Raw genomic sequence first — 72089 nt, 5'->3', positions numbered from 1 at the left:
CTGAGCTAGCATTAATTCCGCAACATCTCTTCTCCTTTCTTTTCGATTGTATCCACCATCAACCTCTCACTTCTTTGTACGTCTTTGATTTTGTGTTGCCAGTTTTCCTTCTTGTTTGCTCTTCCTTCGCAAGATTCTATCTCAGTTTCGTAACATTTCTTTCCTTCAACTCAATCTCCCTTTATAATTCCTACACCATTGGGGTGAGAGAATTTGATGCATTGGTGGAAAGTTGAAGCTACACCTAGAATCCCATGTAGCCAAGGTCGACCAATTAATGCATTGTAGGGTGATTCTACATCAACGACACAGAATGAGATTTCATAAGATATTCCCTTCAATGGAATTTGCATAGTAACCTCCCCTTTAGGCTTGTTAGCAGTACCATTAAAACCATATATCTTATATGTTGATGGTATAAGATCATCATCTCTTCCACCCATGGTTTTATAAGTATGATAAAATAAGATGTTCACAGAGCTTCCAGTATCGACTAGAATTCTATTGATTGCCCATGAATCTTCAGCTTCATCATCCTCATCTTCTTTCGGTTTTGGATTAATTTCTAATTTTATTACCAATGGATTGTCATGCACCTCTTCTCCTTCGGGAATTTCTTCTAAGGTAAAAGAAATGATATGTTTCTTCCATTCTTCTAGTCGCGAGATTTTCGCAATATTCATAATTTCTCTTCCATTATTATCTCTTGCGAACACTCTACTCAAAACATTATCATGAAAATCTTCAATTGTCTTATATGAATGTACGATAGAGTGACAGAATAGATTTTTTGCTTTTGCACCAACTTCTATGAAGAATGTTTCTTTCTTTTTCATCGTATTCACTTTGTGATGTTCTGGCGGTGGTGGTAATGGTTGAGATTGCGGATGCCCTACCAGAAAGTCGTTTAGTTTTCCTTGATCTATCATTCTCAAAATAATTTTCTTTACATTTCTGCAATCGTTTGTGGTATGTACATGAAAATGATGATAAGAACAAAATTCATGACTTCTGTGGTTTGGGGGTGGTTCTGTTCCCATGTTCCATGGTGTTGGTATATTCTCCATCAAAATTATAGCTTCCCATATCTTCTCCACACTTGCATTTAGAGGTGGCATCTTGATTTCTTCCCATATTACCTTGTGACCTCCTTGTCCTCTATTAAAGTTTGGTCTTTGACCTCCATAAGTTTCTTCGGTTGATCGAGTCTTTGAATCTTGTTATTTCCTCCATGATTGTAGAAATTTCTTTCTTTTTCATACTCTTCTTGATCTCGGTTCCCCATAGCTACCAACTTTTGCTGATTGTTACTTGTCACCTTTTCTTGTTGTACTTGCGAAGTATTCGCCACTGTGTTTATTAGCTTGGGTAATAAGCTTGCATTCGCTGTCTGTGAGCTGGTGTTCGCAACTGGATATGATTCCATTTCATTTTGTCTTTCCTCTAAAGCAATGTATTCATCTTGAAGTTCTCGCAATTCAGTCATTGTAATCGTATTCTTGATTCTGAAAATTTGGACATACAACAGGTTTGTTGGAAACATAGCATTGATAAATGATAATATGAGATATCTCTCATCTACACGGCCATCCATTTCGCTACACATAGTTCTCCATCTTTTAGTCAAGTGTTTCAAACTTTCGCCAATCCTTTGTTTTAATCCAAACACATCTTCTATACCAGGTCGTGAGGAATTATTACTTATATATGCCCCCAAGAATGTGGTCTGCAAATGATTGAAGGAGGTTATTGTATTCATTGGTAAACCTTCAAACCATTTTAACGCTTCTCCTGTTAAGCTGGATGCGAAATATTTGCACAATACCGCATCATGATTTTCCTATTGTAACATGCACCTCACATAGGCTTTAATGTGTTGAATTGCACAAGTTGTTCCATCGAAAATGCTGGTTAATGCGGGCAGATTGCATTTTGGGGGTATTCCTCCTAATTGTACTTCCCTTGTAAATGGAGTCTTCGCAGCTTCTTCTATTGCTTCATCCAATTGTCTTCTACCTACTTCTCCTCTGTTATTTAGCATTCCTCTCATTTCTTCTAATTCTTTCAAGATTTGTTTATTTACACCTGAATCTTGACCCATTGGTCTCTTTAATTTTGCTTCTCTTCTTCTGTGTTCACGTCTATCTTCTCTTGCGAAATTTTGTATCTCTTCTTCATTATCTGCATCTCGTCTTCTTCTGCGATTCTCTTCCTCATCTCTATCTTGAATTCGCAAATGATGATGTCGTTCATTTTCCCCTCCATAATTTTGTTCATTTCTTATCAATTCAATTCGCTGTCTTTCAACCATTCTCTTTATTCTATCATACTCTTCATTGAGATTATCGTTATTCCGGTTTTGTATACGCCTTGTTTCTCGATTGTCATGATTGTTCTGGCGAATTGCCTTCTGAATCTCTTGTTCTTCCATTTCTGCTCTCAATCTTTCACGTTCGCAGATTAAACGTGCTTGTTCAGCATTATGTCTTTCAATTTCTTCTTCAATTGTCTGTTGATTACTTTGAGTTTTCCTCACATGTAAAATTCTTCTTCCTTCCTCTTGATTTCCTTCGCCATCTTGGTTATTTTGTCTCTGATTTTGCCGGTTCTCTTGCTTTCCTCCAATTTGCGCATCATCAAAAGTTTCATTTTGTGGAATGTAACGATTATCAGTTCTTTCTCTATTTTCGCGATATTCTTCATTAGGATTTGATGTTTCTTCTTGAATATTATTTCCAGCATTGATTGTGGGTGAATTTCGGCTCATTTCTCTTCCAGTCGATCTTGAATATGATTTTGTGATACTTCTCGATCTTCTATTCTGCAGTCTTATATTCTCCATCCTTAATTCGTGATTTTGCCTTGTTAAATTCGCACGTTCTTCTGCCTCAGCTCTTCTTTCTTCATGTATTCTTCGCCTCAATGTTTCTAACGCTCCAATTTCCTCATCTCCATGAATTATTCTTTCATCTACTTCTTGATTTCTCTCTTCCTGTCTATAATTTCTATTTTGTTGCTCTTCTTCTATTTCTTCTGCTGAATTTGATCGCCAAATGTGTGCGCTCACTCTGTCATAATCTGTATTCCTCTCTTGAACTAGTGTTTGTTGAATTGGCGATTGAATTAGATTTTCTCTATTATTTCTCATTCTAGTAGATTCTCCCATTTCACTTCTTTCTCTTCCAGCAATTCTTTTGCTTCTTCTAATAGTAGTCGGTTGTTCAGATGTATTTCTTCTTCTAGCCATTTCTTCAATGCTAACAGTATTGCAAGAAATTATAAAAAATTCTTAATCAATCACTTTAAATTTTCACAAATCTCAATATCAATCTTTAGCTTTTTGTAGAATAATCTTCAACTCCTCCCTGTTTCTAGCGCCATTATGTAGTTGTAGGAAATCCTACACTACACCCCTCATATGATTTCATTGTTGATCAACTCACTTTTAGGTTTACACTCTTAATTTTATTGGTTAATTTTTGAAAGTTCTTACAAGAAAGATAAAGAAGTCAAGAATGATCTCTGCTCTGAACTTTCTCTCTCCTATTTACTTGTTTCTTACTCAAAAAAGATCTCCCGCTCCTTTACAACTCGAATGACTATTTATAAGGAAATACATAGTGGATGACAGCTAATCTGTCCTTTATTTTCGGATATGGTTTGAGACATTCTCGCAACCTTATAAATGTTAATTTTGCAAGCTCTCTAATTTTCGCAGGACTATCACATCTTTCTCATGATCCTTACTGACGTCGTTTCTGAAATTGTTCTGCGACGCTATTGTGTTGTACCATTGATAATTTCGCTAAGACATAATTATTGCGATATTCTGATCCTACATCGACGTTTGAATAATCTTTATTTATTATTTTCCTAATTATATCAAAATATAATATAATTTTATGAATTTACCCCGTAAGAAAAACAATTGTCTTCTTCCTCGTCTCACTGTCTCACTCTACAACACCCGTCATTGTAAAGCCAAATCAAGAAAAAAATATTTCGACTCATACATACACATCATTTGTATTCATCGATACTTGTTCATCCTAATCTTTTTTCTTTTTCAAATCCACCAAGATATGTCTATTATCTTGCTGCTACAATGATGGAACAAAACAAAGTTGCAATTTTCAGGAACAAAACAAAGTTGCAGTTTTCATTCATTTTCTAAATCATTGCAACCGGATATTATGAAGCTTGGAACTGTTTTGAATTGCTTCATTAACGTTAAAGAAAATTATTATTCCCAGCGAATTTGGAGACTGTGGTTCCAAATAGATCACGAAGGGGGTGACTTTCTTTCGGGTTTTTCGCCAAACAAGTGATACGTAAAAACTGGTAATGGAGATTGCAAGACTGAGTCGTTTATGCTTGACCTTTTTAAAAGCTCCTTCCCTGCAATTTTCAATTCCAATTAAACACATCATTCCCAATCCCTTACAAAATTGGAAACATTTCTCAATCAGCCACCATAAAGAAATCATTTTAGCAAATTCTGATCTTTATCAAAATTCTACTGATAATTTACAAAAAAAAATTATTTCAATCAAACCCTTTGTTTTAAATTCGACTTCTTTTTTTCTTCTTTTCTTCTTTTTGATTTGGATTTTTTTCGGTCTGCTTCTAAATCAGTGTTTCGCCAAATCAATCAAACCAGTGACAGCAATAGGCTAACATAAGATGAAGATCCGTTAGTAGCAGCAATAGCTTCAATCATTCAGGTCTTATTTTACCAACGAGTTTAGGACGATGATTTGATCCAACTGCCCATGTTTCTGAAACTTCATTGCCCATTCTTCAAAATTCACCGTTCACCCTGTCCCTCGGAAGAGATGGATCAATATACTCTACACAAATAACTCCAACTCTGTTAAATATATTCTTAGGGATAAATTGGTAACTTGGAATATATTTTAAATAAAAATTTGAAAATAAAAGGGTCAATTGAAGACTTAAACAGTCAACGGCTGGTCAAGGCACCAACCCTTAATATTTCAAATGTTGGGTACCAAAGTTAGGTGTTGGACATTTGCTGGGTACCAAATGTTAAATAGCCCTACATCTTATCGTGTTGAAAAATACCCAGGAAGTTGTTTTTATAAGTCTATCAAAGAATTTCAAGAGAACCCAAAAAATATTGGGTTTCTGATTTCTCGTTTTCCAACTTATAAACAACAGTTTCTGCAGATAGTTTTTATTATTGTGAAAGAAAACTCTTTTGATAAAAAGAGACGTCCTAGCTTCTTCATGAAAGAAGACAATACTACTATCTTGATAGGAAGTGTCAGGAATTGAGCACTGAATCAATTCATGCTTTAAGCTGATATACTCAAATGACTGAGATTTAAACTCCTTTTGTAAATCGTTTAGTTTGTTACAACTGATTGGATTACACAGAGGAGGAGCATTACTCTTACTGATTAACAAATCAATATCAACCTCAACATGACTATTATTCATCATAACTTGATTTATCCTATCAAGAGATACTTGTTCATTCTGGAGATATAGATCAACATCAGAAGATATGCTTTCAAGTTTCTTTCCAATTCCTGAAAAACTTCAAGGGATTTTAAACCTGGTGGAGGTTTAGACAGAATTTCTTCTATGGATTTAATTAAATCATACATGGAAGCGACTTCTGGAATCCCTAGATTTGGTGGTGCATTTATTGAGATAGCACTTATGTCCATATCAGATTGCTACAAACACAGACTTATAAGGTCTTTAATGTGTTTGCCCGCTCTGATACCACTTGAAAATGCGGGGTCTAACAACCACACCCAACAATTCGTTTGGCAATCTGAGAGGACATACTCCAATACACTTTCAAGAGAATCAACTAGACAATTAGACTCAATGTAGAGTAAAGTATATCAAAGAGTTTAATATCTCTAACTCTTAATTTAATCCGCAATCAACAAATAGAAATCTGCGAGAACGATTGAATGTAAGAGGAGTTACTTGAACGGTACCAAAGACCAATGTTCAAGCGTCAATCAATGTAAATCAACAACCAAATGTTGGATATTCTAATTGATTGATCTAAATGAACAACCTGTGATATTTCAATTATATTACAAAATATAATGCGGAAAAGAAATAACATAAACACCAGAATTTTGTTAACGAGGAAATCGCAAATGCAGAAAAACCCCGGGAGCAGGTCCAGATTGAACACCACACTGTATTAAGACGCTACAGACTCTAGCATACTGCCAATTAACTTCGGATTGGACTGTAGTTGATACATAATTAATATCACACTGATTCAAGGTACAGTTGCGTTCCTTACATCTCTGATCCCAACAGGATACTACGCACTTGATTCCCTTAATTGATCTCACCCACAACCAAGAGTTGCTACGACCCAAAGTCGAAGACTTAATAAACAAATCTATCTCACACAGAAAAGTCTATAGATTGAATAAATCTGTCTCCCACAGAAATACCTAAGAGTTTGTGTTTCGTATTTTGATACATCAATGCGAACATGAGCCAATTGATAAACCAGTCTTATATTCCCGAAGAACAACCTAGTATTATCAATTACCTCACAATAATCTTAATCGACTAGCGAAACAAGATATTGTGGAATCACAAACGATGAGACGAAGATGTTTGTGATTACTTTTATCTTGCGTATCGGAGAAATTAATATCGAGTCAATTATTTCAGTTGTACTCAACAAGATAGAATCGGGAAAGATCAGAACACGCAACTACAAAGAAAATAGTTGGGTTTGGAATCACAATCCCAATGAAGTCTTTGAAGTCGTTAACCTACAGGGTCTCGAAGAAACCTAAGGTTAAAGGAGAATCGACTCTAGTTATGCAACTAGTAACACACAGGTGGTGTGGAGATTAGGTTTCCCAGTTGCTAGAGTTCTCCTTTATATAGTTTTCAAATCAGTGTTTTCAATCCAAGTTACCTTGGTAATTCAACATTCAATATTCACCGTTAGATGAAAAACCTGATTCAACCAAGCTAATATCTTTCAACCGTTAGATCGAATTTAGCTTGTTACACACAAATGAAATGTACCCTCTGAAAAGCAGGGGTCTAACAACACCACCCAATATTTCGCTTAGCAATCTGTATGGACTAACTCCGAAACACTTTCTAGAGAATCAACTAGACAGTCAGACTCAATCTAGGTAAGAGTATCTCAAGGAGTTAATATCTCTCTCTTGTTTTGATTTACTCAATCTAAAAGAAATCAGCGAGTCTTTAATCAAACACAAGGAATAACTTGGACGATACCAAAGACCAATGTCCAAGGATCAATCAATGACAATCAACAACCAAAGGTTGGATTATGCTAATTGATGATCTAACGCACAACCTGTATTATTTCAATTATAAAAACAATATAATGCGGAAACTGAAATAATACAGACACCAGAAATTTTGTTAACGAGGAAACCGCAAATGCAGAAAAACCCCGGGACCTAGTCCAGATTGGATACACACTGTATTAAGATGCTACAGACACTAGCCTACTCCAAGCTAACTTCGGACTGGACTATAGTTGAACCCCAATTAGTCTCCCACTGATCCAAGGTACAGTTGTATTCCCTACGCCTCTGATCCCAGCAGGATACTGCGCACTTGATTCCCTTAGCCGATCTCACCCACAACTAAGAGTTGCTACGACCCAAAATCGCAGGCTTTAACAATAAACACATCTGTCTCACACAGACAAGTCTATCAAAGGATCAATCTGTCTCCCAAAGACAAACCCTAAAGTTTTTGTGTCGCCTTTTGATAATTATCAAGGTGAACAGGAACCAATTGATAATCCGGTTTTATATTCCCGAAGAACAGCCTAGATTAATCAATCACCTCACAACAATCTTAATTGTATGGTAGCGAAACAAGATGTTGTGGAATCACAAACACTGAGGCGAAGGTGTTTGTGATTACTTTTTATATCTTTCCTATCGGATAAATCAAACAATCTCTAGTCAATCAATATGATTGTACAATTACGATAGAAGATGCAAGATCAGATCACGCAACTACGATAAAAGTAGTATCGGTCTGGCTTCACAATCCCAATGAAGTCTCCAAGTCGTTAACCTGGTTTTAGAAGAGGAAAACCAAAGGTTAAAGGAGAACTGACTCTAGCATGCAAACTAATAGCACACGTAAGGTGTGGGGATTAGTTTTGCAGAGTTGTTAAATGTCCCCTTATATAGTATTTCAAATCAGGGTTTTTCCTTAGTTACAAAGCAATCAATATCCACCGTTAGATGAAAACCTGATTTAGATTCAAGCTAATATTTCTCAACCGTTAAATCGAAAACTTAGCTTGTCATACACAAATGACTGTACGCTTCTAGGTTTGTAAACCGCACCCAAACGTGTATATTGTTGGTTCAATAATAGTCTAACCAAAAAGGTTAACCATAAGAGCATTTCATACCAACCATGTTCTTCTTCACCATAACTAGTTCAAATGACTCAAATGAACTAGTTAAGAGAGTTGTTCAATTGCAAGGAAATCTTATGTAACTACACAAGACACAATTGAAGCAAAGATGATTTGATTCACAAGAATCGGTTAATCAACTTTAATAGCCACGGTTTGCAAAAGCATTCCTTAGTCTTTTAAGATTAAGTTCAGAGATCATCTTTAGATATATAACCTTCTCAAGTTCGCAGACTAGGTTCGCGGACTTAAAACACCGGACAGAGTTTACAAACTCCAGCAGAAATTCTCGGGTTTGAGAACTTCGCCGGTTCGCGGACTGGGTTCGCGGACTTGGCTCACGCAAGTAGTTTGTCAACTCCAGCAGAAATTCTCGGGTTTGAGAACTTCGGCAGTTCGCGGACTTGCCACTTGCCATACTTCCGGTTCTCTTGATCAACAAAGTTCGAGAACTTCGGTTCAAGGAATACATTGGTTAAGTAATCTAAACTCTCATTCCAATCATTGAAACATTCTTAGAGGACGTTATACAGTTGTTACACCATTTCTCGTCAAAGCAATTTTCAAAGTGATTGAAACATTCATGACTTTCGTCACTAGGTAAAGATAAACTTGGTCGAAGCGAAAATCTTACCAACACATATTTCGAGATATAGATAGGCGAGGAATACTCGGCTCGAAATACCAAATGTGTATGATCTAGTCTATATATATAGCATACGACTTTTGTCTCAAAGAGTATGAGATAGAATAGATTGACTTTTGAGTGATAGATGAGTTCAAGTCTTCACATACCTTTTTGTCGAGAAGTTCCGCAGGTTCCTTGAGTAGTCCTTCTGCTTGTATGATGAATCGCCATGAAGTCCTTGAGCTCAACTACACTTACTATCCTAGTCCGAGACTTAGCTATAAGAGACTAGAAATCAAGGCTTATAGTTTTGATCACTAACATTGACAAACATGCTTGAGATAGTAACGCATGCGAGTTCGACCGAGCAGTGCTCTAACAATCTCCCCCTTTGTTAATTTTAGTGACAAAACTATTAATACATATGGAATACAAAAAAGATAATGAAACTTTAGTAGCTCCTATTCCACATGTCTAATCTTTAACATTCCTCGAAATCTTCGTCACTTCCAAGTACTCCAATGATCCCAAAGGTTGTAAGTTTAGCACCATCGTTGTTGAAGATCCGTAGCTATAACAATGAGAAAGCATCGGTCTCGATCATTACAGTGTCACATTATTATTACACAGTGTCAAAGCTCAATTGTATCACAACTTCAACAATAATACTATGGTGATATGTATCACCCCCCCTTAGTCAATACTCCATCTCACATGAAAACCACTCCCCCTTACACAATGATCCGAAGACCATATGTATTTGTAGTGTGAACTACATATTAATTCTCCCCCTTTTTGTCAATAAAACTGGCAAAGGTACAAGAACGGGTTCATGATGAAATTTTCGTAAGAGACATTTCATGACTGAGAGAAAGAAACACACATCATCTTATTTAGATGCAATCATATAGCTGAAGCTAACAACATTCATCAAGGAGTTTAAAGATACAATATAACCCCTCTAAAATTCCACAGCCGCACACCCCTCAAGATATGACCATTAAGTACAAGTTCAAAAGAACTCTCCCCCATTTGATGTCATTCCCGAAAGAACAACAAGAGCGACGTTAATTTCAAAAGAAAAGAAGGATTTTATTGGACACCAAAAACCATAAGAATGACTTGTTTTTTATATCCAAAAACTCAATCAAATTAATCACAAGTAAAACCCGTGACTAATTTAATCGGTATACGCAATCAAATCAAACACAAAAAGTGATCAATTCAATTGCTTGTGCTCAACATAAGAAAACTCATGGAGATACAAAAATACTCAACTAGATTAATTACAAGAGAACCCGTAATTAATATACTTGGAATACACAATCAAACTAATTACGAAAGTAATCAATTTAATTGTCAATTGCTTTTATCCACATAAGAAAACTTACGGAGCAATAACTAAATAACCAAACAAGATAATTAATTTAGTTCAAAATGCTCAACATAAAGTACCTTACAGAAAAACCAACAAATCTAATCAAAAATAATCAACTTGGTTGTATCGTGCTCAACATAAGACACATTAAAGAGCCTCACAGTAGTATATACGAATATGGATCAGGGATGATCAATACTGCGGAATACACAAGGATTCATTCTATCTTCAATCATTATTTGCATAACAACAATAATAGACATAATCCTTGAAAACAAAATATTTTAACCTATCTTCCATCAACATAATTGACAATATAGGCTTAACTTTTGTATTTGTCAAAAGTCCATTCACCCTTTTACCAGTACGTGAATACCGAACACGAACGACTTTACTTTTGACAAAGTATGGGACCTTCAAGTTCACGGACGCAAACATACATATCCCATAACATATTGCAATATATAAAATCATAAAGATTAATACTGCAAAAATCATCTCCCAAAAAGTTTTAGAATTTAAACAAATAAATCTAAAAACATGAAGATAAAAACATTGGACATAGCTATGTATAATCACAATATTTGCTATTCCAAACTCTAGTAATCCTTCTCAAAAACAAGAATAAATTCTCATAAGAAGTTTCCTAGGCATCAAGACAAACTCGTAATGCACATATAAGATGATTTGTCTTTAGAGAGTATAATCAATCTTTTTCGCCCGGATTTATACCAAGAATAGCTACCAAAGGCGTATAAAAATATTTTCAAAGAAGAACATACAAAGTCATTAACGACCGTGCACCATGGTTCACATAAAATGATTGTGAACATTCAAGAATCCCATAGTAATGCGTACTACTTCCCATTCTTGAACTTCCTTCTTTATGATTCACCAACAACATTCTTGTAAAAGCTACAAATGAGCTTAGAAGATTACTATACCACGAATACAAGTGCCCAAGTCCAAGAGAAGTGGAACAAATGCAACAAAACAGAGCAAAACACTCAAAAACAAGAGACATGACAAATACCATTCTTAACTCATCCAAATTCAATAATTATCACCTCCATTTTGAAGATAATTCAAAGAGGAAGAGAATGGAAAAGGGACGAGGTCATTCTGAGTTCGGACGAAGAAGATACGGCCAAAACAAGTTTACCGAATATCGACGTCAAGTATGCATACGGGTTTCCAAACGAATTTTCAAGTCCGCGAACTTAAACCCCTGGATTTTTTATTTTAAAAGATGTTATGCATACCTGGTAGGTGTACCATGAAGTCCAAACATCCCGAACTACTATTTTCAAACCTAAACGTTTAAGAACCTTAAACACAGATCAAGTTAGGTAGAAAAGAACGATAAGAAAGGTACATGAATCATTATAAGTTCTCTAAACAAATAAAAGAACAAATATTGCTCAAGTTTATAGACATACATTTTTAGATGAATCCAATTGAATTCTACAGCCTTACCGAACATAATCTGTACGCCCCAATTTTCGTGCTTCCCTCACCGTATATATAGCAGGGCATTCCTTGGTTAGGATGCACTTACAACACAATCAAGTTGTGTTGGGGTGAACAATGTCTTGTTCACCACAATTGACCTTTGGATTATCATGAAAGGGATCACTTTTAGAGCCTTTCACATCGAATTCCATTTTTCCAAAAAACTTGTTAAGTTTTAACATCATGGATACTGCCTTTTCCATAGTCATGGAATTTTCTGGAAGATCATTCCTTTTCACACTGAAAGCATCATTAGCTTTCTTTGGTACCCACTTAGTCTTTCTCCAATTGGGAGCATTGGATCTTGTCTTCGTTTTTACGAAGTTATCCTTTTAATAACCATTACGATTGTGAAAAGGCTTCGTATAACATTTATAGGAAAATCTAGGTTTATCACAGCAACGATTCCTTTGCCTAAAGGTTGGAAAGTTACAACCTGTAATGTTAAGGGGATTAGCCTTAGCATATGATCTTGGTTTCACAACTTCTTGTGATTCCCAAACAAGAACATCATGAAGTTTCTTATTCCTTATACGAAAACGACATCTCCTTTCCAGGTGACCTTTATTTCCGCAATAGTGACAAACATAAGGAATGTTCTTACCTCGATCCGTACGTGCTGACTTTGGAGGTTGATATTCTTTGCTCTTTCGAACCTTAATTGCCGGTGAAGTTATTTCACTTTTGCCATCAGTGGAAACCTTTTGTTGAGAAGAATCACTAGCCTTGACAAATTTTACCTCTTTGCTAATACTTGGAGCATCTATTCCCTTATAGCCCAATCCTCGTGTATCACGATGATTTTTACTTGCTCCTAGAATAGTGGTTAATTTGCTTGAACTAGTATTGAACTTTTTCAAGTCATCTTCCAACATCTTGATTTTATCAAGAACAACAGCTAAATCAGCCTCAAGGCGTTTTTCTCGAGAGAGACAAGCACTTTCTCTGTCATCAAAACTAATTTGTTGAGAGTTACCTTGCTTCATATTCTGCAAGTTTCTCTTCCAACAAAAAGTACTTTTGATAAAGATTATCACATTCAAGTGACTTCATACGTAGGTTTTCCTCAGAATCCTTGAGGATCGATTCGTTAGAACGATTCGAAAAATAAACACCTGTGTAACATCTTCTCAATTTCTTGTTTTCTCGACAGAGAGGAGTCAGAAGAGGTGAGACATGAGAAGTTTTAATCTTCTTCATCTTCCATGAATCCAAAAACTTAACATACTCTGAGACTTCCTCATCAACATCTCTATCAATATCTGAATCACCTTCATCAGAAAGTTCATCCAACTGTTCTTCTAGGAGAGTTTCCCAATCAACAGTTTTTACATCAAGATAATGTTTAGATATTGACTTAGATGTGATAGTTCTCTCAGGTGAATCCAAGCTTTTAGAATCATCTGGTAATTTCTGAACTGGTACGTTATTAGAGATAGACTCGTCCATAATCAAATCACTACAAACACAGACTTATAAGGTCTTTAAAGTGTTTGCCTGCTCTGATACCAATTGAAAAAGCGGGGGTCTAATAACACCACCAAATATTTAGCTTAGAAATCTGTATGGACTAACTCCGAAACACTTTCTAGAGAATCAACTAGACAATCAGACTCAATCTAGGTAAGAGTATCTCAAGGAGTTAATATCTCTCTCTTGTTTTGATTTACTCAAGCTAAAATAAATCAACGAGTCTTTAATCAAACACAAGGAATAACTTGGACGGTACCAAAGACCAATGTCCAAGGATCAATCAATGACAATCAACAACCAAAGGTTGGATTATGCTAATTGATGATCTAACGCACAACCTGTATTATTTCAATTATAAAAACAATATAATGCGGAAACTGAAATAACACAAACACCAGAAATTTTGTTAACGAGGAAACCGCAAATGCAGAAAAACCCCGGGACCTAGTCCAAATTGAATACACACTGTATTAAGCCGCTACAGACACTAGCCTACTCCAAGCTAACTTCGGACTGGACTATAGTTGAACCCAAATCAGTCTCCCACTGATCCAAGGTACATTTGTACTCCCTACGCCTCTGATCCCAGCAGGATACTGCGCACTTGATTCCCTTAGCTGATCTCACCCACAACTAAGAGTTGCTACGACCCAAAATCGCAGGCTTTAACAATAAACACATTTGTCTCACACAAACAAGTCTATCAAAGGATCAATCTGTCTCCCACAGAAAAACCCTAAAGTTTTTGTTCCGTCTTTTGATAATAATCAAGGTGAACAATAACCAATTGATAATCCGGTCTTATATTCCCGAAGAACAGCCTAGATTAATCAATCACCTCACAACAATCTTAATCGTATGGTAGCGAAACAAGATGTCGTGGAATCACAAACAATGAGACGAAGGTGTTTGTGATTACTTTTTATATCTTGCCTATCAGAGAAATCAAACAATCTCTAGCCAATTAATATGATTGTACTATTACGATAGAAGATGCAAGATCAGATCACACTACGATAAAAGTAGTATCGGTCTGGCTTCACAATCCCAATGAAGTCTTCAAGTCGTTAACCTGGTTTTAGAAGAAGAAAACCAAAGGTTAAAGGAGAACCGACTCTAGCACGCAAACTAGTAGCACACGTAAGGTGTGGGGATTAGTTTTGCAGAGTTGCTAGATGTCCCCTTATATAGTCTTTCAAATCAGGGTTTTGCCTTAGTTACAAAGCAATCAATATCCACCGTTAGATGAAAACCTGATTTAGATTCAAGCTAATATTTCTCAACCTTTAGATCGAAAACTTAGCTTGTCATACACAAATGATTATACGCTTCTAGGTTTGTAAACCGCACCCAAACGTGTACATTGTTGGTTCAACAATAGTCTAACCAAAAAGGTTAACCATAAGAGCATTTCATACCAACCATGTTCTTCTTCACCATAACTAGTTCAAATGACTCAAATGAACTAGTTAAGAGAGTTGTTCAATTGCAAGGAAATTTTATTTAACTACACAAGACACAATTGAAGCAAAGATGATTTGATTCACAAGAATCGGTTCATGAACTTTAATAGACACGGTTTACAAAAGCATTCCTTAGTCTTTTAAGTTTAAGTCCAGAGATCTTCTTTAGACATATAACCTTCTCAAGTTCGCAGACTAGGTTCGCGGACTTAAGACATCGGACAGAGTTTACAAACTCCATAAAAAATTCTCGGGTTTGAGAACTTCGCCGGTTCGCGGACTGGGTTCACGGACTTGGCTCACGCAAGTAGTTTGTCAACTCCAGCAGAAATTCTCGGGTTTGAGAACTTCGGCAGTTCGCGGACTGATTTCGCGGACTTGCCACTTGCCATACTTCCGTTTCTCTTGATCAACAAATTTCGAGAACTTCGATTCAAGGAATACATTGGTTATGTAATCTAAACTTTCATTCCAATCATTGAAACATTCTTAGAGGACGTTATATAGTTGTTACACCATTTCTCGTCAAAGCAATTTTCAAAGTGATTGAAACATTCATGACTTTCGTCACTAGGTAAAGATAAACTTGGTCGAAGCGAAAAGCTTACCAACACATATTTTGAGATATAGATAGGCGAGGTATACTCAGCTCGAAATACCAAATGTGTATGATCTAGTCTATATATATAGCATACGACTTTAGTCTCAAAGAGTAGGAGATAGAATAGATAGACTTTTGAGTGATAGATAAGTTCAAGTCTCCACATACCTTTTTGTCGAGAAGTTCCACCGGTTCCTTGAGTAGTCCTTCTGTATGATGAATCGCCATGAAGTCCTTGAGCTCAACTACACTTACTATCCTAGTCCGAGACTTAGTTATACGAAACTAGAAATCAAGACTTATAGTTTTGATCACTAACATTGACAAACATGCTTGAGATAGCAACGCATGCGAGTTCGACCGAGTAGTTCTCTAACATCCTTATTTAGGTTTATGTAACCGTACCTAAACGTGTACACCATATTGGTTCACAAATAGTTTACCGAAGTTAGCCATATGATTACTCTCATATCAACCTTATTCATCTTAACCATAACTAGTTCAAATGACTCAAATGAAACTAGTTAAAGAGTTGTTCAATTGCTATATTCTCATAGAATTATACAAGAACACAATTGAAGCAAAATCGGTTTGATTCACTCGAATCAATCATGAATATTATAGCCATGGTTTGCAAAGATTGCATTCCTTATTATATAAATGTTTATGTCCATGTATAAAACCGATTTTAGAACTTTAACCTTCAAGTATGCAAACGAGTACGCATACTTGAAATACCCGGACTAAGATTGAGTTCCGCCAGTACGCAAACGGGTATGCGAACTTCAATTCCCAACAGAAATTCTCGGACATGAACATGTATGCTAGTACGCAAGCGGGTACGAATACTTAGGTTCCCGGATTTCTCAAACTAACAGGTACGCAAACAGGTGCGCATATTATGGTTCCCGGACATGGATTACGTATGTGAAAGAGTGCACTACATGACATATCCAATAATGGTTACGTGTTCTAAACTCTTATTTCAATCATTGAAACTTTCATAGCGGATGACAATATCCGTTTTCACACACTATTAGCATCAAAGCAATTTTCAAGTTATTGAAATAATCATTACGAAAAATTCTAAGGCAACACCAAATGATTGTATCACACAAACCATGTAAGATGTTACTCGGAAATTTTCACATGATATAAGATGAACTTGGTCGAAGCGAAAGCTTGCCAACACATATTTCGATAAATATGTAAGCGAGATAAACTCAGCTCGAAATCTCAAATGTGTATATAGAAAACTATATCGTAATACGACTTATGTCTCAATATAGGAGATATAGTAGAAATAGACTTTCCAAGTGATAGATGAGTTTAAGTCTCCACATACCTTTTGTCGATGAAGTTCCACAAGCTCCCCTTAGTAGTTCTTCGTCTTCAAATGATGAACGCCGTAAAAACTAAGCTCAACTACACAATCTATATCCTAGTCCGAGACATCTATAAATAGGCTAAAAATCAAGACTTATAGTTTTGATCACTAACATTGACAAACATGCTTGAGATAGTAACGCATGCGGTTTCGACCGAGCAGTGCTCTAACAGGATAAACTAGTGTGCAACGGATATTAACGTTGTTAACTGTGCAACGTCTTTATCCGTTGCGCACCTCCGAAAATGAAGCGCTGCTAAATCCAGAATTTGGTGTAGTATATATCCAAATAAAAATCTATCCTTCTACGTCTCATTTTTCTTTTCCTCGTTATTTCCTCTTCGGGGTTCCTTACTTCTAGGCCTTCATTCTTCTTCCTTATTTCATCGATTCTTCTTCAACATCTCGCCAATATCATCATATCTTCACAAGTAAGGTAAGATTTTTCCTAAACTATGATATCTCCATCTGTAATTGTTGATTTTAAGTTGTGTGTTTTTATGTTCATGACGAGAGGTTAACTAGGTTTGATAAAAATATGATTTCAAATTAAGGATTTTTAATTTTTGATGCATGTGAAAATTGAAGTTAATTAAATGTTGGGTATTATTTCCTTTAAATCAGTGTCAGGGTTCTGGTAATTTAAGGTAGTTCATGTTTTGTAATGTGCTCATCTACTATTTTGTAGAATATGTCCACTACTTCTACTGCAACAAGTGCTAGACTCGGGCCATCTAAGGATCCGGGATGGGATTATGGACAACCATTACTTGGTGATAAGAATGCAGTTAAACATAATTTTGTAATTTTGTGACTAATGGTGGAATATTCAAACATAAACTACATCTTGTTAGTGGTTATAAAGATGCTAGAGTTTGTAGGAGAGTTTCGAATGAAGTACACGACAAATTTAGGAAATACATGGAATTGCAAGATAACAACAAAAAGGAGAAACAAATATTTAAAGCACTTAAGATGGGTATTGAAAACATCAATGTGTTTAAAAATGGTAGCAATGCAGATTTCGCAAGACAATCAGAAGAGTCAATGGATCCACGCCTCCAACAACACCGTGTTCTAGTACAAGTAATTCTCATTTGAAACCTAAAAGGCACTCTAGATACTATGCTCGCACCAAAGTTCAATAAGTTGATCCAAAAACCTTTCATCGGAAGGTAGCAAGAGAAAATACATGTGAATTTGTGTGTGATTTTTCTATGAAAATTGTCTATCCTTCAATGTTGCGAATAGTCGAAGCTTTACTAAGATGCTTGCTGCAGTTGGGCAATTTGGGACAAATTTCAAGGGTCCAATGTATCATGAAGTAAGGGGTCCATTTTTGAACAAAAAGGTGTCCGCAATTCGTGATTGGATTGAGGAATTTAAAGTGCATTGAAAGAATTATGGTTGTTCAATCATGTGTGATTGGTGGACATATGGTAGAAGAAGTACACTTATCAACTTCCTGGTGAACTGCCCAAAAGGAACTGTTTTCTTGAAGTCAGTAGATAATTCTGCACATGCCAAAACCGTAACACTTTGTCATAAGATATTGTTAGAGGTGGTTGATGAAGTTGGAGGAGAAAATATACAAGTGTTAATTCTTTTGAATGGTAATGTTACAAATTCTTTTTTGTTAATTTTGACTTTTAACCTTTGATTTCGAACGAGCAATGTAACCACAGTTCGATATACTGGAAACATCCATGTTTTTGTAAAGAAAAATAAGAAGTCAGTTTTCATTAATCTGCATAATAAAATCTTTTTCAAACCTTCAACATGCATGCCTAAACTAATAAAAGAACCTGTTAAAACCAACTAATATTCCATCAAATTTCGATTTCAACTCATAATTGAAACTTAAATACCATGATCATCTTGTTTGGGAGCGGTTGTGCCTCCAAATTTTCTTGTGTTTTTATACTCTACAACTTCCACAAAAGGCTTCTAACTTTGAAAATAAAGAAAAAAATCTTACTTAGTTTTCCATCCAATATCAGTTTTTTGTAGGTTTTCATAACAAGAAAGGGTCTCAAATATTGTTTGACAAATCTCTAACGAAAATTTTGTATGGTGATGATGATGATGTCGATGACGATACTCTTCAAAAATCGTAACAGATTACAACGAGTGTTATTTAACGATTCGATTTCCTAGAGTTTAAAGGTTCTGAAACATCCTTTTTTTAATTTAGTTAACATCTTGTACACCATCAATTGTCTTAAACTTATCAAATTCTTAATTTCAAAAATTCCCCGCAATGTTTGTACATTCACTAAGAACAAAGTTTTTATTAACAATAACAACCCTAATAGTTTCTTTGAAGCTGTTAGAAGAATTTTAGGAGTGGGAATGTTCTCTTGTTATTAAGGAAGCAAATAAAACAGGTGACTTGTTATAGCTAAAGAGGCTTGTAATTTCAATTCAAAACTGCTTAGATTTCAAAACTTTCCTTGTTGGTTGAATTCCTTTAACCCTATGAAAAAAAAAACTCTAGCAATTCCTGGTCATCAATGAGCCTAGATTAAGGATTTGTAGATTTTTTAACTATTTTATAGATGATAAGATTTTAAAATAAATGTTGATCCCTAGATGTCTCATGCATATCAATTTTGAAACTGTTTTTGTTATATCTTCGTCAAGGTAAATATTTTATCCTTTTTAGAAACTTTAATAATTTGTGTCAAAGGCGAGAAACTTGTTACAATTTTATTTTTATTTTGGTTGTCGAAAAATATCTTGGATATTACTGTCGAACATTGACGGAATATATGTTCCAAGGACTCCTTCCCGATACTCGTCATTACAAATGTCTTGGATGAATCTTACATGAAAACAAAATGGATGGCTCGTGGGAATCGGAGGAGAGACCTTTCATGAGAGATTTGACATTAGACTCTATCTGAATGTGAAAGACCCTATCTTTTTTGAAACCTCATATTGTTCTTTTCTTTGGAAAATACACCAATTACAGTGAAGAATATCAATGGATGGTGATGAATATCTTTGGAAAAGAGGTAGATGAGGGTAAATCCATCAATTATCTATTATATTTGTAATATCCAGAAAATAACAAATAAGGGATAGTTGCGGTCGTTTAGACTTCAGAGAACTTGGCATATTCCGTTAATTTCTTCCAAGTGCAAACCAATTAGTGTCGTTCAGGTTTTTCTGGAAACACAACCTTCGGAATTAAGATGTATCTTTTGGAATGATTTGGCAATGATGCCATGTAAAGAGATGCTGACATGGCTTCACCACAAATCATAATAATTATATTGACGCCATGCGTTATTTTTTGGGTCTCTTATTACAGAAAAAGATAACTGATAAGTGATGGATTTACCCTCACCTGCCTCTTTTCCAAATATATTCATCACCATCCATTGATATTCTTCACTGTAATGGATGCATTTTTTAAATAAAAGAACAATAACCATTGTTAGGAACTTATCTGGAAGGAGGCATTTACGATTTTCATTATGTATCTAGAAGTTATTTAGTCTTTAACCAAAATGTTATCAAAATATCCTGCTTGCAAAAAAATTTGACACGACAAGAGTAGTCAAGATTGAGGATTCCAAATTGGTACAACAATTAGTAACATTAAGACTAATTGGATACAGAGAAATACGTGCTTCAAAAATAAAGAAAGAAAAGGATAAATATGGGAGTCACAATATTTGAACAACATGTTAGGAGTCGTGACATGCAACCACTTGAACGGCTACAAAGACAGGATTGAATTTTGAAAAAGATGATTTGAGGCCAACAAGATCGAGAATTGTTGGAACCAGGAAAAGAAGTGCGTATATTATCCCGACTTACCATTTTCCACTGCACATTAAAATAAATTAATTATAAATCCTATGCTAGTGATTCAATGTGAGAGATATTATCGAAGAGAAGATGCAGAAGTCGAATTTGTAACCATCAAAGGAAGTACCCAGGAGATGATTAGAGTTTTAACATCCACACTAATCTGAGATGAATTTTCTGGCTTTTTTCTCCAATAATTTTTTTTCTCTCACACCATAACATCCATAGAATTGCTGTCGCAAATTGTCCTACATGGTGATAACATTTAATGTCGTCGGAAGACTAGTTGGTAGCGAGGAAAAATACAATGGAGGCTACGAAGCTATGTAGATGGAAAAATTACAGACGGTAGCTGATCTGCAAAAGGGTAGGAAACAAGTAGACTAGTGGATTCACTTCATTTCAAACACGTTGGCATCGACTAACCAAGTGAAAAAAATAAATTTCTACTAAAATTTATCATTTAATAATTTTTAGCGCATTTTGTTTATTTGGTATTTATTTATGTATACACGTAGGTTCTTATGTTTATTCCTCGCAGGTGTTCTTGGAAAACCAATAATACTATGCAACGAGAAAGAAAAATTGGACATGCATGAAAATGTTGTATTAAAATCAACGATCGAAAACACAAGGTAGCGTAATAGTATTTACTTATATATTCTGATGAAAATAAACATCACTACCATGGTACTTTTTTCTTTTCTTTTTTAAAATAGGGATGCATAAAAAAGGATTAGTATGTATACAGACTGCGATTGGTATGACAAGAATTCGAACCTAAAGCAATGACCAACACGGAAGAAGGAGAATTTATAGAGAAAAGAAGAGAGTTGATGAAAAGAAAAAGTAAATTAAGGGGGGTCTCCACTCGAACAAAGTGTCCCAATTGTTATTACTTATTCATTTCATAAGTGAAACTTCAAAGCCAAGATGATTTTCAGTGCGTGGTAGTTCTTCCGAAAGAATAGTAATAATAATTGCAATATCATCTGTACGAAAAAAATATGCAGGCTCCAGGTTCAACAAATGGAGTTCACATCAGTGCGCACAGGAGGATTTAAAAAGAACATCATAAACTATACATGGAGGATTCCAATGACAAACTCGAAGAGTGGTAATTAAGTTTCTTTTATATATCTGTCTGATGCAAGGAAAAACATGAAATTATTGAGGATAAAATAAACTTCGTTAATAACTATTATATCAAATAATTATCCGATTGTGTTTTCTCTTTACCTGCAATGGAAAAATGGCTAACAACCACAATGAAAAATTTGCATTCCTAGGTTAATACTTGTTATTGCAAATGTTAAATGGAGTGATTTTTTTATTCTTATGAACACGATCATGCACACAACTGAATGCCAAATATACTTCGGTTTTATAATGAAATATTTAGATCAATACATTCCAACACAAAAATTAGTCGTTATTGTTGGTGTGCGGAACACTATACATTAGTGCAGTACACATGATTTCTACCCATGGAAGTTAAATATGACACACCATTGGAAGTTTCCTTTCGTCTTGGTTGTTTAATGCTTGCGAAAGCTAATATTATTTGGTTATTTAATGAACAAGCCGAGCATCATGCTTCTGTGTTCGGTATAACTTAAAAATTGCAGTTCACAAAATAATATTTCAGAGGAAGCACATAAATATGTACCTTTCGTTTATGTTGTCAATCTGGTGCGTAATATACCGGGCTCCAATCTTGTATAGATTATCACGGACAATACGTGAAATTTTAAGGCAGCTGGTGGGTGGATTCAAGAGGACTTAAATATTTACTGGAGCCCTTGTGCAGAACATTGTGTGAACTTAATATGTGAAGAGATATCTGGGATTCAGAAATTTTCTGAAGTCGTGTTGAAATGTAAGACAATGAATAGGTACATCTAACCATGTTAACGTTCTTGCAATTATGAGAAGGTACACTGATGATGGAAAGCATACATAAAGTAAAGACTGGACTAAAGGTGGTGATGGTTTCAGCGGAATGGACAGTAAATGGGAAAAAGGTTTTGATGGCAATAAAGTGAGAAAGATACTGAATAAGTTTTGATTTGGAAGGATTTAGAATTTTGTTTGAAAGTTTTCACACCATTGGTGAATCTTAATTCAGAAGAAACTCCAGAGATGTGGTATATATACCATGCAGTTGATCAAATGATGAAGAAAATTCTTGTTATGTTGAGTGATCTTAAGGATAAGATTATTCTTGACAAAGTGATGAAGATTATTCGGGAATGTTGGTCAGAACAACTCGACTAATTGTTACATGCAACGGGCTATTTTCTCAATCCTTCAATCTACTTCTCTAATTCACCGGAATCTGGGGAAAGTCTGGATAGTAATGCTGGTGTTAAAAAAGTTTTATACGATGTTATGGAAATGTTATTTAAATATAACGAGACCCAAGAAAAGATTATTCATCAACTATTGAGTTACCAGTCAGCAACAAGCTTGATGGGTAACCAAGCAGCCATAAGGAATTGAGCAACAACATCACCAGTTGAGTGGTAGATACACCGGCGATCAGAGGTTCCTTCCGCTTCTCCGTGCGAAATAAATTGGAGTGCATTCAATAATGTAAGTTAAATCTTAACATTAATTATTTGTTCACTGTTCTCTTGAAAGTTTCTATGAAATTCTCTGCATTCAATAATGTTAATGAGTTTGATTTTTAGCAACCCAGACATATATACGGTAATTTTCAATTTAGAACAGTGACAATATATTTCGAAATAATGCTACAACTTAGACGTACGATATTTAGTTTAAACATAGAACCAGTGGCGGATATACATACAACTTGTGGGTGGCCATGGCCATCCCAAGATTTCAGAAACTATATAACAATATAGATGTACTTGATCTTAAGTTCTCGAATTTGTTTTGCATTTCCATTCCAAAAAAAAAAAAATCGGAAGAAAATCTCTTTTATAAATAGCAACATATTATTAATTTTTGTTAAATTGGTATAGTATTCGTTAAATCTAGCATTAATTGGTTAGAAATTCCTTTGTTTTTTTTCTTTTTTGCAAGGTAGTTTATTAGGAAAGGACATTTCTTCTGAAAATAAAATTAAAAGATCAGAAGACCCAAAGTCCGGTGAAGATGTACATCAACATAGTTTTTGCTACTCGTGGTTTGAATCATCTCCTAGTTGGCAAGAATATTTTCCTATATGCCATTGGTTGGTAAAGACTAGGCAGTCATTTACTTATCCTCATATTTACAAACTGCTCATGCTTGTACGCTTGCACTTCCGGTTTCCACCCAACAACATAAAGATCATTTTCTATTACGGGTATGGTCAAAATAAAATGACTCCCCCACTAGTGTACACTGACAAAAAAATCTCCAAAACATTTAGTTATAGAATGATTTCGGGATCTAAAAGAGTGACACATTTTATTCTGATATAATATCGAGTTCAAATACTTGAGAAGATGCCCATTTGTCGTTCTAATTTTCCGCATAACACATTTTTATTTATTAGGTTTATTAATCTGCGCTCTTAGCATTAACAAATTTATGTTTCTCAAGAGTGTTTTCGTACAAGTCGATTTTTATATGGCCACTCCAACATTTAAATCCTGGCTCCGCCGCTGCTTAGAACATTATACTTTGTTCTTTTTTTTTTCTTTATTCTTATTTCATTTTTGATACTTTGTTTCCCATCAAAAGTTGCATACCAAGAAAATGAACAAGCTAGACCATGAAAAGCTGAATAACCTCGTTTTTGTGTCTTACAACTCGAAGCTTCGAGCTCGTTATTTGGATAGAACTAGCGGGCCAGGAAAAGATATTGCTCCTCTTATTGTGAAAGATTATGAGATTTCATGTGCCGAATGGCTTGCTCATTTTAATAAAATTTGATGAGTGTTCGGATGACGAGGATTACGAAACAGACAAAGAAGATGATGCTCATATTACAAGGTAGTATAAGAAGACTGTAAGAAAAATAAGAAGATTACATGTTGATGATAAGATGATGAAGAAACTCACAAAAAAGATGTTGCTCATACAACTAAAAGGCAGTACGAGAAGAGCATTCCAACCAAAAGAGTGAAAATACATACAAAGACACGAGGATTTAATGAACTTTAGAATTCTGATTCACTTGACGAGGATGAAGAAACTCTAACTTCTATTCTTAAAAGAAGGAAACATAAAGCAATTGAGCTCCAGGATTCTTCCGATTCACTTGAAGAGGATGAAAGTCTTAATGTACCATTAAGATTTTTAAGACAAAAGAAGAGAGCCCTTGATTTCGACGAGGTTAATGAGATGGGTAAATCTACTGGCGGTAGCGGATTAGGAATTGGAGATAAGGCAGTAGATATAGATTTGTCTGACTGAATGTGTGTCGTCAACTATATGAGAAAGAACATGAGATTACTTTTGCTCTCTTTATTATTATTATTACTACTATTGAAATATAACGATTATTACATGAAACTAGTTGGAAGCCTAACAAGATAAGCTCCAACGACGTACTGCTACATTAATTTAACATGTTATCGTGCTAGCCTACCAGCGAGCCTCATGAGGAACCTATCCAAGGGAGCCGAAGAGGATAGGGGGGCTGATATTATGTCGTGAAGGGGGGCAAGCTAACTCTACCTTCCATGTCAAATTCTGCAATATTGCGTCATTGGAGACTTGAACCTGGGACCTCCTGGAGCGCATCAACTTTTTAGGGAACGGGATGACCAGCTGAGATTATTACTACTATTATTTATTTTTTAAGTTCATTACTTTTTAGACATGAAATTTGACTAAAAACTCATGATTTCTCTTGGTATTGAGTTCTTTTCATTATTTAACATATCAATGGTATAAAAATTTATCATAGAAGTACAAAAAAGCATAAATCGTATTAGTGATCGCCTAGAGCCTCGCCTAGCGCCTAATACAACATAAATCGAGACAGCCATGCTAGATTTTATCTTGTCCACCACATCTCTCACATGGTCAATCCTAACCATTCCCGACATGTGCTCCCAAATGTTTATCACGAAAAGATGCTTGAGTCATATCAAGTAAAGTGACAATGCGTCTTTTTCTTCCATTTGTAAAACCTCCAGTATAAAGCTTACTTTTAACAGTATTAATTACTCAAAACACCATGTGTGCGAAAAGTAAGATTACATGAATATAAGTCAAACTTGGAATAACTTAGTAAAGAAAAATACATATTCTTCATCACTTTAATTTGTATAATAAATATGAACATAACAACATGATTATAGTTGAATCTTCAATGTGGGAACATATTTATTTAAAAACGTAGTATATTTTGATATTACATGGAATATCAACCGCAGGATCATAATGCCAGAAATATATGGTGGGTTTGTTTGCAGAGTTCACTGTCTCCCGGATTTTATAATCCCATGGGATTATAAATTATGGGAATCATGCAAATTCCTTGTGCGTTTGGTAACTCAATTAAAATTCCTAGGATTTATAGAGTTTTCTTGTATTAAAGTCTTTGTATCATTTGACACTACCCTCAAATCTTAAAATTGCATTTATATGGGATTTAGAGTTAAAAAAAAGTGGGTCCATAAATCCCTTGGTAAATTTTCCAGCAAATCTTATGGGGGAGGGGTCGGACTCCATATGGATCCATATGGAGGAAACGTGATTCCAAGGATTCGGGAAACCAAACATACAAAAGGAAACGTAATTGTACCAAATCTCCTAGACCCATAAATTCCACACTTAAAATTCTACATCCAAACCCACCAATACTGTATTTTATAGAGCGAAGATCCATGAAATTAAAGAAAAAAAGCGAAGATCCATGAGATTTATAAGACATAAGTAATTCGAATTGATTTCCGAATTTCGCCATATAGATTGCACAATCTAATGTTTTTGACGATGAAAATAAGATTGCATACCTACAAGGATACAATTCATCTTTAAATTTCCACTTAATTCGATGTAATATCTACACCATCAATTGCTCTATCACCAATACCATCGCTGCTAAAATCTCGACGGAGATTGAATTTTTTTACCTTTGTAGTTTTGATGACTAAAAAACTAGGATTTTATTTGTTTTTTTCCCTTTCTCAATTGGATTTTTTCTATCTTTGATGATTTTTCCTTCCAACACCATCAACAATACCAGTACCCAGTTATATCTCTTCAACACCAATATTACATATCACTAGAAAAATCCAAATGATTGACGAGTTTCTTCATATTGCTATTAATGTACGTAGGGAGAGAAAGGAAAGAGAGAGAGAGGGAGATTGAGAGAAAAAGGAGGAAATCCTGGTAACACAATGAATCAAATGTTTTTTACATTTTTAGATTAATTGCATCATGTTTTAGATTACTTTCTCAGATTAATTGCATCCTTTTTAGATTACATCATGATAATTTTCATTCCTCAAAATTCCTCAATTTCTGTCTAATAAGTCTTCTTTTATGTGATTCTTAATTATGTCTAATTTTTTCTTTTTACAAATTATATCTCTCTTTAGGTAATTCATTTGCACAAATTTCATCAGTTTTTTGCTCATCATGATTGCCTAAATCTTTTTCAAGGGCTCCTTGTTCTCCTAATGGAAGAACTTTGCTACAAGTATTCTCCTAATAACAGCGTTGTTACAATCATGGACAATGTTTTCAATCTCTCGAACAACAGTATTGCAATCTATCAATTCCTCGATGGAACCTACAAGTATATATATGTTTCAGTATTATCCTTTTTGTCATGCGTATGATTCAATTAATGAAATTATGGATCATCATCAGAACTTAGGTCAACCGATTCAGTTCATAACCATAGAAATTTCAAATACACCCCCCCCCCCCCCCCCCGATTGCAAAGATAAGTGGTTTTCAATGTTTAGCTGAACTTTAACCATGATTGGTTCATCCCCAATCAGAATTGCATTACTTACCATACATGTATGATATGAAATTTGAGCCATAACAAACTCATTTTAATGAAAAGGTTTTAAGTTTAAAAGTTGCACCCACACATACATATATTTCAAAAAAAAACTTTCTATTTTTATACCCGAATAACAGATAGTAAGAGGACATGCATTTCCAAAAATATGCCAAGGACCAAAAACAAAAAGATCTATCGTAGTTTTGTGGTCCTTAAAGGTCAGTAAGAAAAGATTTTCCCCTATATTTTCTGTTTCAAAATACACTCTTTTTCCCCATCTGTGTTTCAAAATACCAGGTTCGTCAAACAGATCAGTTGGAAAAATTCTCCCAGCAAGAGAAACATCATGTTTACCATTAAGACTTTAAATGACTAAGGGTGTCAAAGGTGCTACTGCTCTTTCTCTAGTAGTTGCACAAAAAGCAATTGGAGGATTTCCAGTAAAAGCCTCTCTACGACTAGAATCATTATAGATGTATGACATGATTGCAGTGAATGTAAAATTGAAATAATTAAAATAAAAACCAAAATTTTAAATTTCAAAAGAATTGCTCCCTCATGCAACCGTTAACCGATTCCTAAGCTACCAAATCAGTTAACTTTCTAACTGAAACTCAATCGTTTCAAAAAACATCCCATGTCCATCAACTCTACAACTTCCAGAACTCTGGAATTTTTGATGAAAGACTTTCAAAGTATTAGTTAGAGAATTAAACTCTCCACCTTAAACCAATAAATGTCAACTAGTATAAAGCTACACTCGTTGAACCATAATCTATGATTTCCTGAGTCTCCTCAATTCCCTATTATTCTCTATCTTTAATTTCCTAATTCAGATGAATCCTATCCTATCCTTGAAGTTTATGCTTATCGATGTCATTCCAGCAGATTGCATCGCGTTTGTTGATTCCCTCAATCTTATATGGATGCTCTTTTAATCATATATCCCCTTCAAGTCTTTGTGAATATAGATCCCCTCAGATTTATTATTAAAATCGATCCCCTACAACCATAGCGAGATCGCCAGAAAGCTAATCAACCAAATTTCAGAAGGTTTGAAGATTTTTTTTGCTGCAAAAACATGAAAGAAAGAAAGAATTTTAAAGGACTAATATGAATGGATACGGGGTCCAAGAGCATAGCTCAGTGGTATCCCATCAACTCCAGTAAGGAGGAAGTCAGGGGTTCAATCCCCGCAACCGTAAAGGTTTGTGGTGGATTAGTTGTATACTGGATTGAGCAGTGTTGGGTCTGGTAGCGGGGTCAGTCCAACTGGCTGGGTTTGGGTAGGGGCCTGGGTCCGGCTTTCGCGTATCAAAAAATAAAAAATATATATATATATATATGAATGAATGCAATTAAAATGAATTAGAGTATATGTTTGAAGTTTAAATTTTTCATGATTTACTTTGAAGTCCTAATATCTCAGAAATAGAGATGCAGAGGAAAAAAAAAACAACACAACATCTACCCACTTATAACTCACCCTTTCCGACCCTATCCTTACTATCTAGTTCCTCTAGGTCCACCTATTTTATTTATTTATTTTATTTATTTTATTTTTTAATAGGAAAAGAAATGCATTGATAGAATCAAATTGTTATAGAGTTATAGTCATTTTCCTAGTCTTCCATAAAAAATGTTGGAGGTAAAGACCATTCGTCATTTACAAAATTTTCACTAACATACTTAGCTAAAGTATCCGTGCAAAGTTACCAATTCTCTTTATAGATTTACATACCCATTTATTAATAGAATTAAGCTTAATCAAATCCTGGACAACATTACTTATAGTCCAACTAATACTACTTAAAGATTCAAGGCTGAAACAATATTATTACTGTTTGATTCCAAATGCAATTGTTGAATCCTTTTTGCTATAGCCCATTCCACTGCTTCCAGGACAGCTAGAGCTTCAACCAGCTTCTCATCTAATGTTGTTACTGTAATTCCTTTTGCTGCTTCAAATTCACCTGCACAATTCCTCAAGATTAGTCCTAATCCTGCTATATTAGTAGTAGAGTTTTTATCAAAAGACACATCAATATTTATTTTTGCTCATCCATTATCTGGACACTTCCAGCATTCAATGGTCCTGACTTTTTGGTTTTGGACCAAATTGATATCAGTCACATGGTTTTCCCATTCAAATATGTTTTTACGCGTCAGAGTAACAATTTCTCGTGGATTCACCTGCACTTTGTCAAAAACCACAGTACATCTGTTTTTCCATACTGTCCATGTGCTGAAACATATAAATCTCAAAGATTTTTGATAGTCTTCACAGTGGAAATCTGAAGCACTAAAACAGTTGTTCATCCATAGTGAACTATTTATAGCAGGAGAGGACTCCGAACAACCCCCTACTTATTTGGGCCAAGGACCAAATGTTAAATTTCCCTTTTTTACAAAAAAAAAAAAATAGCCCATTTACCAGCATCATGCCATCATCCTTGCCTGGCTTGGCCACTGCTACATGGTGGTGCTGCTATTGACAATTTATGACAGACCAATAGTGAAGAGTCGTCTCTCTCAAAAGAAAGGGAAAAAATGGCACCAAAAAAGAAACAACAGCAAAATCAACAACCGAAGCAAACCCAGAAGAAAAAACCCTCAGCTTCATCATCATCTTCATCTTCTGCTTCAGGTCCTAAACTTCAAATATCAGCGGAGAATGAACAAAGATTACGAAGCCTTTTGCTTAACAAATCAAACAACAACAAGTCCACCACCACTACAACTTCCACTGCTGGTGCTGGTGAAACCATTTCCAAAGCTCAAAAAGCTAAAAGACTTCGAACCATTTACGAAAAGCTTTCTTGCGAAGGATTTACATCAGACCAAATTGAACTTTCTCTTTCTAATATCCATGTAAATTTATATATTCCCAACTTTTATTTAGGGTTTCAGTTGTTATTACGTTTGTTTCAAATTTGGGTTTAAACCTTAATTTAGGGTTTTGGTTTTTTAGGATGGAGCTACATTTGAGGATGTACTTGATTGGCTTTGCTTAAATCTTCCGGGAAATGAGTTGCCGTTAAAGTTTTCGACTGGTACTTCTATCAGCAATGAAGGTATAGTACACGCATTATGTATATTTGAAAGCTACTCGTTGTTCTTCTACTGACAATTGATACATGTTTGGTGCAGGGTTAGGAGGATCGGTGAGTATTTTATCTGGTTCTAGGGATGATTGGGTTCCTTCATCTAATCAATCTAGAGTGATTGATGAACCAATGGATGGAGTTGCAATTAGAACTAAAGGGAATGTTGATGACAAGACTTTGGATTTGCGGCAACCGTCTCAAGCTGATTGGATTCGACAGTACATGGAGCAACAGGAAGAGGAAGAGGTACTTACTTGAGACTTTTAATGGCATTATTATTGTCTCAATATAAGTTCTATAGGCAAGCAGCATAAGCATAAAACACCCTCAGAACGATATGTATTATAGAACGACCACATATACATTAAACAGCCTGTGCACGGTAGATGTCATATGAAATAGTGGAAATCAGGAAAAAAAAGTCTAAATTATGAGTTTCCCGAATATCTTTGCTTATTGACTAAAATCACACGGTGTTATGTGGAAGAAGACTACTCTCATTTCATTTGGCCATACTAATAGACTTGCACACCTTATCGCTTTATATAGATTAAATACAACAACTGTAGTGCTGCATGTTTCTATGGAAATTCTTACATACCTTGCATTACTTACAGGATGATTGGGAAAGTAGGACAGACGATTACAATCCTAATCATTACATTGCCAAAGATTCTCCCAAAGAGGTATTTGTCTACCTTACCAAGTTGTTAACATTGTTACTAGTGTTTAATGAACTAAATTGATGAATATACTGTATAACTTATATGTGTAAATGTAAATTTATCAAGAGCTGCCCATGTGCTTACATTGTTTCTGCAAGTAAGTTTCATTTTGAGTTGCTCCATGCTGTCTGTAGTTTTGTTGCTGCACTCTGATTGAATGCCCCTATCACTTTTGATAGGTAAGTTACTGTTTTCTTCCTTATGGTTCAAGTACTTTCTTAAGATTTCACCCAAACCTAGCTTAGTAAAGCAGTAATCGTGTAAGATGCTATGCGCTCCATAGCCTGAGCTCAAACCATTAATATGAGAGATTTCCACCCTTCTACTTGCCGAATTAAAACTACTGAGATAAATAGCTGCAAGTGCCAAATTGCAATTTTGGTAGTTTGCTACTTGGTCTCTAGTCCAAATTGTCTCTAACACCCAGTGTAAAACAAACCTCTAGTCTCCACCCAAAATATGTTTTCTGTCTGTATACACTTTACAGTTCTATACTTCTAACCAAACCTTCATTGGGATATAAGTAATTTAAGATCTTCATAGAAGCAAGATACGTAATACGCAGATGAAAATTTGGTGTGTTGTGTGCCATGTTTTCCTAAGGTTATTTACTTTCATTATCAGTTTGATGTTCTCTTCGGTCAGTTGGATTGCTATCCAAAATAGCTACAAACTCGTCACACATTTTATTTCATTTATCGTCAGCATATATATAGAATATTGAAATCCAATCTTATTGTGATTATTGTCTGTTGCAACCTCATTAAACTTGTACCTAGGTAGTCCTTTGCCAAAAGCTCAGCATTTCATTTTGTTGGCATCACAAGTATTCAAAAGGAGTTGCTAGTGTCACTCTAAAGGGATTTTATCATATATACTTATTTATTATTGTAGAATATAAAGCTACGTATTTTTCGTTCAACGTCTATAGAAACAGTAGATGCCCAGATACTTATACAATTGTACTTGTAGTTTAAAACAAGGCATCAATGTTTTGTCTATTTCCACCTAAACGAGTATTTATTATTCTTTACTTTGATGGACCGTCCTTTAGTAGCATGGATTCCTATCTTCCTCCCCTTGTCGTAGGTTGATGGTTCGACCCTCGTAAAACTCATCTTTTATTCCTCTTAGTGTAGCTGGAGTGTATATTGTAACGGGGTTAGGGCGGGATGGATTCCTAATTACAAATAAACTAATTAAATTAATCAAAATCCATGCGTATAACTGTGTGACTCTTGTTACCTTTATTTGTAGCATGGTATCTGTTGTCACATACATACTTAAAATGGTCATATACTGCGACATTCCTGCTCTTGTGATGCTGACCATGGACTTCTTTCATATTGCTAGACCTCTGATCCCAGCTTACGTGCTATTTCAATTGCAAAAGAGTACCACATTGCAAGGTTAGAAGCTGCAGAAGCCAAAGAGAAAAAGGATAAGAAAAGTCAGGAACGGGCAGGCAATATAATTCGCAAGCTTAAGCAGGAGATGTCTGCTCTAGGTTTTTTCTCAGTCTTACTGTTTTATCTTAAACATCAACATTCATTGCCAATTTTGATATTTACGTGTATTACCTATGCAGGCCTGTCTGATGACATTCTGGATTCAGGGATGGAAAATGAAGTTGCATCTGTTGATGTTTCCCAAGATACCGTTTGTGAATTCAAGGCTACCAGTGACCCTGACACCAAAAAATTATGCGATGGGGAAAATATGCCAGATTTCTTCAGCGATCATGTTGTGCTTCCAGTTAATGAAGATGGTATGGACCATAGCTGCTCTAAAGAATGGGATCGTGCTACTGATCATGTACCAGTCCAGGAAATTATTTCTAAGCAAGACGAGGAGGCAGAGGTAGAGCTTGGTGATTTATTCTGCGAAGAAACCTCTGCAAGCGCAAGTTTACCTCCAGAAGTTTTGAGTTCCCAAAAGAAAGAAAAGGCGGCACTATTCTCTGGTGGTTACTTTTCATCCAAGATTGATGAAATATGGAAAAAGGTGAAGAAATCCGATATGAGACTCTTTTCAATTAATTCAATTTTGCTTACTTATGCTGCTAATAATTAGTCTATTGCAGCGCTAATACTTGAGATTTGAATTCGCACTAAAGCATCTGTCAAAAATTTGTATAGAAATTACATCAGTTATTTGATCAATCAGTTCTGCTATTAGAATTGAAGTATTTCTTTTGATCTGTGATGCTCTCTTGAAGAACAGGGGGATCCACCAAAGCTTCCAAAGGCGGTCCTTCATCAGCTCTGTCAAAGGTTAGGATGGGACGCACCGAAGTTCAAAAAGTTGACTGGAAAAGTAGGTAGATACAGCTACGCTGCCAGTGTATTGCGTACTGCTAGTGGTCGGGGTAAGAGCAGAAAAGCTGGAGGTTTGATTACCCTTCAGCTTCCTGACCCAGAAGAATCATTTGAATCAGCTGAGGTATTATTGATTTTGTTCAGATGATATGTAATTTACAGTGGTGTACGGTTTCCTCCTTGTTTTAGTTGATGGATGAGTTAAAAAAAAACATAAGCACCTCGATCCATTTTTAAAGATTTAGCTTTTATATTGGGCAGATAAACTGTATTGTTTAAGCTGAAAAGATATCCATTGCAGGACGCACAAAATAGAGTTGCTACATTTGTACTACATCAGTTATTTCCAGAACTTCCTATTCACAATCTAGTTACAGAGCCATACTCCTCGTTTGTTAGAAGATTTGAGGAAGGTAACCTCGCGCATGCTTATATATATACATACATTTTCCTGGCACATTACGGGTTGCTTTTTTTTTTTCTCTTAATGATACAACTGGGTTAGTGGGCTGACATGCATAAATAAATTTATAGGAGAATCGTTCACCAGAATAGAAGATAGTATGGAATCTAGAAGAGCTAATTTTGTGGATTCATTGCTGAGTGCCGAGAGTCCTGGATCAAATGCTTTTGTGGATACCACGAACATTTTTGAAGAAAAACTTGAAGAATCACATGTTCAAGAAGATCTGGAGTCAAAAACAAAGAGTAAGTTTGTTATAATTAGTTTCATCTTATTTCGAGTCTATATCTTGTCACCAGCTGTAACACAAAAAATTGGAGAAAGATAGCAAAAGGTTCAAAAGTAAAATTAGTTAGTGCACATTAACACAACGGGAACCAAAAATACTTACTTTTCGAAAAAAATCTTATATGCTTGATTTTTTTCTCATCTGAAAGAGAAGTTCTCTTATCCATTGGCATTTTCTGTTTATATTAGACTGTACAATCTACTATTATTCCGACAATTAATTTAGCCAATCAGGCTGATGTTTGTCAAGTATTCATCTTATACACTAACACGCTTTACATTAAATTCACATGGTTTAATGGGCTATGTTATTAGTTATAATTGATATGCTCGTCTTTTTGTTATAGCTTCCAGCATTTTATTAATCTTCTTTCTGAGTGTTAATCATCTTAATCTTCTTTCTAATTGTTTATCATCTTTCCTTAATTTGTACTGAACTTATAGAAACAAATAACTACAAGGAAAAAGACAGTGCTTATTTGAGACAAGAGCAAGTGAAGAAATCAAAGACACAGAGATATAAGGTTTGTGATCATCTGCTTCTTGTCTGTCTAGTCATACAGTAGTATGCTTTTGCAATTGGTTATCTTATTTTTTTTATTAAAAAGGACTCTTCTGCATTTTATTTGTTTCTTTCTGTAGTTGAATACTTCAATTATGTTCAAGGTTTGAAGGGCGATATTTTCGGCATTGTAGTAAGTTGATATACTGAGATAGATGTCCAACCGGGGCAGTAATACAAATTTTCATCTCAGCGTCAGTAAAAAAAAGTTTTCTCTGAATGAAGGAAGATGTTGTTATTCAAGATTCTCATTGTTTAATTTCTTAACAGTGCTCAACTGCATAACCTTTAATGCTTCTTTGTGCACTTTTCTGGTTGTGGTATAAGAATAACAATTCTTTACTGCATTTTCTTTTCTACTGATTTTATAGGACATGTTAAAAGCCAGAGCTTCTCTTCCGATAGCAGAGTTGAAGGGGGATATGTTGCGGTTACTGAAAGATAATGATGTTCTTGTTGTTTGCGGTGAAACAGGTTGCGGAAAGACCACACAGGTAATTAATAGACATTGGCCCTAATTTCTTAGACCTGAAAAATAACTAATTAGATCCTAGAATTACTTTTGGCACCCATAATGAAATAACTTAGAAGTTGGCATATGTGGCACAAATAGAAATATGTTCAACAATATGTTATCTCATGGTTATGTGTGTTAATTACCATCATTGCGACGACCTGACGGGATGTAAACCCATACGTACTTTTCTGTAGGTGCCGCAATTCATACTGGATGACATGATTGAAGCAGGACGTGGTGGATACTGTAATATTGTTTGTACACAGCCAAGGAGAATAGCGGTACGGATTTCCTACTCGACTTTATAGGTTAGTTAGTACTATGTAATGCCCAAACCTAATTTTGCTTCAACCATAATTAGGTATAATAAATATGTAAGAATAACAAATCTCAGATTAAGATATGCTTACTGCAGTTCACTTGTACCTAACAATGAGGTAATTTGGCCCTTCTTAGATAAGAATGAGAGGTGGGGATGTATGAATCGTTCTTCTTCTACCCCCATCAATCTTTCGTCTATCTTTTGCATTTTATATATTTATCTAATTTATCTTTGTTGGCAATGGATCCTGTGAACTGATAAAATGACATGTCTAACCTAGCTATAACACCATCTGTTACTAATTAAACTCATTTTTATTTGAGCTGCAACCGGTATGTCTTGTGATGTATTTTTGAGAAAAATGCAAGCTATGATGAGAAGATTGAATTTTGTACAGGACAATATACAATATACAATTCAGAATTCATCCATATTTTATTCCTTGTAATATTATTAGGTGCGGAAATTTTAGCCATACGCATCTAAATTTTGGTTTGATTTTGTGCTTTTCGTGTAGGCAATATCTGTCGCAGAAAGAGTTGCGGATGAGCGATGCGAACCATCACCAGGATCAGATGGTTCCTTGGTTGGTTACCAGGTTCGGCTTGATAGTGCAAGGTATTTAATTGTTGTTAGTATATTCTGTTTGGTTTTTTAAATACCTGGATACAAATATACTGTTTCAGCTTCAATTTTCATGTTTTGAACATCACTATTGCCAGTTTTGCAATAGTTAGAGAACACTGCTTCATGTCACCCGAACTTTTTCCAACTAATGCTGGAACCAGATGTTTGTTTTCAGTAGATAGGCACGACCCGTGACACATTAGTTATGCTTGAATTGGTTGCCTAATTGGTATTTTTGAGACATAATTAGACACTTCAAATGAATCAACTTTGACATGCCTTCTTAAATATCAAACTTTCTTCATGTATTGGACTATTAGTATTACCCTCATTTACTCTCGAGTCTTGATTCGAGTAAAGAAGAGTAACTGTATGCTGTAGTTTTGTTTCAGTTTTAATGCCTAGGATTTTCACTAGTGTTTATAGTTCACTTCTGAGTTGGAGACATCAATGTGACTATCCTAGTTGTTAATATTTCTAGATTTTCGAAGTGTATTCGATTGCCGTATTTCCCAGCTTGTTGTTTAGCAGCATCTTGCATGCTGCACTTGGTGTTGATTCGGCCTTTTACAATTAATTGGGAGCATTGTTAATCTTTCATGGACGACAACATTTTCTTTTTGTCACGGATAGTTTTTCGTTTATACTTTGTGCCACTACAAGTATTATTCTTTCAAAAGATAACGCTATAGTTTAACCCTATGTTGGTTTTACATAATTACATGTCCTGTACCCAAAATAAATATCTGCCAATATATTCTCTCTGATGCTTGGATTTTTTGTGCATATTTTTTCGTGATATTCAGGAGTGAGAAAACAAGACTTCTCTTTTGCACTACAGGCATCCTTCTTAGGAAGCTCGCAGTAAGTTATTATTCTTCTAATGGTTGGGTTGCTTATTGTTTTGTCAATTCCCCTTCATCCAAAACTATAAGTGAGACTCATAGATAGCGAATATGTGGCGAGGCAGCTCTTCTATCAAATCAAGAAAGTGATACATATACATACATATATGGACCTTATTTTTGTTATTATAATGTTTATTTTCTTTGTATGTGTCTGGAACAACGAGATTTTTTATCTCTTTGTTGTACGTGGGGATGTGTATTTGTCCTGTATTATTTTCTTTCATGATAGTTCTTTGACTTTGTAGGGGGACAAAAACTTGGCCAGTATCACCCATGTAATAGTTGATGAAGTACATGAACGATCTCTATTGGTGAGTTGGTCAAATATGTGTTTTATTTACTAATGCTGTATGCCTAAATGATATCCATTTATTCTTTTTCATTGTACCATTTCCATGAAATACAATCTACTTTCCAGTTAAATTGATTGGTTACTTCTGTAACAGGGTGATTTTCTACTCGTCGTTCTGAAGAACCTGATTGAAAAGCAAGCTGCTCAGTCAACAGAATCCACACCCAAACTGAAAGTTGTCCTCATGTATGTTTTCGCACACAGCACATATTAACTTGCTTTTGCATATCCCATGTCATTGCTGATGGGTTTAACCTAGTATTTTTATTTGATTAGTATTGAATTGTTTGGTTCTCTAATTTCTGTTTCCATGTTTAGGTCCGCAACAGTCGATTCAACTTTGTTCTCCAAATACTTTGGGAATTGCCCCGTTATTAAAGCAGAAGGAAGAACGCATCCTGTGTCCACGTATTTCCTCGAAGATGTCTATGAAAATCTCACTTATTGCCTTTCTTCGGATTCTCCAGCTTCTATGAATAACATGTCCGCAACTAAAGAAAAGGTTTGCTGTTGTTTGGTCTCGCTAGTTGGATTTGTGGATGTGTACCTCGGCCAAATATCTATCTTTTTTACAATTAAACTTGAAAACCTTGTTTGAATCTTCTCTTTTTTTACTTCTAGATACTTCCACAAGAACAACTCATGTGTTCTGGTGACTGTACATGGTTATCTTATACCAATATATCATTTGGTATTTTCCGAACGTAGATGTCAAATACTCTAACTTGTGAAATCTTTCTTTGTGTAGCTTCGAGGAAATCCTGTGGACAACCACAGGGGAAAAAAGAACCTTGTGCTATCTGCTTGGGGGGATGACGCTGTACTATCTGAGCATGATATTAACCCTCATTATGATCCAAGTTCTTACCAGACTTACAATGAAAGAACTCGAAATAATCTGGTAAAGGCCTTAGTGTATTCTTCATTGACTTAAATTCCAGTTTCTATGGGTTGATATATCAAATACATTTAACAGTGGTTTCTCTGAATGCCATCTTTACTCGATATTTCTAACAACGTGTTTGGTTACTATGTTTGGGCAGAAAAATTTAAATGAAGATGTTATTGACTATGATCTCCTTGAGGACTTGGTTTGTCATGTTGATGAAAGCTATCCTCCAGGTGCCATACTAGTTTTTTTACCTGTGAGTCCTACAGCTCTAAGCCATGTACTTTATCAGTTGATCAATCTATGGCGAAGTTATTGCGAAATGTTATTTACTGATGCTCATTAACTTTCATTTACCTTTCTTGTAGGGAGTTGCAGAAATTTACGCGTTGCTCGACAAACTCTCTGCTTCGTACCAGTTTGGTGGGTTATCGTCTGATTGGCTTCTCCCTCTACATTCCTCTTTGGCATCTGGTGATCAAAGAAAAGTGTTCTCAACTCCCCCAGAGAATATACGCAAGGTGATTGCTTTGACATAATGTTATTAGTTTTTGTAGTGGCATGTCTTTATTGGATAGTAATAGTTAATCTGGGTTTTCTTCTCTGTGTTTGTTTGATTCAGGTTATTGTTGCCACAGATATTGCAGAAACCAGTATAACCATCGATGATGTGGTCTATGTAGTCGATTGTGGAAAGCACAAGGAAAATCGCTACAACCCACAGAAGGTTCTTCTTCTTCGTCTAATTCTTAAAAGTTTTGAAGTTATAAAATGTTGATTAGTTGTTTTCCTGGAGGGATCTTAAAGTTCTCTTTTCTTGTATTTTTGGGCTCTCCTCTTATTACTCCTAAATTGCTAAAATACATCGCATCATCACTTATTTGTGGGTTTATTAGCAGTGAGATAAAACTTTCAAATTTTTAGTCGCGGTATCCCTAATACCTTTCTCCATTTCACCATTCAATTTTTTCAAGCCAGTATGTCTAGAATGTAATTTGAAGGTGCTGATTAAGTAATTTGTTTCTGTTAGAAATTGTCAAGCATGGTAGAGGATTGGATATCTAGGGCAAATGCAAAGCAACGTCGTGGAAGAGCTGGTAGAGTAAAACCTGGAATTTGCTTCTGCTTATACACACGCTACAGATTCGAAAAGATCATGCGTTCATTTCAGGTATTGTATCACCACACAACTAAAGGTTTTGGACCTTTTGGTATGAGATTAAAACCTGATTTAAGTGCCATATCAAATGCTTTATCTTTATAGGTACCTGAGATGTTGCGCATGCCGTTAGTGGAATTATGTCTACAAATCAAGTCTCTTTCTCTTGGATATATTAAACCGTTCCTTCTAAAGGTGATTTTAGTCTCTTTCTCCCTAAGACTTTATACCTTGATTTACAAATCCGGTTGTTCATTATTTATGTTTTTAACGTCTTAGCTTGGGTTTTACATGTGCAGGCAATAGAACCTCCGAGGGAAGAAGCTATTTCATCAGCACTTTCTATATTATATGAGGTACTTCGAATTTCTATTTGCAAAGCAGAAATTTCAGTCTTGGATCAGCTAGATCTGTTTTTTGTATCGACTGTGATTTGAACTTTCTAAAAGTAGGGTTTAATTTTTTTTCTCAAAAGTTTGTCCATTTGTGATGTTAGATGTCTAAGTCGAGAAACGTATATGCTTTTGCACAACATTATGTGTGTGCCTATTCTTTTCCGAGAAAAATAACTGGAGCTCTAAAGATAATCTCACTATACAGTGCATGTATAACAGTACTACAGTAGTTTCATGTGATTAGCTGTTCCACACAATCTTAATATATCTCCAGATTCTAGCAAACTTCAGACTGACGAATATTTCTCTTGTATGTGTGATTGTTGTTACATGGCAATGGAATTAGGTTGGTGCTGTGGAAGGGGATGAAGAGCTGACACCTCTTGGGCATCATTTAGCCAAACTACCTGTTGATGTTTTGATAGGAAAGGTTTGGTTGCTGATAGTAATTTTGATTACTTTTCTTTTTGATTTATGTCTTTGCTAGGTTTTAATTCCCCTAGTTACCTTTTGAAATTCTTCTAACGTTTTCACTTTTTGTATTTTTCTGCAAACATCAAACTATCTGGTACTCCCTCCGTCCCACCATTAAGTGACCTATTTGATTTTAGATTTTGTCCCACTAATAAGTGACCTATATCACTAAACAAGGAGATATTTCTAAAATTATCCTTTTAGTTAATTATAAAAAATATAAGAAATATGCGTAACTTGATAGGCATGTTTATATTCATTACGTAGGTGTTTTAAAATGCTTTTCAATGGTATGAAGTTTGCGAACATCCGTGGAGTAGTTTGAGAGATAAATCATTTTTAAATTTCACTAATTATTATCCATAAGGGTATAATTGTAAAAAAATGCTTAAAAGTACTCTTTTCATTGCTTGTCTTAAAAATTGTGCAAAGTTAAACTAGGTCACTTAATAGTGGGACGGAGGGAGCATTTCTTTTATCCGGTCCATAAATTTCCAACCAATACCTTTTTCCTTGTGCGCTTGCACACTCTTAGTTGTGACACATTCTACAATCTTCATAAAACTTCCTTGCAAGAATAAGTGCTCATGGATCCGATTCAAGAGTCTGTGGGTTTCATTTGTTTGTACTTGTTATACTGCATAGTGATTTACATTAGGTGGTTAATACGGAGGATGTCAGAAATGGGTACTTTAGCTTATATATCTTGTATATCTGTAACTCAACCCATTCTTTAGGGAGACCTCTGTATTTTGTTAAAGAAATTGATTACATACGAAATATGAGTTTAGTTGGTATGCATAACAAATTTCTACAGAAACACTGGTGCCTCTATTTTGTTGACAGATATTTAATCAAGTTTCTTTTTGTTTCGTTTGCAGATGATGATATATGGTGGAATGTTTGGTTGTCTCTCCCCTATTCTTTCAATTTCATCATTTTTGAGCTACAAATCTCCGTTTCTGTATCCAAAAGATGAGGTCCATTCTATCAGCGATACCAATTCTTTACTTTTATCAACCATATATCTCTATGTTAAAAGAAGTTTAATAGTAAGTCTATATAATTCCAGAAAGCAAGTGTCGAAAGAGCAAAATTGTCTTTGTTGACTGATAAGCTGGATGGTGCAAATGATACAAATGATTATGATAGGCAGTCTGACCACCTGGTAATGGTTGTCGCTTACAACAAATGGGCAAACATTTTACGCGAGGTTAGTAAACTTGTATGATCTATCTTCTTTGTGGAGTTGCTGCTTGTAGTCTGGTTACCATGCTTTATGAATTAAAAACTAATGGTGAAGTTATATGAAGGATGATAAATTTGTTTCCTGCAAAGCTGATTGATTGGCGACAGATCCAAAATTAAATTCTGATCATTGTAATGATTTTACATTTATAAAAATCACAAAGCGTGTAATCAGATGTAACAACTGGTTGTGTTTAATTGCTCTCGCAGAAAGGAGAAAAGGCTGCACAAAATTTTTGCAGTAAACATTTCTTGAGCAGTTCAGTTATGCACATGACAAGGTATTTCTTCTCTTCAATTTTTCACTCTCCAACTCCATGTTTGCCAAATGTCCTGTTTATTTCTCTTTTCATATACCTAGTTCCTGTCCTGTCCTCATTACAGTCAGATTTGTGTACATTTTCTTGTATATCATCTTCATCATCCTAGACTGGAACTTCTATCCCCAGTTTTTCCTGGTACTACTGTGAAATTAAAAGATAATAGGACCTCGACGACCAATGTAAAGAACTAAAAATATAACATAAAAATCAAGTGCGTTACTAATTCCACCTCTTTAGATAGCAAGTCTGTACTCTCTCTTATTATGTTGTCGTGGAAAAGGATGGCACCTAATTTCTTGCATATGGAATTCGATTTGCTCTAGTAATATTATCAATAGTGTAACAGCAAGCCTAAGGTAATAATTGTCAATAGTTGTACTACTGATTCCGAGACTAGTGATACATTAGAGGCAGATATATCAACGATCTAGCAAATGGATATTATGAACAGAGGTGGTGCTTTCAGCACTAGACCAATCATTTCAGTATTGCAGCTTAAGAGTGACAGACTAACTCAAGAATCAAGTCTAGTAGATTGCTTTCACTTTGTTGCATGGCTTTGCTAACTTCTGTTATCTCTATGCTTCAAAATTCAATTTTTTGGTGGATCTGTGAAATTTTGTTTTATGAACGTCACATACATCACATCAGATTGTTGCAGCATTATTGTTTCACTAATTTGTCTGCGGATGTTTTAGGGATTTGCGTATACAATTTGGGAATTTGTTAGCAGATATTGGGTTCATCAATCTCCCACAATCTTTCCAGGTACTAAAATCTGGAATTACATACTATCAATCTGACTGCAGTTTTCAATTAGTTTATGAAGTTTGTCACACAGATCTTTTTAGCCTAGTTGGAAAAGAATATCTTTACCACCATATAACATGATATTGTTTTAAATTTGGTTTATTGATCTCCAAAAATATGCTTCATCAGAACGATATAGCAATGTTCTGAAGCACCGCATTTTGGAATATTACTGGTCAAAGTGCAATCATAAAGTTTTTCTATAATATGAATCATAAGCATTTTGTTCCATCGACTTGAGTAACTAGATTAGCGCCTTGGGTATATATATTTATCAACTCGCTGTATGTTGAGACTTTTGGAGTGTAGCTCAGCACCGGAGAAAGCTTAAGATCATAGATCTTCATGGAATTCCATTTGAGCAACCACCGATCAAGTTAGTGTAAAATGTAAAACGACTAACAAAGATATTAATGGTCTGGAGTCTAAGCCCATCAAAAGTGGACCAAAACTGAGGTCTGAACTCTGAAGAATACTAATAAAGGGGTATACTACCCTCCTTAGGAATGGCCTAGTTGCTGCTACACCTCTATTTGATTTGTTATATTTGATCTGGTGACCTGCTCAACTTTCACTTATTGAATATTAAGAGTGCTCTGTTAGACAAATTGTTTGTGAGATATTGAACTCTTCTATTGAGACCTTAATGAGGATAACTTGGAGCAGGCTGGCAAAATGAAAGACAAATTTGACACTTGGTTTGCTGATAAGACCCAACCGTTCAATAAATATTCGCAACAATCTGCCGTTATCAAGGTAACTTCTAATATTACTATTTCCAACATTAGTTATTTTTCGCAATTCTTTTTCATATTATCTCCCTAAAACCAATATTTTAAGAGAACTTTTCTTCTGCCTCTGTATTATATTTCCTCATGTTAAAATGTAGTCTTCTTAGAGTCTAGACCATATTTCAGTGGGTTGTACTGTGAATTGGTTTCGCAATGTATTGTATGATTTTCATCTCACATTAGGAACTCGAGTGTGTCGCACCAATTCATCTGAGACATAACTCGATATTTTTTTTGCAGTCAATCTTATGTGCAGGTTTATATCCTAATGTGGCTGCAACTGAAGATGGAATTGTTGGAGGAGCTCTAGGAAAAAATCTTCAGCAAGTTACTAGTACCGCAACGAAGGGAAATCCATTTTGGTATGATGGAAGAAGACAAGTTCACATACATCCCTCTTCTATCAATAATGGTTCAAAAGTTCACCGCTACCCATTTCTGGTCTACCTTGAAAAGGTATGCTTTTTCTTTAGCCCTCTGTGAAATTCCTCAGTGGGTTATTGTTCATTATACTGTGACAGTGTGACTGCTGATTGCCATTTGGTTTGATTGAGTTGTGATCTGCTATAGTGGTATTCATTCGAGCTGGAAAACTGCTCAACAGTTCAGTTTTCATTTGTGGAAATCCTCAAAGCCGACTAGAGACCCGTTTATAGAAACCAAAAGACATGCGAAGCTTATCCATGCGACCATGCCTAACCTATCATGTTCCAGATTCTAATGCTTAGGTCAATCCTCCAGTTGGATGTTTTTCTGCAAGGCGTATATCATGTTCCAGATTCTAATGCTTAGGTCAATCCTCCAGTTGGATGTTTTTCTGCAAGGCGTATATCATATTTACTCAAATGTTATGAATTTTGACTTTTATGTCTAATTTACTTCTTTGGAACTAGTGTATAATGTACCACATTTAGTTAATAACCACTCCACATTCTTTAGTCCAGAGAGTCATTTTTATTCCATGTATTGCCCAATGACGATTTACTTTTTTTTCCCCTCAGGTGGAGACCAACAGAATATATCTGCGAGATACTAGCATAATCTCTCCCTACTCTATTCTTCTGTTTGGCGGTCCCATGAACATCCAACATCAGGTATTGCTATAGTAATTGCAGTGCAAATATTGTCTGTCTATAATGTTTGCTTGTGTCGGGCTAAATACTTAGCACACTAGGTGTCCATCATAGAAAATACTGCTTTTCATGAAAATCAATTGTTGCAGCAGCATCTGAACCTTGGTCATTTAGCTACAATTCGTTCTAGCTTTATCTGATGAATATTTTAAGAATCAACTGTCAGATACTTATAGTATCATTTGGTAAAGTACAATTCTATTTTTAGCCTTTTATTGCGGAGTCAAGACCTCAGAGTGATGATATCCTTTCTTGTGCGCTTTCTCAGTTAATAAAGTGGCTGTGTTGTTTGTTTTACTATTGCAGACTGGACTGGTTTCTATAGATGGTTGGTTAAAACTTTTAGCACCAGCCCAAATTGCCGTTCTATTCAAGGAACTTAGGTCAACACTTCATTCTGTTCTGGAGGAGCTGATCAGAAAACCAGAGGTATATAACATTTCTACAACTTGTCTTGAAGAGCAATTCAGGCAACAAGAATTTTAAAGCTCAACCACATCTATATATTGTTGTTAGATTGCTATAACAGTTTTAACCTCAATTACTGAATACATTAGCTAGAAATTGCAGTTCTGTTTTTGCTTTATTTTATCATAATTTGAGCTCATGATATTTTCAGTCTATAAAAAGTTTGTTTGAATGAATTTCCCCACTGCCGTGCTTATGTGTGCGGACAGTGATGATATAGCTTGATCAGTTATGTTGACTAAAATGTTTATCTGCACCTAACTAGATCTATCCTGGGCATCATTTGCAACATTGCTCAGCTGCTGCCTCATAATAATTCCAAAACATCAATATTTGCTTCTTTGTTGATACCTCCACTAGTGTTTAATAATCAAGCCTTGAATATGAGAACTTTCTCTTTTTCAGATCTCAGCTGTTATTGAGAATGAAGTTGTCAGATCCATCATTCATCTACTTCTAGAAGAAGAAAAAGCTCAGAAATAATTAGAGATTGTATACAGGGTACAGTCTACGATGGATTCCCATGGGACAGGTTTTTTGAGCTTCATCTTTCAACTACATATTCCTAGGTTTGCTTTACCTTTAATCTGAATGCATCTCTTTTTTGTTTTCTGTCATTCCATTGAGCTTTATTTGACGTGTCCTTGTCTCTGCAGTATGGGTGTTCATGCTAGTTTTTGATGGTCTGGTGGAAACCATGTGAAATATTCAGCAGCGACATCGTTGCATCTTACTTGGACGGACTACAATATTTGCAACCTGGTCCTGACTCTCTAAAAAATTGTTTTGGCTCAACTTCAAGAACAAAGTAAATGAGACAACGAAAAAGTGAAACTTCAATGATACTACAACGCAAAGTTGCATTCATTGGTGCCGGAAGGCACTGGCTCCTGTGTATATAGGTTGGAGTTTTGTAATTCATGTAATTGATTGATGGATTCCTAATATAAATATTTTGAAAACGGATCAATATTTTGTCAGCTTGAACACACAAAGGAAAGATGTAAACAACAAATTACATCTTCCTTTAGTCAGAGGGTTAAGGATCTTGTCCTTCATATACGTAGATTGAGACTAATCTCATAGTATGTTGTTTTGATTTTCTAGCGAAATTCGCTAGTCTATTCTCTCTACTCACAACAGTTTTATTCTTTCAAAAACAGAGAAAAAGAAGGAAAAGAAAACAGGTCTGTTTACATATAGTATCAAAACCTAGAAAAACCTCTTCTGGCGCCACCTGAGCATGAGGTTTGCTGACCACATATAATTATTATACTTAGACAGTCACAAAAATTTGTAGCTTTCTGTATTCTCTTCTTAGTAAATCAAAGCCTGCTAATTGAATGGGAAACGCTTTCTACTTTTGGACCTGCTGTGAGACATAAATCACATTGAAAATAGGAATAGGAATAGTAATGGTGAAATTATTCACATGGCATGCTGCCTGGAAATTCAATCACCTCCCTTTATCCTCCGGTTTAAAATTAATTTAAATAAGTAACAACCGCTTAGATATCCTTCATCCAAATATTTACTGCCCCTCGTGGTGCTGTAAACCATAATATGCCCAACCCAGTCATCAAGTTTATACGTAAACATGGACTTGCATTTACTATACCTCTAGGACCTATGACCATCTAGCTTCTGTACTACAGGCGTATCCTGATTGGATAAGGAGTACGTACCTCTATACTAGCCCAGAGACTTACCTGTTCGGTTTATTAGCATTGATCTGATGTCTTCCCGCAAGCTGCAACACCAACACAATTTCGTAATAACATTGGTTGCACTTGGCAACTTGCTCATAATCACCGGTATCACGGATCATTAGTTTCAATCAAATTTCAAAAACAACTCTTCCATCAATTTTTTTTTTCTTGAGCTGCCAAAATATTTTTTCCTTTATGGAAAAGAATTACCATTATTTTTTCAGTTTGAGTTGTTTTTATGCTAAAATGAAAAAAAAAAGTGATAATCCCTCTTTTATGAAAACAAAATTAGTATTCAATTTTTCAAAGCTTTTATCTTTATGTCAATTTTTCTAAAACTACTGCCCCCGTCACATCATTTCCTATTCCTACATGGATTATCAACAAAAAAAAAATTATTGTTATCGAAAAGTCCCACTTCATAATTATTACTACCCAGCTGCCTAGGCATGGCGTGGTAAAAACCTCCAATCACATCAGTATGGGTGTCAAGAAGTATCAACACCGATTTCCAATTTACACACAGAAATGGAAAGTATAATTAACCACCGTGGGACCCACGATCTTGACGCCTGTGTTGATTGGTCAGCACCAAGTTATTCCTATTGGGTGATGAGAAATTCAGAAGAGATGGAAATTAACTGCGTCTGGTTTACATTTATGTTTTGCTCGGATCAACTCACAAATAGGATGCAATTAACAAGCAAAACAGCAACAGTTCACCCATTTTCACACTTTTGCAACCCAAAGCATAAATGCACATTTGATTGATTGTAGTTATGCTTATGCAATCCAAGAGTTAAATGCACATCAGGTCTTAGGTATGGATTTATGAATAGAAAACCTAATAATCCATACAAAAAATTTGGTTGCCATTTTAGCTAAAGAGTTTAAAACCCTTAGCCCTTAGGACTAGACTGTCATCAAAAACTCGTATCAAAACAGCAAAGATGCAGTTTAGTTGTTGTATGAATTTACTGTTCTAGTATTAGGTGAAGTGCTTCATAAATACAGTAAAAACAAAAATTAAAGGCTTCTTCACATCTTCGTTTATAAAAACAACACAGTAAAACGCTCTTGCCGCTCAAAATCTCCTTTTCCTTTCTCTCTCTCTAAAAACCTTCCAGTTTTCAACGGTTCAGTTTTCTCCTTCTGCATATTTTTCTACCTTTCTATTTCTCGCCGGCCGGAGTAGTTTACAAGGGTAATGGTTTTTCTTTCCACTTCTTTCTACCTAAATGCATCTCTGTGTTTCCTTTGAGATTTTTAGTAGTAGTTGTTTCTGTTGAAATTTTAGTTTTTCTTCTTCTGTTTATGTTCACTGTGAATGCATCTGCTATCTTACTTGTTCTCTGTTAGTTTATATACTCGTCTTTTCTGGAAAGAAGTGTGTTTGATTACAGGGCAATACATTTCTTAATTTTTTTTTCTTCTTTGTGATGATGATATTTTTGATTTTAGTAAACCTTCTTTCCTTGAACAGTAGATGCTCTAACAATTTGACTTTTGTGTCCACATATCTGACTTGAGCATTTCAAATCAAACTGTCTTGAACTCCTCTTGAGATTTTCTGGAAGTGATTTTGCATAAATTAAACAACTAATATAGATGCAACCTTTAAAAATGAAACGTTTGAGTTTCCGATGTTAAACCACGTTAAAATTTGCTATTAATGGTACGTTAGTTTGAAGGAAATAATAAAACAGAGAATTAATAAATGAATGCTTCAGTTTGTTTTTTATTTTTCATTTTTTAAGTGTCAAGCTGTTGACTGGGGTTTGTGAAGTTAAAAAAGTACTGATTGTGTTTATGTGAATGTAGAGATGGATTTCTCTACCATTGCGAGGAGAACCAGGTCTAGAGATCCTGAGTTTTATAGACAGCTGCATGAGAAACTCAAGAATGAGAGAAGAGCAAGCAGTAATGGTGGTGGACAGGCTTCTTCAAGTGGAGCTAGTGGGAGTTCAACTGCTCAAAATCTAGGTGGTGTTGGGACTTCTAGTAGAGGTGGTGGTGGGAGTTCTACTGGTCCTATTAGAGGTGGTGGTGGGAGATCTACTGGTCCAAGTACTAGTCATAATGTCATTGTTGTTGATTACGAAGAAGATGAAGAAGAGGAAAGAAGGAAGTTGAAGAAACAGAGAGCTATTATCAGCAACAAAGTGTCAAAGGAAGTAGAGAAAAACAAAGGGACACAAAGAGAAGAAGCAGAGAGAACAATCAGGGAATTGGAGAGAGCGAGACAAGAAGCTGAGCTGAAGAAGAAGGAGATTAACAAAGAAACTACCTACGTCAGAAGTGATAGGAAGAAAGAAGAAGAAGAGGCACATAAAAAGATTCTTGAATGGAGACGATTGAGAGAACAAGCAGAGAGGATTCCGAAGAAGAAAGAAATTAACATAGAAAATACCAGCTTCAGAAGTGACCGGAAGAAAGAAGAAGAAGAAGAGGCACATAAAAGGATTCTTGAATGGAGACGGTCCAGAGAAGAAGAAGAGAGAAAGAAAGAGATTAACAAAGAAGATACTTACTTCAGAAGTAACAGGAAGAAGGAAGAAGAAGAAGCACATAAAAAGATTCTTGAATGGAGACGAATGAGAGAAGAAGCATCAACGAAAGAAAATGCTGCTTCCACTTCTGATCTGAAGGGGAAAACCAAGATGGATTCTGGAGGATCTTCTAAACAAGAGGATGTGGTTCTTATTGATGATGAAGAGACTGAGTCGGATTCTTCGAGTGAGTCGAGCTCCGAATTTGAATTCACTACTAGTAGTGATGATACAGATGATGATAATTCCGATGATGAGGATTTTGATATACATGAAGTTGAAGAGGATGACGAAGATTCAGACGAAGACGCAGATGAATTGGAGGTGGAAGAGGAATCTGGAGATGGTGAAGATTCTGACGCTGCTATCGCTCTTCCTAAACCAAAGAACGCCAAGGCTAAGGTGGCTAAGGTTGAAGTTAATGCGAAAAGAACAATTATTGATTTGGAGAAAGAGGTGAAGAAGACGGTTGCAGCTAAGAAAAGAATCTCCAAGAAAAATATTATTACTGAACCAGTACATCAAACTCTTAGTGATGATTCTGATGACAGTATTGCATTTCCAGAAAACCAAAATGCTAGTGCTGATGTTGAAGAGCAAAGCACTTTTGATAGCTCGGAGGATATAGTGGAGGTGGAGTCAATTCCGCCCAAGAAAAACTCCAACAGTGATATAGTTGGTGAACCGGCACATCGAGCTCTAAGTCATAATGATTCTGAAGATGGTAATGCGCTTCCTACGAAACAAAATTCCAGTACTGATGATGTTGAAGTTCAAGCGAAAAGAACTTCAGCTGATCTGGATGAGAAGAAGATTGAGTCTGAAAAAACTTGCAAGAGAAAAAGAGTTCGTGAACAAGCAATTCAAGCTCCTGCCACCAAGAATATAGTTGGTGAATCAGCTCACCAAGCTCTCAGCGATGATGATTCTAATGACGGTATTGTATTTGCACAAAACAAGAATGCCACTGCAGATGCTGAAATTGAAGAGCAAAGAACGGTTGTTAGCTTGGAGGATGTAGTGGAGGTGGAGACAGTTGCAGCCAAGGAAAGCTCCAACAGTAATATAATCGGTGAATCAGCACAGAAAGCTCCCGCTAATGATTCTAATGACGGTATTCCACTTCCAGAAAACCAGAATACCAATGCAGATGTTGAAGCTGAACTGCAAAGTACTTTTGTTAGCTTGGAGGATGTAGTGGAGGTGGAGACAGTCACGGCCAAGGAAAGCTCCACCAAAAATGTAGTTAGTGAACCGAAACATCAAGGTGTCGTTGATGATTCCGAAGATGGTATTGCGCTTCCAACGAAACAAAGTGTCAGTGCTGATGTTGAAGTTATAGCAAAAACAACTTCAGTTGATCTGGAGGAGGAGGAGGAGAAGATTGAGGCTGAAAAAACTTCCAAGAGAAAAAGAGACAGTGAAGTAGCATTTCAAGCTCCTGCCAAGAGTGAAAAGAAAAACCCCATACCTTATAGTTCTACAGCAAAAGTTACAAGGGTGGAATCTGGTTCAACACGTTCTGTGGAGCAGAAGACGGAGAAGAAGACTTATCGTACTCTTCTACTTGACAAAAAGAATAATGTTCCTGAAAGTGGGAAGGCTAGTGCTTATCAAACTCCTCCGGTATGTGACGAGGCAGAGTTTCATTCTCTGTCAAAGAATGAGAAGAAGAAAAAGGTTGGTACTCGCGCAGTTCGTATTGAGACAGAGAAACAATCTCCATTGAAAAATGGAAAGGCTAGTAATTCTGAAACTAGTCCAGTACATGATGAGGCAGCATTTCATTCTCTTTCCGATGATGATGCTCGTACTGGTGATGCTGGCATTGACAATGATGTCGAGGATGATGATCTTGGCATTGACGATCTTTCTGAGGTTGATAATGCTGTTAATGATGAGGATGTTGACGCTTATGATTATTTACTTGACGATGATATTGATGTCGCGGAAAAGGAGGATGGAGATTTAGGAGGCAAGCGTGTACAAAGTCCAAAGATTGATCCCCTTTTCAAGCTCTTTCTAAATACTATCTGGGAGAAAGGGGACGTAATTGAGAAAGAGCCTGAGATCGTTGAAGTTGCTCCTAGTGTCCCTGAGCCAGTGAATATATACAAGTTTAATTATGGTGTTGAGAAACGCCTGCCCAAGGAGAAGTCAGATTATGAGATAGAAATGGATAAGCTGTGGGCCGAGTATGAATTTGCGCTAAAATCTTGCGAGCTGGATACTGCTGCTTCTTCCACTGTAAGTTCGTTCTTATCTATTAATATTGTTTGTTATAACTTATAATGCATTCCTTTTCTTTTCTTAGAATGCCATTTTTTTATACTTATTCTGGTTTACAGCTTAAGCACAAAATGTATATGATTCTTGCAGGTTACGATGGAAGAAGATGAGGAGCAACAAATTGTAACGGATGGATTTACTTCCTGTGGTGTAGGAAAGCATCAACTCATTCTTGATGAAGAAATTGGGATCCGATGCATGTTTTGCTCTTTAGTAAAGCGAGAAATCCGACATATATTGCCAGCCTTTGTAAGTTGTCCTCTTTTAAATGAAAGCATGTGATTCTGTGTTTAGGCATTTACTGACAAGTATGAACGTTGACATAAATATATCCTGTCAGAGCTATGATAAAAGTTCCACAAGATATCCTGACAGAGCTCATAGAGTTTATAAATTTCTACTTTGTTTATGTTCTTCAAGTTTTAGGCTTATCTGCATCAAATCAACAACTAACCATTTTTCTGGACTTCTCATTTTTGGCATGTTAAAGGGAACACCATGTGCTAGAGAAAGACCAAGTCGGATATTGTCTCCTGATGATCCAGAGTTCTGTATGTTTGATAGTTTTCCGTTGCAAGCAACTGGTGGTGATAAGGATTCCAATGTTCAACCCACAGGAACTGTCTGGGATAAGTTCCCTGCCATAAAAGAAAATCTGTATCCGCATCAGATAGAAGGTTTTGAGTTCTTGTGGAGAAACTTAGCAGGAGGCATTAATCTTGATGGGAAAAACAAGAAGCCTCCTCATGGTATTGGTGGATGCATTATTTCTCATGCTCCAGGGACTGGAAAGACCTTATTGACTATTGCTTTCCTCCGTTCGTACATGGAGATATTCAGAGATTGTAGACCTGTTCTTATTGCACCAAGCAGCATGCTTCTGACATGGGAGGAAGAATTCAAGAAATGGAAGGTTGACATTGCTTTTCACAATATTAGTTCTGTGGAATTCTCAGGGAGGGAAGACGTTGCAGCTCGAAAGCTGGTGAAGAACAAACGAGACGCGAAGTTTAACCGTCTGGTGAAGATTCTCTCTTGGAGTCGTGGAAACGGTGTCTTGGGAGTAAGCTATCAACTATTTGAAAAGCTTACTGCAGACAGAACTGGGGGGAACAAAGAAGATAAAGAGAGTGAGGAGATCAGGAGAATTCTACTCAAGAAGCCTAACTTGATAATCCTTGATGAAGGTCATACGCCACGGAATACAAGTAGTAACATTTTCAAGTGTTTAAAGAATGTTAAAACGGATAGGCGGGTAATTCTATCAGGCACTCCATTTCAGAACAACTTTGATGAGCTTTTCAACACTTTGTGGCTGGTAAGACCAAAATTCGCTGACAAGATCTCCAGCAAAAGAAACCAGACTCGAAAGAAGAAATCAAAGGCCCTTGAAAGTGGGGAACAGTCAAGAGAAATATGGGCTTCCTTTACCAGTTCTATTGGCAAGAATTCAGATGTTGGGGTGGCAGAGATTAGGAGAATCATTGAGCCTTTTGTGAATGTTCATACAGGAAGCATATTGCAAAAGAAACTTCCTGGTTTGCGGGAATGCGTAGTTGTTTTGCACCCAACGGATTTGCAGAGGCAACTTCTAGATGAAATTATAAAAAGGATAAAGAATTCATTTGAAGTAGAACGTGCAGTAGCATTAACCTCTGTGCACCCCTCATTGTTGATTAAGTGCAGTTTGGCAAAACAATGGAATCATCAGAAGTGTGTTGTGAATACACTCATTAAGAAAAATCAGTGTATCAAAGAGGATGCTTTCCGATTGAACTATCATGAAGGAGTCAAGACAAGGTTTCTTATGCAACTCATTAAGCTCAGTGACGCGATGAATGAAAAAGTTCTGGTATTCAGTCAATTCCGTCATCCCATTGCGCTTATAGAGGAGTATCTTCATTCCGCTTACGGTTGGAGAATGGGGGAGGAGATACTGCAGATGGATGGGAGTCTCGATGTGAACAAAAGACAAGCTCTGATTACTCGTTTCAACGATCCCGAAAGTCAAGTGAAGGTAATGCTTGCATCCATAAAAGCTTGTGGAGAAGGTATAAGTCTGATTGGTGCTTCAAGGATTGTGATGTTGGATGTTGTTTGGAACCCATCAGTGACAAAGCAAGCTATAAGCAGAGCCTATAGATTGGGCCAGAAGAAGGTGGTATATACTTATCATCTCATCACTTCAGAGACATCGGAAGAAAACAAGTACTGTCGACAAGCTCACAAGGATCAGTTGTCTCAGCAGATATTTTTCGCCGAGCAAGGGAAAACAGAAAATCCAGACAACAATTCGTCAAAAGTGTCATCAGATGATAAAATTTTAGAAGCGATGCTGGAGAACAATGAGCAGAAAGACATGTTTAAGAAGATTATATACCAGCCAAAAGAGTCGATCCTGCTTGAGACTTTTGGGGCAGTACCATCAAGACTGGCATGAAATGAAATGGTGTGTGTTGCTGCTGTGGGTTAGTTTTCTGGTGTTCATAGCATATACATAGGCAGATAAGTCTTTACTTCCCTAATGTTTCAAGGTACTTCAGTTGTAGGAATATCACTCTATCCGTAGTATATCAATACTGCTATATCTATTAGGGTGTTAATTGTACTGGTTGTTTAAGTATTCTATTAGTATATAATACTGTTACAACAATCTAGTGATTTTACCATCATGTTTTTGCAAGCTGTTGACATTTTAAGACCACTAATGGTCCTGTAACAGGACATCTTAACTAGAAATCTAGAATTTGAGCCTTAAATCTATTTTCAATTGATTGACTTCTAACGTTACCTAAAAAGTTTGAAGGGGGAGAAAACACTTGTAAGACTACCAGTTTGCAAATATTTGTTTATGATATTAGCTAATACACAGGAGAGATCTGCTACACTTACTCTTGCCCATCACTGAGACTCTGAGAGAGTGAGAAGGTTCTTACAGGCGACGAGTTGTCACCATTATCTGTAACAAGGTCCTAAAACAAGCATTTTTCACATCCTAAACTTACCATGATATAATAAGATCTATCAGACGCTTATGTTCTTATAACAAGTGAAAGAAAACATTATGTCATTGCAATGCAGCTTAAGGGTTGATATATGATGTCGCCAAATACTAACTTTCTTATATTCTGTGGCCAAAAGTTTCGGCCAGCAGAAAATGAACTCAATTTTCAGTGTCACATGTTTGTTCCAAGGAGAAACAACAACAAAAACAGCATATTGAGTAATTTATGTATATATCTATAATGGGACTACCGTCTGGTTCTCTAGTTGACTGTAGAAGTCATTATCTTGCCATAATGCGAGGAGTTATGGAGCAGTATGAGCTTCAATCCCTTCACTCCCTCAGCAGACTTCGTCTTCTTCAGCGGAAAATCTTGAAAACATTTCTCTCTTAAAACTGACGTGTCATTGAAGCTAGACCAAGTAGGTCCTCTCGGTGTGCTCCCTGCCCACATGAATCTTTCAGAGTATGGGCTCACGAGACTTTCTCGAAACTCTTCAGCTGTCTCACAGATTAATCCCTGAGACAAGCCGACAAACTTGATTAAAACTGTATACACTTATTAGAGTAACACTACATCTAGTAATGACAGAATAGAAAGCATGTGATGATAGTGCTCTTTCTGGTGTTTACGTGAACCTAGGTTGACCTTATCATCATAGCATTTTCTTATTCTGGCTCTGTTAAAGGAAGACATGCAAGGGAATACAAATGACACTGAGATTTATGTGTTTCATCTAAGAAAACAGATGAACTCTTCTACTTCTAGAGGAGACACTAAATCTCCACTTAATGAGTTGAATATAGTAAGGTTCTTCTTTGGTTATCGGGTTTGGGTTTGATTTGCAATAGAATTACAAAAACCAGCAGTCATCCATGAGGGGAGAATGTACCTCTGCCATGGCTTTGATCTTCAGGGCAACATCGTTACTGAGAAGGACAAGGCGTTCATTGTTCTTAATTCTCCTGAAAAGTAGAGCGCATTCAAGGGTATGGTCTTGAGCTGTCGGGGTAGCAATCTCCACCGGACTCCCAAATGAAGATAACTGGAGTGCCCTACCAAAGGCATCGTAATTTGCGTCGCTTAATATAGGGTGTGGCGATGCAGGAGGGGTTGGTGCTGTGGGCAAGCTCTCCTCCAGCGAGTTCTGAACATGAATCCACCAATTTGTTTTGATCATGCACTCTTCGATCCAGTCCAATACAGCAGAAGAAGAGACCTCTATTGCCCTTTTGAACAGGCTACCCCGGCTACCCTGTCGCTTGAGACCATCCAGCTCCCTTATGACTGCATATATGATTGGAACATTAAACTAATGTGTGTAAGTAAGATCCTCAATGGTGATGCAGAGATAAGTACATCCTTGGTTTAGAATTTAAAATAATCGGGGAACATTAATGAAGATAAAAATCAACTACAAAAGTAGAAAGTACAAATAAGTAAATACTAATATCAATCTTTATGTGACAAGATGACAGTTATTCTGGTCTAGAGAACAATTATTGGCATGCGGGTAACACAAAATGTTACCCAAAGATGACTAAATCCTTTTACAGGTTCCTGATACAATGAGATGACAGTTATTCTGGTTTAGTGGAGCAAATTTCATATGGCAGATTTGTATCAAATAAGCTCACAGATAGAAAAGATAATCAATGAAAAGAACAAGACTAAGTTTTACCCATTCTTGGTATAATGAGGTGAGTCCCTTTAATGCCTTCAAGTAGTTTTAAGGACTTCCAAGAATCCTTATCTAGAAGACAACCTGTATCTACCACCATATTCCACCTTCTGTTATTAGCCTCCTCGCCAGACAGGTTCTGCAACAAAAAAATCCAGTTCAAAACTAGTTTACTTAAATGTATAAAATGGAAAACTGTAACTGTGGCCAAGAAACTTACATTGGGAAATGAAACACAGTTCTTTTCAGTAGATCGGCGGAAGTTGGCTGAATCACAGCTCGTGGTAGTAATAATAAAAGGAGCTGAGAACTCTGACACGCTTTTGCTGATGGAATTTGGTGATAGAAGGGACTGAAAAGGCACTCTTCCTTCTTCTCTCTTGCTCAAAATCATCTCTGATTCATTTCTTACATGATCTCTAAAACTAGATTTCCTTGATTTTGAGTCTCCAGAAACTATAGGTGTCAAATTCTCTTTGTCTGAAAAGTAGAATCCACCTTCTTCGACATCGGAATTTGGGGTAGTAATGAACTTTGAGTTTGGAGATTCAAAATTCTTCAATTCCTCTAGCCCACCGTCTTCCATTGAATTCATCCCAAATATAGGTCTTGGGGAGAAATTCTGCTTATCTGGAGTGAATATTTCTTCTTCACATTTTCGATATTCCTCCTGAAGAATATTTGAGTGCATTGCAGCTTTTGAACCCAGAGATCCAGAACTTTGGTTCTTCACTACTGCTAAGCAACCTTTCTTCTTTGATTTCATCCCAAGTACGCGTCGTCCTAGAGTGATATTCTCCTTATCTGGAGTAAAGAGTTCTTCAGCTTCTAGATCTTCATCAATATTCGGGTATGTACTAACTTTAGAACGCAAGGGACCAGAATTTTGATTCTTCATTTCTTCTAAGATACCCTTTTTCTTTGATTTCGATCCAAGTAAGGATCTAGGTGCAGAATTCTCTTTATCTGGAGTATGCAATTCCTCACCTTCATTATCTACACCTGGAAAAAGAATTCGAGAAACTATTTCCTCCTCTAACACATTAGCACTGTTAACCTCCATATTCTTCATTCTGCTCCTAACCTTTGAAGCAAATGATCCAGTATTCCTGACCTCATCTGACCCAACCTCTTTTCTCATCAACTTCATTCCAGGTGCAGGTCTTGGTGTACAATTCTCCTTCTCTGGAGCAAATTCTTCTTCCATCTCTTGCTTAGAACTACCCTCAACCTTCTTTACACTGCTCTTAGCTATTTCAATCTGAATCGAACCAACAGACTTGCCTCGTCTCGACCAAATATTCGGCGTACCAAACTTCTTTTCTGATTTCATTGGTGGACTCTCTTGATTTGCAAGTTCAGATAATACATTATTCATATCAACAAGAGACTGTAGAGTCACGTTTTCCTTGTCAATCTGCTGAGGACTTGTTTCTTCTACAACACTCTCTACAGCAGCCAAGGTTGATGAAAACACAGATTCTTCACCCGTAGCTCTAGACCTCAAAGGACTCTCCCTTCCTTCTTCTCTCACCACTGCCATCATATTATGTACTCCATTATCATCTTCACAAACAAATGAAGCATTTCCGTTTTCCGACATTGGTAATGCCGATAACAGAGTATGATTCTCCTCTCTTTCAAAAGAGATTTCATGCTCCATCTGTCAAACAACAATAACACTTCCTTAACAATAAGTAATGACAACAAACTATAAACAGAAAGTGTTAAATTCTAAGTTAAAAAGCATAACCTAACCTCGTTAACTTCTCCTTCATTTTCCTTTTCTTCATTTGGGAATTTTTCATGAGAATCAAGACAATCATTCTGTCAAAAGCAAAAACCCATATATTTTAAACCCTAAAAACTTCATTCTCACAAAAAATGCAGAAAAAACCTAGATATGCAGGAAAATCTAAAATCAAACTAAATTAGGGCAAAATCTTACCTCATTCATGTCGTCTCTTCCTTCTTCTACCTCTTCTTTCTCTTGAATTGAAAACGGATTTTCAAAATTGGGCGAGTTTTCAAGATCAAATGAACGTGGAACCCAATGTAATCTGTAAACTCTAGTTGAAGCACCTAATCTAAGCGTATCACCTTCATTCAGATCTACTCTAACTTGTGGTTCAATCTTCTGATCCGAAATCCATGTACCATGAGCTTTAAACCAAAAACAATATCACAAATCAAAAATCAATTCACAAAAAAATTAAAAGAGAGAAGGGGTTTCAGAGTAAATTTTGTAGATGCCTGATGATAAATCCATGACGGAGATCGATTTCGAAGAAGTTTTAGAGTAAATCTTGAGATGAAATCTACTAATACTCGGATGTTCTAGCATTATATTACAATCTGGATGTCTACCAACAATGAATATCTCCTCCTCTTCTTCTCCTCCGACTAATACAGAATCATCTTCCCCAGAAATCAATAGATTATCAAGATAGATGTTCTTGACAATAGAACCTTTCTTTAAGACTGTAAACACAGGGATTTTCTTCTCTTCTACTTTCTCTGTCTCATCCGCCATTGTTGAGAGATATACAGAGATCTAGGGTTTATGAAGAAGAGAGTTGTGACTGAGTTTCTCTTTCTTTGAGAAATTGAAATTATGAAAAATGAATTTTAGGGATTTATTATTTCAAATTTTGAAATTGAAAATTTGGGCTCGTTTTGCGCTTTGATTTTGAAACGGCTAGATTTTCATTTTTTATCTACATTTATGAAATGACCTGGAGGCTGGAATCACGCAGACGTTTTTTTTGGACTCCGACTCCGATATCTCTGTGCCCATTTTTGATGAAAGATTCTTTTTTACTTTGCGAGATTTAGCCCTAGGGGTGATAAGAAAACAACGGCATCCGCGGATTTTACCCAAACCGATCCGAATTTAAAATTTTATGGGTGAATATCCAGCCCGCAATTCGGTAGAGTGGACGTGTGTGCATTTCTACATCCGGCTATTTTCAAGGGTTGGACGCGGGTGACATATTACTCACTCGTTGGACATCCTGTCTAGAGGGTAGTTTTGGTATATAAAAATACAAAGCATGGTATAGGAAAATACTAGTGCCTGATATATTGTTCCTTACTGATGAGGATTTTGGTCTGGGGGATTTTCTTCTCACTTCCTCCAGCTGCTGTAAATCTGCGATTCTCTCCTTGGTTTTCCTTTTTTATTTTCATTAAATCTTCATTTTGTTCCTTCATGAGTAGGAAATCTGTTTCTTCGTCTAAGTGTTTATTATAATAAGTAAAATCAAGCTAAAATTTGGGGAAAATTATCAAAATCAAGATTTAAGTAAGTAATAAATTCATCGAGAGTGATTATGAACCTGACTGATACATCCTTGGCACGAGCAAGATCATGCTTTCAGCAATGCCGAAGTGAAGCAAAAACGTATGAATATGATTGCAATGGCCTATGTGTGAGTCCGAGGCATGACCCTTTGCAAGACAAGTGTAAGTTGGAACAATGTGGAAACTAAGCTTAAGGCATCAAGCTTGCGAAGCATGCTTGCAATGAAAAATGGACGTCCATTTTTTCTGGCGCGAAGAAAATCTTTAAAGCCCGGTCATTAGCATCAGAGTGGCGCATTTGGGAGTTATGGATTGCACAACTTGGCGTTTAATGTAAATTTTCGGTCCGTCACACATTCAGATTAGGGAATAATAACAATCTCATATAATAGTCCGCCAATTTACCATTATTTTTATGAAATTTACATGCCTGATTTTAGCCCAACATTTGCTTGATTTTGCAATATTCCATCCTAAGTTCATTAGCAAATCTCTAGTCACTAAATCTAACGTATTCACACATTAACTACCTTGAATTATAATGCACTAAACCTTGTTAAAAACCACAAACGTTCTTCTTTTTCTTCGAGTCCCTCAGCATGTAAAGTTCGTAATAGTTTTTTCATACTCCTTGATGTACGAGCGTCCTGGTTTTGGAAAAATCTCAATCAGTATCGAGAGATAAATTTTTTTTATCCAGAACCTATTTCTTTATTGTATTTTGTTTTCTTAGTATTCCTTGTTAGGATACCAATTGGAAATACATTCATCTTTGACCGAAGAATCTTTATAGAATTATTATCTCACAATCTAATAATTTATAAACATTATAATTTAGAAAACTTTTCCCATCACGATATATAATAGCTAAATAAATGACATGAAATTTGACATAAATAATCACAAAAAACAAAATATTACCGATAATCATTCGTGATCAGTGATTGTATGAATATACGACGTCCAACTACTTTTTCTGTATGTTACAAAACAACATAGTTAGCATTAAGTTTGGTGATATCAAAACAAACTCAAAAATGTTGCCCATATAGTCAAGAGTCGACATACTTAATTAGACAACAAGTTGCAAAAAAAAAAAAGTATAATGGTAAATCCAAGATAAAAACAATCAAATCAAGACACATGAGTAACTAAATTTTTGTACCCACTACGATATAAGTTATTAGATGATAGACAACATATATATAAATGTAATTGTTACATAACGGTTTTCCTGAATTTTTTATGTGGTTCAGATTTTGATGTGGGCATATGGAGCTAATGATAATGAAACATGTGATATTAACGTTTGTTAAGCTAGAGATCTGAAGATTGTTGTTGTAAGATGGGGAGACACATGGGAGAATCAGTCGGTCCGTTCACATGTTCAGAGACGAATTGTAAACATAAGAGGAATTTTTGTTTTGGCAGTCTTTTGGCGCTCACAGCGCATAAAGTCTTGATTGTAAAACTTCGTATGGATAGGGAAAGAGCTAGGGTAAGAGCCCTAGCTCAAAACAACATAAACTAGATTATGGTAGGAAATATGGGGAAGCGCGGTCGATCAACTATGTTCTTATAAAAATATTTTTTAGACAAACTATGAAGAGTAATGCCTTTGTCTGGTTGAACAATGTTTTTAGATGAGCTTCGAAGATTCTGTTGTTTTCCCATTTTTCCTTAAAGACGACTATTATGAGTTTTATTTTCATGTAAAGACTATTATGAGTGTTACTTTCCCCGAGAGACTATTATGAGAATCCAGCAAAATAGTTGAACTATGCTGGAATGATTATCACCAGATTCTCAAAAGAAAAAAGAAAAAAAAAGTTTGTTAAGCTCAAACAACGTTTTCTACGGATTTGTTACCAAAAAATAATAGTTAAGTAATAATTCATTGGAAATATCATTTGATATTTCACTAAATATATCATAACACATGTTAAGTCATGATCGTACCACATGTCAACATCAAAATTTTATTCCCCCCTTCCTTACAGCCTACCCTTAGCTCAACGATGGTTGCATATTTTTCACTTTTTATATGCTTTATATGCTAGTTTTTATGTAAATATGCTATGATTTTAGTTATTTTTTAGTTTTATAGGAGTTATGATGATGTAATTTCGGCTCAAATAGAACATCGTTGAAGAAGAAGAAAAAAACCCAAGTGAAGGCCAAGCTTGAAAGATAAAGTTTTGATGAAAATAGGTAAATATAGGAACCAAAAAAATTACATAACAAAAGGAAAAGAAAGTGTTTAGGGAAAAGAAAAATTATTTGAAACAGGTCTTGGATCATCACTGTTATGCCTATTTAATCAAGACATTCAAGATTAAATTTGTCCATCAACTCCTTAAAAACGTAAAAACAACATTCATAAATGAAACTTCTGCTTTGAACGTTTAGATTCTCTTCTGGAACTCTTAGTTGATGAAATTTGTGGAACATTGGTTGTTATTATATTTATAATGTTTTTTATTTTGTAGATGAACATCAAGAGACTGTCGTTGTCATGGGACAACTACTGGCAGCATCGCCGATATAGACTTTGTCATTGTAGTTTATGATGGCATGTTGTAATTACCTTTAGGTTTAATTGATCATTATATAATAACATCGTTTGATAGGTGTAAGTTACACGAAGTTTCAGATTTCTGTGGTGCATATGTGGTTCGCCATGAAATACGAAGATATGGTTGACAAATAATTAACACAATCACACAAAAACGAGGGTGTTAATACTTATCAACTACAAGATGCCTTGAAGAAAAAAAAACTAACAGTAAGTTTTGTTACCTTTTTGGCGGCTTTAATAAGGTAAGTTGTGTCACGTATTTAACATCATCTATAAAAGTTCTGTTTCATTGCAAACTTGAAGTTTCTTGTTTCTTCTTTTTCTTTTATGATACCATTGATTTTTTTTCTTATTTTTGCATCATGAAGGAGAAATGAAACCTAAAATTCAGCAAAGATTTTTCATTTATCTTCTTTTGCTCGGTTGTGTCGTAGTATTAAAGCAAAATATATGGACACCTGACCTCTTATTATATTAAAATGATTTGATAATTAAAACCTGCGCGCAAGGACCATTTTTTATTATAGATATTTATGCAATATTTTTCATGACATTTTTGCCAAGATGTAGGACTTGCTTGTTGTGCACCATCGAATATGATCCATATATTATATACATAGATGATCTACAAAGAGAAGTATATATCTTCCCCGATATTATATTTAGAAAGAAAAATGTTTATGGATACATAAAGGGAGGGAGGCAGAGGACGTAGTCATATTTCTAGAATAAGGTAAGGTTGTAAGTACAAGTTTTAGTGGGAGACTAAAAGAAATTTGTGTGAAATAATTTAAGAACGAGGTATAGAGATGGTGTAAGTTAAAATAAAATTAAGGTATGTTATATATAGGGGATGGAAGTCGTTGACTTCCATAACATAGTCGAACAACAAGATGTTGTCCTCAATAATCAAACCATCAATTTTAGTTGTTTGATTATCGAGATTGGTTATTTGGTTATCCCATTGTGGGGAAATAATAACTGAAAAAGCGGGGGGTCTAACAACCTCACCCAATATTTCGTTTAGGCAATCTATATGGACAAAACTCCAATATAATTCCAAGAGAATCAACTAGACAGTCAGACTCAATCAATGGAAATATATTCAAGAGTTGTATCTCTGATTCACAATGTAATTAGCAAATCAAATATATCCAAGTGTCAATCAATTTATATCAACAACCAAAAGTTGGATTATCTAATTGATTGAACTACGCATAACCTATGATATTTCAATTAAAATATAATGCGGAAAAGAAATAACACATGCACCATAAATTTTGCTAATGAGGAAACCGCAAATGCAGAAAAACCCCTGGGCCTAGTCCATATTTGAACACCACATTGTATTAATCCGCTACAGACACTATCCTACTACAAGTTAACTTCAGACTGGAATGTAGTTGAGCCCTAACCAATCTCACACTGATTAAGGTACAGTCGCGTTCTTACGCCTCTGAATCCCAGCAGGACTTTACGCACTTGATTCCCTTAGTTGATCTCACCCACAACTAAGAGTTGCTACGACCCTAAGTCGAAGACTTGATAAAAAAATCTTTCTCACACATAAAAGTCTATTGAATAGATAAATTTATCTCCCACAGAATACCTATGAGTTTTTTTCCATCTTTTGATAAATCAAGGTGAAAAGGAACCAATGGATATACCAGACTAATATTCCCGCAGAACAACCTAGTAATATCAATCACCTCACAATAATCTTAATCGTATGGTAGCGAAACAAGATATTGTGGAATCACAAACGATGAGACGAAGATGTTTGTGACTACTTTTTATCTTGCCTATCAGAGATTATATCTCAAGAAAATATTAAAGAGGATAATACTCAATATGATAGAATAAAGCAAGATCAGAACACGCAAATACATAGAAAATAGTTGGGGTCTGGCTTCACAATCCCAATGAAGTCTTTAAGTCGTTAACCTATAATGGTTTTAGAAAAACATAGGTTAAGGGAGAATCGAATCTAGTCACAACTAGTATCACACAGGAGGTGTGGGGATTAGGTTTCCTGGTTGCTAGAGTTCTCCCTTATATAGTCTTCAAATCAGGGTCTGCAATCAATGTTACCTTGGTAACAAAGCATTCAATATTCACCGTTAGATGAAAACCTGATTAGACTCAAGCTAATATCTTTTAACTGTTAGATCAAACTTAGCTTGTTACACACAAATGAAAAGTGACTTCATTTAGATATGGATAACCGTACCTAAAGGTGTACACCTTGTTGGCTCAACAATAGTTAACCGAAGTTAGCTATATGAACACTTTCATATCAACCTTGTTCATCTTAACACAACCAGTTCAAATGACTCAAATGAAACTAGTTATAGAGTTGTTCAACTGTTTATATTCTCATAGAAGTATACAAGACACAATTGAAGCAAAATCGATATTGATTCACTCGAATCAATTCATGAACATTATAGTCATGGTTTGCAAAAGATTGCATTCCTTAATTTATAAATGTATTAGTTCATAACAAACCGATTTTAGAACGTAACCTACTCAAGTATGCAAAAGGGTACGCATATTATAAGTGGACGAACTTGGTTTGGGTTCGCCAGTATGCGAACGGGTACGCATACCACCAAACTCGGTTGAAATCTCGGACTTGAACTTACGCCGGTACGCATACGGCTATGCATACTAAGTTCCCGGACTATCAACTAACCAACAAGTACGCATAATGGTATGCATACTATGGTTCCCGGACTTGGAATAACTTGCAACAGTTATCATACAAGTACACATACATTCTGTGTTATATCCAATCATGGTTAATTATTATAAACTCCCATTTCAATCATTGAAACATTCTTAGAAGACGACAATAGCTGTCTCACACAAACTATTAGATTCAAAGCAATTTTCAAGTGATCGATAGATCAATACGAAACATTCTGAGTCTACATCAAATGACTATCTCACAAAAATCATGTAAGATGTTATCAGGCGATTTTCACATGACCATCTTTTGACTTTAGTCAAGAATATAAGATGAACTTGGTTAAAGCGAAAGCTTACCAACACATATTTTGAGAAATATGTAAGCGAGTTAAACTCCGCTCGAAATATCAAATGTGTATAATCGAAGTCTATATAGATATACGACTTTGTATCAAATATGAGATAGAGTAGATAGACTTTTGAGTGATAGATGAATTCAAGTCTCCACATACCTTTTGTTGATGAAGTTCCACAAGCTCCTTAGTAGTTCCTCGTCTTCAATTGATGAACTTCGTGAAGTCTAAAGCTCAACTACATTTTCTATCATAATCCGAGACTTAGCTATAAGTTGACTAGAAATCAAGACTTATAGTTTTGGAAATTAAACATGAAAAACAAGCTTGAGATAGCAACACTTGCGAGTTCGACCGATCAGTGCCATAAGTAGAATCCCTCTGCAAGGTCATGTGTTCTGTACTTTTGTATGAATTATTTGACTATTACTTATCTCATAACTCAATACTAGCATTTGATTCCATCAACAAATTAATTCAATTGGCCACCTAAACAATCTATCAGTCAATCATGAATATTATAATTAGTATAAACAATCAATAATCATGTGAAGAACTTCAAAATAGATTCATATAATAACTCAAATAATGTCTAGAACTTGTAATTCATACCCAATCACTAAGAAGTTTATCTACTCATGGTACTAACAAAACCCATGAGTTTCATATGATAAAATGGTAAAAAAATAGTTACGGTGATGGAAATAGCTCCAAACCCTAGATTTTCTTCTCTTGAGTTCTCCTCTCAAATAGATTGATTAAAGATTAAAAGATATGTGATAAGAATTCTCTTTTCATAGGTAACCAAATTGTAGTTGCGCCCGTATATCAAATCACGGTCGAATAGTCGCCAAGACTTACCAAAATCGCACCACTATCCTAAGTCACGGCTGGGTCATGTGAAAACAACTGAATGAGAAGCTGCACAAGCTTGTTCAAATCCATCCCATAAACTTGTTTTACTGTCAGTCTTGGATGACTGACAGTACATTCATCTTTTCATCCCACAGACAGTCACATCTCTGTGAAAAATAAAAGTTCCCGGATTTTCAGATTCCATCTGTGATTCCCTTCGACAGTCGACCCTCCATGAAAATATTTTCCCCCCGAGTTCTTCATTCTTGCTCGATCGAATCACGGACACTAAAGCCACCGTGAAAATAAAATTCACCTGAGTTTTCTTTCTCTTCGCCGTAACTCACGTATACCAGGGTATAGGTGAAAATTGTATTCTTCTGACTCTCGCTGAAAACTATTTCTCTTTATTTGATCTTCCCGTCAAGAACAATCGCGAACTAATTAATTAAGAGCACAAAATCTGAGACGAACAAAACTTTGCTATTACTGTCTATCCTTCCTGAAAGATATTAGAAAAGCTCGATAGCAGAAAAACAAGATCCGAATACACGAACTATCAATGTAAAGATGGCCGAACCTGGCTTCAAGAATCCCAAGGAAGTTTTTAAGTCGTAGACTTAATTATGATTCTCATAGGAAGCCTAGGTCAATAAAGGATGACTCTAGCTATCAACTAGGACACAAAGTGTCAGGGATTGATTTTCACAGTTGAAAGAGCATCTCTATTTATAGATGTTCAAGACGGAGGTTTAGTTAGAATTCAAGCTAATATAACTTGAGATTCATGCAAAAATTTTCTCTGTTTAGATGAAACCCTAATTAGGGTTTCAAGTAAGCATGTGAGAAGTTCTTCTGGAACTTACATAGAACAATATACAAAGTGGTTCAGTTACTGAATGATATATAATGACCGTTATGGCAAACATGCCTTACAAACTATTAAACAATTTGTTAGAGCATTGCTCGGTCGAACTCGCATGCGTTGCTATCTCAAGCATGTTTGTCAATGTTAGTGATCAAAACTATAAGTCTTGATTTCTAGTCTACTATAGCAAAGTCTTGGACTAGGATAGAAAGTGTAGTTGAGCTCAAGGACTTCATGGCGATTCATCATACAAGAAGAAGAACTACTCAAGGAACCGGTGGAAACTTCTCGACAAAAAGGTATGTGAAGACTTGAACTTATCTATCACTCAAAAGTCTATCTATTCTATCTCCTACTTCCTGAGACAAAAAGTCATATGTTATATACAGACTTTGATTATACACAGTTGGTATTTCGAGCCGAGTATACCTCGCCTATCTATATCTCAAAATATGTGTTGGTATGCTTTTCGCTTCGACCAAGTTTATCTTTACCTAGTGACGAAAGTCATGATATGTTTCAATCACTTTGAAAATTGCTTTGACGAAGAATGTTTCAATGATTCGAATGAGACTTTAGATTACATAACCAATGGTGGACATAAGCATTGTTGTGGAAACACATTTATGTATAAGTCCTATTCCTTGAACCAAATTTTGCGAACTTTGTTGATCAAGAGAACCGGAAGAATGGCGTGAGCCAAGTCCGCGAACTCAGTCCGCAAACTGCCGAAGTTCTCAAACCCGAGAATTTCTGCTGGAGTTGATAAACTAGTGCGTGAAGCTAAGTCCGCGAACCGGTGAAGTTCTCATCCCGAGAATTTCTGCTGGAGTTTGTAAACTCTGCCCGGTAACTTAAGTCCGCGAACCAAGTCTGCGAACTTAAGAAGGTTATGTATCTGAAGATGATTCCTGAACTTAAACTTAAAAAGACTAAGGAATGAAGTTTGCAAACCGTGGCTATAAAAGTTCATGAAACGATTCGAGTGAATCAAATCATCTTTGCTTCAATTGTGTCTTGTGTAGTTATATAATAATTCTTTGCAATTGAACAACTCTCTAACTAGTTCATTTGAGTCATGTGAACTAGTTATGGTGAAGAAGAACATGGTTGATATGAAATGCTCATATGGCTAACCTTTGGTTAACTATTATTGAACCAACAAGTGCATACGTTTGGGTACGGTTAACAAACCTAGAAGCATGCATTTTAATTGTGTGTAACAAGTTAAGTTTTCGATCTAACGGTTGAGAAATATTAGCTTGAATCGAAATCAGGTTTTCATCTGACGGTGGATATTGACTGCTTTCTTACCAAGGTAACTTAATGGAAAACCCTGATTTGAAAGACTATATAAGGGGACATCTAGCATCAATGCAAAACTAATCCCCACACCTTACGTGTGGTACTAGTTTGTGTGCTAGAGTCGGTTCTCCTTTAACCTTTGGTTTTCTTCTTCTAAAACCAGGTTAACGACTTAAAGACTTCATTGGGATTGTGAAGCCAGACCGATACTACTTTATTGTAGTTGTGTGATCTGATCTTGCATCTTCTATTGTACGAGTACAATCATATTGATTGGCTTGAGATTAATATCTCCGATAGTCAAGATATAAAAAGTAAACACAAACATCTTCGTCTCATCGTTTGTGATTCCGCAACATCTTGTTTCGCTACCATACGATTAATATTGTTGTGAGGTGATTGATAACTCTAGGTTGTTCTCCGGGAATATAAGATCATATTATCAATTGGTTCTTGTTCACCTTGATTACTATCAAAATACGGAACAAAACTTTTTAGTGTTTATCCGTGGGAGACCGATTAATCCTTCGATAGACTTGTCTGTGTGAGACAGATTTGTTTGTCATAAAGTCTTCGACTTTGGGTCGTAGCAACTCTTAGTTGTGGGTGAGATCAGGTAAGGGAATCAAGTGCGCAGTATCCTGCTTGGATCAGAGGCGTAGGGAGTACAATTGTACCTTGGATCAGTGGGAGACTGATTGGGGTTCAACTACAGTCCAGTCCGAAGTTAGCTTGGAGTAGGCTAGTGTCTGCAGCGGCTTAATAAAGTGTGTGTTCAATCTGGATTAGGTCCCGGGGTTTTTCTGCATTTACGGTTTCCTCGTTAACAAAATTCTGATGTATGTGTTATTTCTTTTCCGCATTATCTTTTGTTATATAATTGAAATATCACAGGTTGTGCGTTGTTCAATCAATAAGAATATCCGACCTTTTGGTTGTTGATTTAAATTGATTGACACTTGGATATTGGTCTTTGGTACCTTCCAAGTTGTCTCTCTAGTATTTGATAAAGACTCGTAGGTTTCTATTTGCTTGAGTATATATCAAATCGAGAGATTGCGATATAAGCTCTTTGATATACTTTTTATCTAGATTGAGTCTGACTGTCTAGTTGATTCTCTAGAAAGTATATTGAAGTTTGTCCATACAGATTGCTAAGCGAAATATTGGGTGTGGTTGTTGTACCCCCACTTTTTCACAATTTGATGTTCATTATTTCAGAATTTAATCACGTTCCACATATATAAGTGTTTTGGTAATCAATGATGTCTAAGAGGAGTTTATGAAAGTCATAATAATGCTAGACATATTCTTAAGAAAAAGAAATAATGTTTGAGCATTTGCTAAAGTTTTACAAGGACCGTTGGTGAAACGGTTCATGAACCGTAAGACAGTTCATGAGTCAGGGAGATACAGTTCGTCAACCAGGTTTGCCAACTGTTTTGCGGCTCGTGAACTCAGATAAAAACAGTTTGTGAACTAAGTTATCCAACCTTTAGCCTTTTCGCCGATTTCAGATCACCACGGTTCGTGAACTATCCTGTTCTGAACTTAAGGTTTGCCAACCTTTCTATACTCCAGAAACTCATATATATATATGGATTGCAAGATGGTTCACCATTCTACCCTGAGTCTAACTAACAAAATTTTTAAATTTTTCGCTTTGATGTTTAAAACATTCCCAAATGATAAAATCATTTCTTGTGCAATTTTCAATTGATCCACAAAATTAATTATTGACCAATAAATACTTTTGAACTAATGTTGTTAAGGACCTTTGAACATTCAATGCTTGAATCATATTTTGACATGTTCAACAAAACAAGCTTGACTCAAAATTTCGACTTTACAATAAAATCTACTAGAAGTCATACGACATAGTCTCATAAAGATAGAATGGTGAAGATTGTTAGTAAATAGAATGGTTCAGTCTTCACATACCTTGTTAATGAAGTTCACTAATCGATCTTCAGTCTTTCAGGGTGATGTTTGATATTCAACTACCAACTTTTATACCTAGTCCGAGACTTGACTTAGTAGACTATAAACCAAGATATAGTTTTGATCAACTAACATTCAGAACATGCCTGAGATAAAAAAAAACTTGTGATTTCTACCGAGCAGTGCTCTAACAAAAGTGATTTGGTGCACTAAGTAAATATTCTTTTTTTTTTCTGTTCGGTGTCGTGATTCTACAAGAATTAGGATGAATATTAATCCTTAACGAGTCTACTATTGATTATAGGTGTCTCGCTGAAACACCTTAAGAAACTTACCTATATGTGTATGAAAATCAAGACATTTTCTAAGAAAATAAGACCGTTCTCTAAAGTAGACTCATGAATCCAGGATAGAGCACATTCCCATTAACGTGTTAAGCTACATAACACATTGTTCTCTGAAATCAATATGTGTGAAAATTCTGATTTTATCCCAAAGGGTACTTGGTGCTATATTAGTTTTATTATAGAAATTCGATAAGGCTTTGAATTTCTTACACTAAGTGAATGTTCAAATCTAAAAGATACGTATCATTTGTGTATTGGTTTCTACGGTGATGCTTATTCCCAATTTTGCTTGAACTACGTCGGCTTGATCCCATTCAGGTACTTAGACAGTTACTTGAGTGATGCAACCACTCTAATTATTAAGTTTTTATTTTATTTTTTATGTTTTTGGTTATTGAAAATAAGAGGAGATTTTTGGATATTTTCAATATCATAGAAAATAAAATGATTTTCCTTTTTTGTTTGTCTCTACGATTGGTTAGCATCATGTGCTGAATCAGTAGATGCGATGGATGTTTGTTAGGGGTGAGGAGGCATCTCCAAATGGTGTGATGGTTCACGTAAGATATTGGAAATGAAGAGTCATCTCCAGTATGTATGAGTTCCTTATAAGTAATAATGATTGATTTTTATTCATGAATGAAGAACATCGTCGAAGTTTTCTCTTCTATAAGCATCATCAAAAAATTCTTATTAGTGTGTTCTTGTTCGAGTCAAGATCGTATATGTCTTGAATTCGATAACATTGTTATAAGACTTCATTGTATCATGACAACAATATTCATTTACCAAACTATACTCACTAATTATATTCAGAAGGGTCGATCTTAGGCCAATTAGATTAAAATCTTATGGTAGAAGAATTCCACCTTCCATCTTCGATGTCAGCTCAGCATTTGGAATTGTTGATGGAAACTCAAGTTTTATGATGGAATCATAGAAACGCTAACCCAAACAACGTTTAACGCTAAAAAGAATAACGTTTGACTTGGTCGATGGTATTTGACTAAAATATCAGCATATTCTGTGCTTGACTTACGTTATTCAGAATTACATTTTCCGTATTTAAGCACGCTCTTTAATATAACATTCGCTAGTCAGATTACCATT

General features: G+C 35.7%; 3 protein-coding genes across 6 annotated transcripts; 2 read left to right on the top strand and 1 right to left on the bottom strand.

The window, feature by feature from the left end:
- Nucleotides 1-30124: 30124 nt before the first annotated feature.
- On the top strand, nucleotides 30125-46617 carry LOC113356131 (DExH-box ATP-dependent RNA helicase DExH7, chloroplastic-like). Of its 3 annotated transcripts, none has more exons than XR_003362867.1 (35): nucleotides 30125-30497; nucleotides 30598-30700; nucleotides 30777-30979; nucleotides 31351-31419; nucleotides 32812-32965; nucleotides 33047-33462; nucleotides 33682-33900; nucleotides 34078-34189; nucleotides 34311-34484; nucleotides 34972-35051; nucleotides 35461-35583; nucleotides 35801-35887; nucleotides 36446-36546; nucleotides 37362-37419; nucleotides 37709-37774; nucleotides 37910-38001; nucleotides 38134-38317; nucleotides 38564-38716; nucleotides 38859-38960; nucleotides 39073-39225; nucleotides 39327-39431; nucleotides 39735-39875; nucleotides 39969-40058; nucleotides 40163-40219; nucleotides 40605-40688; nucleotides 41614-41712; nucleotides 41805-41945; nucleotides 42191-42261; nucleotides 43002-43071; nucleotides 43780-43869; nucleotides 44145-44360; nucleotides 44906-44998; nucleotides 45344-45466; nucleotides 45911-46074; nucleotides 46162-46617. XR_003362867.1 is itself a non-coding variant. In XM_026599147.1 (35 exons), the coding sequence occupies exons 1-34, from the start codon at nucleotides 30177-30179 to the stop codon at nucleotides 45986-45988; spliced, it is 4428 nt and encodes a 1475-aa protein (XP_026454932.1). In that variant the 5' UTR covers nucleotides 30125-30176; the 3' UTR covers nucleotides 45989-46037; nucleotides 46162-46617. The 3 variants fall into 3 exon arrangements, 1 of the variants encoding a protein (XP_026454932.1); XM_026599147.1 differs by having other exon boundaries at nucleotides 45911-46037; XR_003362868.1 differs by having other exon boundaries at nucleotides 30370-30497; nucleotides 30582-30700.
- Nucleotides 46618-48142: 1525 nt separating this feature from the next.
- Nucleotides 48143-54705, top strand: LOC113356130 (SNF2 domain-containing protein CLASSY 3-like). 2 transcript variants are annotated; one of them, XM_026599145.1, is made up of 4 exons: nucleotides 48143-48418; nucleotides 49036-52010; nucleotides 52143-52301; nucleotides 52543-54705. In XM_026599145.1, exons 2-4 carry the CDS (start codon nucleotides 49038-49040, stop codon nucleotides 54490-54492), a joined length of 5082 nt encoding a protein of 1693 aa, XP_026454930.1. In that variant the 5' UTR covers nucleotides 48143-48418; nucleotides 49036-49037; the 3' UTR covers nucleotides 54493-54705. The 2 variants fall into 2 exon arrangements, with proteins under 2 accessions (XP_026454930.1, XP_026454931.1); XM_026599146.1 differs by lacking the exon at nucleotides 48143-48418 and adding an exon at nucleotides 48825-48889.
- Nucleotides 54706-55108: 403 nt separating this feature from the next.
- On the bottom strand, nucleotides 55109-59498 carry LOC113356129 (FHA domain-containing protein PS1-like). Its single transcript, XM_026599144.1, has 7 exons — nucleotides 58992-59498; nucleotides 58687-58901; nucleotides 58497-58565; nucleotides 56959-58401; nucleotides 56739-56877; nucleotides 55950-56344; nucleotides 55109-55576 (listed from the first exon to the last, which is right to left on the bottom strand). The coding sequence occupies exons 1-7, from the start codon at nucleotides 59269-59271 to the stop codon at nucleotides 55319-55321; spliced, it is 2799 nt and encodes a 932-aa protein (XP_026454929.1). The 5' UTR covers nucleotides 59272-59498; the 3' UTR covers nucleotides 55109-55318.
- Between the last annotated feature and the right edge of the window lie 12591 nt (nucleotides 59499-72089).

The sequence above is a fragment of the Papaver somniferum genome, chromosome 3, assembly GCF_003573695.1.
Source record: "Papaver somniferum cultivar HN1 chromosome 3, ASM357369v1, whole genome shotgun sequence".
Classification (NCBI taxonomy): Eukaryota; Viridiplantae; Streptophyta; class Magnoliopsida; order Ranunculales; family Papaveraceae; genus Papaver; species Papaver somniferum.
Note: the sequence above shows the minus strand (reverse complement) of the source record. Positions and strands in the feature narration are given on the sequence as shown.

Coding starts and splice junctions, on each gene's coding strand:
- LOC113356129 (XM_026599144.1), bottom strand. CDS start 59,271: ATGGCGGATGAGACAGAGAAAGTAGAAGAGAAGAAAATCCCTGTGTTT. Junction 58,402..58,496: donor ATGAAGGAGAAGTTAACGAG/GTTAGGTTATGC, acceptor GTTGTTTGACAG/ATGGAGCATGAAATCTCTTT. Junction 56,878..56,958: donor ACTGTGTTTCATTTCCCAAT/GTAAGTTTCTTG, acceptor TTTTTGTTGCAG/AACCTGTCTGGCGAGGAGGC.
- LOC113356131 (XM_026599147.1), top strand. CDS start 30,177: ATGGCACCAAAAAAGAAACAACAGCAAAATCAACAACCGAAGCAAACC. Junction 38,318..38,563: donor TGTCCGCAACTAAAGAAAAG/GTTTGCTGTTGT, acceptor TTCTTTGTGTAG/CTTCGAGGAAATCCTGTGGA. Junction 38,961..39,072: donor CCATACTAGTTTTTTTACCT/GTGAGTCCTACA, acceptor CCTTTCTTGTAG/GGAGTTGCAGAAATTTACGC.
- LOC113356130 (XM_026599145.1), top strand. CDS start 49,038: ATGGATTTCTCTACCATTGCGAGGAGAACCAGGTCTAGAGATCCTGAG. Junction 52,011..52,142: donor ATACTGCTGCTTCTTCCACT/GTAAGTTCGTTC, acceptor TGATTCTTGCAG/GTTACGATGGAAGAAGATGA. Junction 52,302..52,542: donor GACATATATTGCCAGCCTTT/GTAAGTTGTCCT, acceptor GGCATGTTAAAG/GGAACACCATGTGCTAGAGA.